At 40.8% G+C, this 71,855-nt stretch overlaps 2 protein-coding genes and 3 long non-coding RNA genes across 8 annotated transcripts; 2 read left to right on the plus strand and 3 right to left on the minus strand.

The window, feature by feature from the left end:
- Positions 1-15,252: 15,252 nt before the first annotated feature.
- LOC109198944 (uncharacterized) lies at positions 15,253-20,697 on the minus strand. Of its 3 annotated transcripts, none has more exons than XR_002059477.2 (7): positions 20,308-20,697; positions 18,313-18,368; positions 17,846-18,205; positions 17,255-17,393; positions 17,073-17,130; positions 16,221-16,318; positions 15,253-15,734 (listed from the first exon to the last, which is right to left on the minus strand). XR_002059477.2 is itself a non-coding variant. In XM_019354289.2 (7 exons), exons 2-6 carry the CDS (start codon positions 18,359-18,361, stop codon positions 16,233-16,235), a joined length of 654 nt encoding a protein of 217 aa, XP_019209834.1. In that variant the 5' UTR covers positions 18,362-18,368; positions 20,308-20,696; the 3' UTR covers positions 15,255-15,734; positions 16,221-16,232. The 3 variants fall into 3 exon arrangements, 2 of the variants coding, with proteins under 2 accessions (XP_019209834.1, XP_019209835.1); XM_019354289.2 differs by having other exon boundaries at positions 15,255-15,734; positions 16,221-16,280; positions 20,308-20,696; XM_019354290.2 differs by lacking the exons at positions 15,253-15,734; positions 16,221-16,318 and adding an exon at positions 16,342-16,540 and having other exon boundaries at positions 20,308-20,696.
- A 7,389-nt stretch (positions 20,698-28,086) lies between these two features.
- Positions 28,087-29,126, minus strand: LOC102077286 (uncharacterized). The gene is made up of 2 exons (XR_266641.4): positions 28,977-29,126; positions 28,087-28,605 (listed from the first exon to the last, which is right to left on the minus strand). It is a non-coding gene; the product is annotated as an uncharacterized LOC102077286 (long non-coding RNA).
- Positions 29,127-31,021: 1,895 nt separating this feature from the next.
- On the minus strand, positions 31,022-31,376 carry LOC112843517 (uncharacterized). Its single transcript, XR_003215913.1, has 2 exons — positions 31,226-31,376; positions 31,022-31,118 (listed from the first exon to the last, which is right to left on the minus strand). It is a non-coding gene; the product is annotated as an uncharacterized LOC112843517 (long non-coding RNA).
- Positions 31,377-31,421: 45 nt separating this feature from the next.
- Positions 31,422-32,857, plus strand: LOC109198979 (uncharacterized). The gene is made up of 2 exons (XR_002059498.2): positions 31,422-32,027; positions 32,104-32,857. It is a non-coding gene; the product is annotated as an uncharacterized LOC109198979 (long non-coding RNA).
- Positions 32,858-43,411: 10,554 nt separating this feature from the next.
- LOC102077343 (polymeric immunoglobulin receptor-like) lies at positions 43,412-48,286 on the plus strand. 2 transcript variants are annotated; one of them, XM_005455847.4, is made up of 5 exons: positions 43,412-43,516; positions 43,949-44,284; positions 46,082-46,402; positions 46,808-47,025; positions 47,576-48,286. In XM_005455847.4, the coding sequence occupies exons 1-5, from the start codon at positions 43,477-43,479 to the stop codon at positions 47,660-47,662; spliced, it is 1,002 nt and encodes a 333-aa protein (XP_005455904.2). In that variant the 5' UTR covers positions 43,412-43,476; the 3' UTR covers positions 47,663-48,286. The 2 variants fall into 2 exon arrangements, with proteins under 2 accessions (XP_005455904.2, XP_019209819.1); XM_019354274.2 differs by lacking the exons at positions 43,412-43,516; positions 43,949-44,284 and adding an exon at positions 44,939-44,963.
- The last annotated feature ends 23,569 nt before the right edge of the window (positions 48,287-71,855 follow it).

The following is a 71,855-nucleotide window of genomic DNA, read 5'->3' on the forward strand; positions in this document are numbered from 1 at the left end:
GGTCCTTTCACATCGGACGCAGGATGTGCTGCTAATGCTAACTGCTAAATAAAAGCAAAGGATCCAGAATTTGTTGTGCTGGCTGCTGAGCTCAGTGGGTTTTTGCAGCAGCTCTACCTGTACTAGATGCACCTGCTCCTTGTCATTTCTATCTCTGACTTTATGTCCTCTACAAGAGTTTCTGTTTTTGCTGCTGGTTCTTCAAATGTTCAATAAAAAACATGTATGCTAATTCATAACGAAGAAAGCTTTGTAGTGAAGACTGTCATTTCCAACCCCCCCCCTTCATTTGGGAAAGCTTGCCTTGGAGATGGTCTGGAAGGATGGTGTTGAAGGCAGAGCTGAAGTCCACAAACAGGATCCTGGCGTAGGTTTCTGGGGAGTCCAGATGCTGCAGGATGAAGTGTAGAGCCATGTTGATAGCATCGTCTACAGACCTGTTGGCTCCGTATGCAAACTGCAGGGGGTCCAGGAGGGGGGCCGTAAGGGTCTTGAGGTAGGAGAGAACCAGGCGCTCAAATGACTTCATGACCACAGATGTCAGAGCCACAGGTCTGTAGTCATTTAGTCCAGTGATCCTTGGTTTCTTGGGGACAGGGATTATGGTAGAGGACTTGAAGCAGGCAGGCACATGACATGTCTGCAGTGAGAAGTTGAAAATGCCAGAAAACAGTGTGGCCAGCTCGTTTGCACAGTGTCTGAGGGTGGCAGGAGACACACCGTCTGGGCCAGGAGCTTTTCGAGCATTCAGACTCTTAAACTGCTTCCTCATATCTGCTTCATGAATATGAAGGGTTGTAGGTGGGGGAAAGAGTGTCCAAAGTGTCTCTACTGTTGGGGCCGTTGGAGGTGTGAAGGCTGCTTGATGGCTCGTCAAAACGGCAGTAAAAGTCGTTAAGAGTGTTGGCCAAGAGCAAGTCATCAGTGGAGTGGGCGGTTTTAGGCTTGTAGTTGGTGATATTCCTAAAACTTTTCCACACAGAGGCCGAGTCATTTTCTGAGATCTGCTGCTGCATCTTCTCAGAGTGCTGATGTTTAGCAATGTCCACTTCTTTAGTGAACCTGTACTTGGCCTCTCTGTAGCAGTCCCTGTCTCTGCTTCTGAATGCCTTTCTCTTTTCCAGCCACAGCTTTTTGGGTTTAGGAGTAAACCAGGGTTTGTCATTGTTATAACTCACCCTGGTGCGTGATGGCACAAAGCTGTCCTCACAGAAGTGGATATAGGAGGTGACAGTGTCCGTAAACTCATCCAAGCTGTTAGAAGCAGCCTTCATTGTGTCCCAGTCTGTAGACTCCAAACACGTGCAAAGCTCCTCCACAGCCTCGTTGCTCCACAGTTTTTTAGTCCTCACGACAGCTTTGGAGAGCTTCAGCCTCTGTCTGTACTCGGAGATCAGGTGTATCATGACGTGGTTAGAAAGTCCGAGTGAAGCGCGGGGCACCGCACGATAGGCCCCGCTGATCGTGCTGTAACAGTGGTCCAATATCCTCTCCTCTCTGGTCGAGCATTTAATATACTGCTTTTATTTGGAAAGCTCTTGGCTCAGATTGGCTTTGTTAAAGTCCCCAAGAGCAATAATGAGAGAGTCCAGGAATTTCCGCTCCATGTGCAGTATCTGCTCCGCAAGTGCGCACTGAGCTGCCTGCACATCTGCATCTGGCAGGATGTAAACAGCGGCCAAGATGAATGAAGCAAACTCCCGCGGAGAATAAAACGGTTTGCAGTGAATAAAAAGGTATTCCAGAGAGGAAGAGCAGTGCTGAGCAATCACTGTTACATCCGTGCACCAGCCACTATTAATGTAGAAGCAGACGCCTCCACCTATGGTCTTACCAAAGAGAGAGGCCTGCCAGTCCGCGCGCAGCAGATGAAAACCCTCCAACTTGAGCGCGCAGTCCGGGATGTCCTCACAGAGCCACGACTCCGTAAAACATAAGACACAGGAGGAGGCAGTGGCGGTCCTAGCCTGTTTGGCGCCCTGGGCGAACACTCCCTCTGGTGTGCAAATGGGCGATAGACAACCGATCGGTGCGTATGCCATTCCCAATATGCGCTGGCATGATGTCAGGGTAGCATGAGTACGAGCATTTTTTTTTTTTTGCCGATGCCCGTGATGCCGCCCCGGGCAACCGCCTGTGTCGCCCGTATCTAAAACCGCTACTGGGAGGAGGCAAAGTCTCTGTTCATGCTTCTCATCAGGGCAAGCTTGTCCATCTTATTCCGGAGTGAGCTTACGTTGGAAAGGAAAAGCAATAATCTAGAGATTTCAGATCTACCATTTATCAGCTCAAACATCCAACGACATGAATGCTTCAAAAGCATCAACATCAGCTCCTCTCTGACAGCATGGTGGGAGTTTCTGAAGCTGACTGAGTTTTCATTAATCCCATGCAAACGTACACCTATCTGGAACAACCCTGACATATTACAAAACAATAATATGATAAACTTTTCAGATTGGAGTAGTAAAGGAATCAAATATTTAGAACATATACTAGAAGGAAGAGAATTTATTTCATTTGACAGACTAGTTACACAATATGGGATCAACAAGAAAAGATTTTTAGAATATCAACAAATTAAATCCATAGTAAAAAAGAGATTTAAACCGGGTCAAGTTGAACTACAAACACCACCAAGTGTGGTTCAATTTCTTACTCTTAAAACCCCCAAATTACTATCCAAAATATACAGAATGCTTTCTAAAACAGATGAATCAATATCACTTCCTATTGCAAAATGGGAAGCGGATTTATCAGTTAACTTTGACCAAAACTTCTGGTCTCAGATTTGCTTAAAAACTTTTCATCTAATTAGAAATCCCAGTCTTCAATTAATTCAATACAAAATACTACATAGAGTGCACTATACAGGTCATCGGATGTTCAAGATGGGCTTTACGTCTACCAACAACTGCTCACACTGCCAAACCAATTCACCGGACAATTATATCCACGCACTTTGGTTCTGTCCACCAGTTCAGAAGTTTTGGCGCGAGATATGTGAAGACTTATCAAAGTGTCTGAAATGTAACATTCCAACTTCCCCTTTAGTATGTTTGTTGGGCAGCTTAGATAATGTCACTCCGGAAAAGAATATAGCCCATATGGTTTTCACTGCCCTATGCATAGCCAAAAAAACAGTCCTCATGAACTGGAAAAATAAAAATAATCTTAATTCTAACCAATATAGAAATTATCTATTAGATCACATTAGTCTTGATACAGGCTCTGCCACCACATCAGATCAATTGCTCTGGGCTCCTTTGATCAGCTCCATCACCTAGTGGGGGTGGGGGGTCTTAGTTTCATCCCACCTTCACTGTTGTGATTGGTGTGGGGGTAGGGACAGGCTTAGGGCATCGGGGGTTCCCCGGGAGCATCTTCCTTGGGGGGGCTCAACCTGGGGTAGCGGTCATGGCCAATTAGGGGCTCTGTTGGCTCTTAGGTGACGGTTTCCTCGTGGCTGCGTGCAGCAGGGCTAGGGGAGGGTCTGTGCTGACGGACGTGGGTTACTGACCTGGTAGCCTGGCTGCCCCTGGGTGGGTCCGAGATGGGCGTGAGGTTCTGGGGGCACTCCGTCTCTGGGCTGGGGCCCTGGCCAAGCCTCAGGGGCTTGGGTCCTGGTTGGTGTGTTGCCGGGGTTGTGGGCGGGTGGGTGTATGGGGCCCAGTCCTGGCGCAGGGTGCCGCCTGTGCATCGAACCACCTGGGGGGCTCTTCAACTGGTGGGGGAGGTTGTCACATCCTGCAGGAGCCTTCCTCTCTTCAGGAACTCTCTCTGCAGGAGGGGGAGATACAGGAGAGGTGGAGGAAGATCTCAGCCTGGGCGTCTATTTTCTTGTGTAGTCTGGAAGATGAGTGGATGATGGGGTGGGTGCAGTTTTCTCTGTGGTGGGGTCAGGTGGACTGTCCCAGGCTCTGTGGGGCCGGGAGGCGCTGCTGCACTGGGCCCCGGTATGGATGGGCCTGGGCCCCCCTTTCCCCGGCGGGTTGCAGAGTATGGGGGTGCCTACTGGGGTCAGCGGGGGAGCTGAACCCAGGGAGGGGTCACTTGCCCCTCCCTTCCTTCCCTCCCCATCTCCAGCTGCCTCCCTCTTCCCGCTCCACCACAATCACTCACACATGCAGGGCCTTGGGGTAGGGGTGTGTCACCAGGGTGCAGAGGAGACATCCCCCCCCTCTGTCCCCTTCTGGCTGCCTCTGCCTCAATTTTATCCCACAACTTAGACATTCACATTACTCACACTCTCATTACACATACATATAGGATCTTGGGGGTGGGCACGCTACACGGATTCCAATCACCATCAGGGTGTACACCTCACCCCTGGCGTCGCTGCCCACCTCTCAATTTTAAATACACGTAGACATTGAGGGCTAGCAGGAGGGGCTATACGCTTACCTGCTGCTCTGGCAGGTAGCTCTATGCCCTCCTGGGTTTTAAATGCACCTTAGAACACACATACATCAACACTACATATGAGCCGGTGGAGGGAGGTTTGGAGTCTTCCTACACCCCCGTTCTCTGCGGCCTGCTGGAGCGGGGGGGCTAGGAGGAGGAGTTGGCCGTCCGACTGGAGTCTAGAATGTGGGGCCTCCCTGCTGCTGCGGAGTGGGGGCGGTCTGCTTCTCCCCACCACAGGGAAAAGGGTAACACCACCTGGGTCTGGGCGCAGTTTCCCCCTCCAGGGGCAAGGGTACCTAGACCCGGGGCTTAGAGTACACTTGGGGAGTGTGATTGTGTGTACAGTGTCTCTCTATGTCTGTCTCCACGTTGGGTGAGTGTTGAGAGCATGAGGGTGGGAATAGATGTTTGTATCTGTGTGTGCCTGTTTGTCTGTGTCTATATGTCAGGTTGGGTATCAGACCCCACCTCTCTGGGGACATCTCAGGCCCTCCAAGGTTTGGAGGCCCATCTCCCCCACCACTTCCCCTGCCGGTGGCAGACGCCCTCAGACATCGGTGCGTTGGTGGTTCTTTGTGTCCGGGGGTGGGCGCCCAGGTACCCACCGGCTCACTCCTTGGCGGCTGCTTATCGGGGCATGGAGCCTGGGGCTCGCTCGGGCCACTTCGGGGATGGGGTGCCCTCGCCCTCTCGGCCCGGGGCTCGGTCACTCAGGCACAGCTGGCTGCCGGCGGAGCTCACGGGCACGTCACTGCAACCCCCCTGGCTTCTGCTCCGCGGCTGCTGAGTGACCCCTCATCTGGGACTCTCCTCAGCTCTTTCTTGGATAGTGGCGCGGCTGCCCCTCTGTTGGTCTTCCTTGGTCTCTTGTGTTCTGGGGGCCTCTGGATGTCTGGAGTTTTGATCTCCTCCATACCTGCTTCATGCCCTGGAGGTCGGGGCAGTGGCCCCCCACACCCTCTAGAAGATCATTACATGAAGGAACCTTTTAAAAACAAGTGCGTTCATGCTCACAGGTGTACACACGGGTGATCACACACACAAACTACACCCTTTTGGGCTCCTACCTCAAAGCACACTGTGCGCTGTCGATCTCACGTGCTGCACCATAACGTTTAATATTTAGTATTTACTGTCATATTCCCATATATCATTGTGATCTTGTTTATTACTCTTGTCTTTGTCACGTGACCGAGTGGTCTATACAGAACAGGACTCAGGTGCAGAAACCCAGAGCTGAGACAGCAGATGATGTAACAATAATTTATTAGGCTGGAGTGCAAGAAACGTAGCAAGGACAAAAAAACAATAAGACGTGGAGTTTGACGTGGCGTGGCATGGCTAGGGCGAGGGAACGGGGCCTGAGATGCAGAGTGGAGCCTGAGCAGGGAACAGTCACACTGGAGAGAGAAGACAGTGGAGTTAGGGAGGTAGTGGAGGTAGCTCTGAAGTGGTAAGTTATAAGAGTAGCTATTCTTACTTGCAGCTGGGGACATAGAGTGTTGAGAGGGGGGTGATGAGAATCCGGGGGGGCTGAGTGGTGTGACAAAGCTGACCTGAGATCCGGGGACTTCAGTGTGATGGCAGGAGGGCAGGCAGGTGAGGCACAGAGTGATTTTCAAAATGTTTGCTTGGTATCCTGAGTCCAGAGGTGGAGCATGAGGCAAGGTGAAAACAGCAACTGCAGCACAAGAAAGTATTGTTAGTAAGATAAATCACAGCGAGAACTTGACGCATAAGGCCTGTTACCAACATGAGTTGATGACGAACTGGCAGTGAATGAACATCAACGTGTGGCTTAAATCCCTCTGGCTTGATTGCCTGCAATAGGCTCCAGGTGTGCAGGAGCTGGAGGAGTTGGCCCTGCCCAAGGGCGGATCCCAGGTAAGTTCAGGAGCCTTATGGAAATTCCAGCCACCCACTGCAGACCATGACAGTACCCCCCCCTCAAGGGACGCCTCCTGGCGGCCGATCGGACCCCAGCCCACGACGTGACCTGTAAAAGCCAGAGATGAGAGCAGGGTCAAGGATAAACGAGCGAGGAACCCAGGCACGTTCCTCAGGCCCATACCCCGCCCAGTCGACCAGAAATTGGCGACCCCTACCACGTCGGCGGACGTCAATGATCCTCCGAACCGTGTAGGCCGGATGACCATCGATGAGCCGGGCGGGTGGAGGGGGGTCGGAAGGTGGGCACAGCACACTGGACAATACTGGTCTGACTTGGGAAACATGAAAAACTGGGTGAATCCGTAGACTGGGAGGAAGCTTGAGTTTCACGGCAGAGGGCGAGACGACCGAGTGGATGACATACGGCCCAATAAACTGAGGAGCCAGCTTGCGGGAGGAAACCTTAAGGGGAACATCTTTAGCCGACAACCACACCTTCTGCCCTGGAGTGTACTGAGGAGCTGGTGATCGTAGATGATCCGCATAACGGCAGTGGCGGGCAGCAGCTTTCTTCAGTGCCTCCCGAGTCCGAGCCCAGACGCGGCGGCAGCGCTGGAGATGGTGCTGGATGGAAGGCACAGCCAAATCAGCCTCTTCCTCAGGGAATAGGGGAGGCTGATAGCCTAGGGACACTTCAAATGGGGAGAGACCAGTAGATGCAGAAACATGAGAAATATGCGCATACTCCACCCATGGGAGATGTGCTGACCAGGTAGCCGGGTTATGGGAAACCATGCAGCGGAGCATGGACTCTAGTTCTTGGTTGAGCCTTTCAGTCTGTCCATTGGTTTGAGGGTGATAACCAGAACTGAGGTTGGCTTGTGCACCTAGAGCAGAGCAGAAAGATTTCCAAACCTGGGATGTAAATTGAGGTCCCCTGTCAGAAGTGACCTCGGCAGGAATTCCGTGGAGTTTGAAGACGTGGTCAACCATCAGTCTTGCGGTTTCCGTGGCAGTGGGTAGTTTTTCCAGGGCAATGAAGTGAGCTGTTTTAGAAAACCTGTCAATTACAGAGAGTATTACTGTTTTACCTGCTGACCTAGGCAGTCCAGTGACAAAATCCAGGGAAATGTGGGACCAAGGACGAGAAGGTACGGCTAGAGGTTGTAGAAGACCGGAGGGTCGCTGATTTCGGGTCTTGTTCCTGGCGCACACGTCACAGGCAGAGACGTATTCCCGCACATCACGTTCCAGAGTTGCCCACCAGAAGTGACGACATAGTAGTGCGATGGTGCGGCCGATTCCAGGATGGCAGGAAAACCGGGAGGTATGTGCCCACTTAATTATAGCTGAACGGGTTGCTGCGGGAACAAAGCGGCGGCCTGGAGGACCCGTGCCAGGGTCTGGTTCATCCTGTAATGCTCGCTGGATGGATTCCTCTATGTCCCAGGATAAAAACGCTACACGGCAGGAGGTAGGAAGCACAGGAGCTGGTTCGGTGGGTTCAGCATCTGGGTCATAAAGACGAGACAGGGCATCGGCCTTGGTGTTCTTGGAACCTGGACGGAAAGAGATGGCAAACTTGAAGCGATCAAAAAACAGAGACCAACGGGCCTGGCGGGCGTTTAGACGCTTAGCAGTTTTGAGGTAAGTAAGGTTTTTATGATCTGTGAAGATGGTGAATGGGTGTTCAGCTCCTTCCAATAGGTGACGCCACTCTTCCAGGGCCAACTTAATAGCCAACTCTCTGTCTCCTACATCATAGTTGCGTTCAGCTGACGAGAGTCGACGCGAAAAAAATGCACATGGGTGTAACTTGGCCTTGGGACCTGAATGCTGTGAGAGGACCGCTCCGACGCCAACGTTGGATGCGTCTACCTCCAGAACGAATGGTTTGGAGTGGTCTGGGTGACACAATACAGGAGCTGAGGTAAATAGTCGTTTGAGTCTACTGAATGCTGCCTCAGCTTCAGGTGTCCAGATGAACTGTCTTTTGGTGGATGTGAGTGTAGTGAGAGGAGTGGCTACCTGGCTGTAGTTGCGAATAAACCTCCGGTAGAAATTGGCAAAGCCGAGGAAACGTTGTAGGTGCTTGCGTGATGTGGGCGTGGGCCACTCCAGAATCGTGCGGATCTTGGCTGGATCAGTCTTCACCTGCCCTCCTGCGAGTATATAGCCAAGAAAAGTGACGGATTGTGCATGAAACTCACATTTCTCGGCTTTGACGTAAAGTCGGTTTTCCAGGAGGCGTTGGAGGACTGCTCGGACGTGGACATGGTGTTCCTGGGGGGTTTTGGAGAAAATGAGTATGTCATCAAGATAAACAAAGACAAACCGGTTCAGGAAATCACGGAGCACGTCGTTGACCAGGTTCTGAAAGACAGCGGGGGCATTGGTTAACCCAAACGGCATGACCAAATACTCAAAATGACCTAGGGGCGTATTGAAAGCCGTTTTCCATTCGTCCCCCTCCCTAATGCGGACAAGGTGGTAGGCATTTCGGAGATCCAGTTTGGTGAATATGGTGGCTCCATGGAGGGGTTCAAAGGCTGAGCTGATAAGGGGTAAAGGATATTTGTTTTTAATGGTGATTTCATTTAACCCTCTGTAGTCAATGCATGGACGGAGTGATTTATCTTTCTTTTCCACAAAAAAGAAGCCGGCGCCTACTGGAGAGGAGGATGGGCGGATGATACCTGCAGCTAGTGACTCGTGGATATACTTTTCCATCGACTCTCTTTCAGGTCTGGAGATGTTGAATAGCCGGCTAGAGGGAAGCGGAGCACCAGGTAGAAGGTCGATAGCGCAGTCATAAGGTCTGTGAGGTGGCAAAGATGATGCTTTGTCTTTACTGAAAACTTCCTGAAGGTCATGATACTCAGGTGGGACAAGGGTGAGGTCGATCGGATCTGTGTCTGCGGTGTTAGTGTCAGGGGTACCTGGTGGTAGGGCTGACGTGAGGCAGTGAGCTAGACAAAAAAGGCTCCAACTAGCGATTTTACTCCCAGACCAGTCTATGTGAGGGTTGTGTTTCTTTAGCCAGGGGTAGCCTAGGATGAGTGGTGAATCGGGAGAGGAGGTGGTGAACAAAGTGATGGCTTCACGGTGGTTTCCAGAGGTGACGAGGGTTACCGGGCCAGCCTGATGGGTTATCTGAGAAAATATTTGATTGTTTAATGCAATAACAGGGATGGGAGGATCGAGTGTTTTGAGTGGCAACTGAAGGCGTCTAGCGAGAGCTAAATCTATTAAATTTTGCTCCGCTCCGGAATCAACGAGAGCGTGGAGAGGGTGAGAAACCTGATTTAGACAAAGGGTGACTGGTAGAATTAACCGGGGTTTGGAACTGAAAGAGGATCCGCCCACCTGTATCCCCGAAATTACTGGCGGGCCGAGTCTTTTGGCCGAACCGGGCACTGTGCTAACCTATGCTCCACTGAGCCGCAGTAAAAACACGCACCTGACCGAAGCCGTCGCTCTCTCTCCTCAGGTGTGAGACGAGAGCGGCCGATTTGCATAGGCTCCGGAGCGGCGTCCGTTTCTACGGAAACAGGGGCGGACGTGGACACTGGACGTGATGGCGGAGGAAGTGAAAAAGTACGAGGCGCGGGTTTCCGATGTGTATGACTCTTTTCAGCTTCCCTTTCCCTCAAACGATTATCTATCCTAAGGGAAAGGGAGACCAGGTCTTCAAAAGACTTGGGCTCATCGCGGGAAGCTAGCTGGTCTTTGAGCTCATTGCTTAAGGCGCGACGGAACACTCCCCGAAGGGCATGATCGGGCCAATCGGCCTCAGCGGCTGCGGTACGGAAGTCAATAATGAACTCTGCGACGCTCCGGCTCCCCTGCTGTAACCTTAGCAACCTTTCATCAGAACTGCCCTCAGATTCTGGATGAGTAAAGGTCTTTTTAAACTCACACAGAAAATCATCGTACGAGCAGGTTGGGAGTGGATGAGCCGACAGGTAAGCCTCAGCCCATAACAGTGCCTTGCCCTGAAGCTTAGCCACCAAATATGCTACCCGAGCAGAATCGCTAGCAAAAGAACGGGGAGAATGCGTGAATGCGAGAGAACATTTTAGTAGAAAGGCAGTACAGCGACCCTGCTCCCTGGAGTAAGGCTCGGGTTCTGGGAATGCAGCATCGCGGAAAACGGAGCCTGAAGGGGTTGGAGCTGGGGAAGACTGGGGAGGTTCGGCCACGGGTGCAGGAGACGCAGAGGATGGGTACGGAGCTGTGGAAAGAGCTGACTGAATTTCCTGCAGGGAAGCTAAGATCTTAGCCTGAGTCTCGCCTATGGCTTGGCACCGGGTGTCGAGGGCCTGCAACGCTTGCTCATGAGCCCCTAAAATGGCTCCCTGCTTGGAGACTGCTGCACGTACTGGGTCTGCTGAGTCCATTTTCTGGCCAGTTCGTACTGTCACGTGACCGAGTGGTCTATACAGAACAGGACTCAGGTGCAGAAACCCAGAGCTGAGACAGCAGATGATGTAACAATAATTTATTAGGCTGGAGTGCAAGAAACGTAGCAAGGACAAAAAAACAATAAGACGTGGAGTTTGACGTGGCGTGGCGTGGCTAGGGCGAGGGAACGGGGCCTGAGATGCAGAGTGGAGCTGAGCAGGGAACAGTCACACTGGAGAGAGAAGACAGTGGAGTTAGGGAGGTAGTGGAGGTAGCTCTGAAGTGGTAAGTTATAAGAGTAGCTATTCTTACTTGCAGCTGGGGACATAGAGTGTTGAGAGGGGGGTGATGAGAATCCGGGGGGGCTGAGTGGTGTGACAAGGCTGACCTGAGATCCGGGGTCTTCAGTGTGATGGCAGGAGGGCAGGCAGGTGAGGCACAGAGTGATTTTCAAAATGTTTGCTTGGTATCCTGAGTCCAGAGGTGGAGCATGAGGCAAGGTGAAAACAGCAACTGCAGCACAAGAAAGTATTGTTAGTAAGATAAATCACAGCGAGAACTTGACGCATAAGGCCTGTTACCAACATGAGTTGATGACGAACTGGCAGTGAATGAACATCAACGTGTGACTTAAATCCCTCTGGCTTGATTGCCTGCAATAGGCTCCAGGTGTGCAGGAGCTGGAGGAGTTGGCCCTGCCCAAGGGCGGATCCCAGGTAAGTTCAGGAGCCTTATGGAAATTCCAGCCACCCACTGCAGACCATGACAGTCTTCTTCTGCTTGCTTTCTTTTTTCTTTCTCAACAGGTGATCCAGGTGATCGATATGTATTTTTTTTGTCTGCTTATTCTGTTGGTTTTGGTTTTTTGCCCTTTTTCCCCGTCCCTCTTCTCAGGTTTTTTTTTTTTTTTTCTTTCCCTCTTTCTTTCTCCCCTTTCTTTCCACCAATCAAGTCTGTCCCGTATTCAGCAAGTGAAAATAAAATAAACAATAAAAGGTGAATCAGATGGACCATTACGGCAAGGCTGGGATGGTCCATTTGGTAATGTAAATCCGTTGGGCATCTTTCTTCGCCTTTAGACAATAATTCTGATGGCAAAAGAACCAAACGGGACAGGTCAAAAAAAAAAAAAAAAAAAAAAGGAAAGGAAGATCCCAGGAAGAGCAGTTCGCAGTCCGCGTCTCCTCAGACGCACGAGTGCGCCGGCTCGCTTTCCTCTCCTTTGGCGTCTCACTTTCCTGATCAAAGTCTGTAGTAAATCTGCCGCAGATGCGACAAATATTGGAAGTAAATCCACAGGTGTTGTAGTCCTGTAGTTAAGAAGCTCTTCTCTGGTGTAAGAATATCCAGAGGAGTGCCCAGACACACAAGTTATGCACAAAAACAAAACAGAAGTAACACACTGAAGTACCAGGGCATCCATACGCGGCGCCATCTTGGAATTTGCAGCAGCAGGTAGTACTGCCTCAGGTCCAAGCGAGCCAGCGGACCTGACTCAAACATGGCCAGCAGCTCCAGCCATCTCTGCGTCTGAATCCAGACACATTGTTTCAGTTCTGATTGTGTGAACTCACAGAGACAGACCGGCTGAACCAGATGTCCAGCAGAGACCAAAGACACTGGAACACACTCTGAACCTGGAGCTGGAAGTCTGCATAGTCTCTGTCAAACTGAGACACACAGAGCTTCCTCTGGACTGAACCACAACTCGTAACAGCTGGAAGAGCGAGCCAAGCTGAAGCCTCTGGAACCACTGAGTTATTTCTGATCATCATCTAAGACAGTGGTCTCCAATACCGCACAGAAAAAATAAATAACTTACTTTATTTCTATTTTATTTATTATCAGACTCTGAACAGTGTTTTAGTTTGAACAAGACTGAATCCTCCCCTCCTCTGCACCCTGGTGACACACCCCTACCCCAAGGCCCTGCATGTGTGAGTGATTGTGGTGGAGAGGGAAGAGGGAGGCAGCTGGAGATGGGGAGGGAAGGAAGGGAGGGGCAAGTGACCCTCCCTGGGGCCAGCTCCCCCGCTGACCCCGGTAGGCACCCCCATACTCTGCAACCCGCCAGGGAAAGGGGACCCAGGCCAATCTGGACCGGGGCCCAGTGCAGCAGCGCCGCCCAGCCCCACAGAGCCCGGGACAGTCCACCCGACCCCACCACAGAGAAAACTGCACCCACCCCATCATCCACTCATCTTCCAGACTACACAAGACAATAGACGCCCAGGCTGAGATCTTCCTCCACCTCTCCTGTATCTCCCCCTCCTGCAGAGAGAGTTCCTGAAGAGAGGAAAGCTCCTGCAAGATGTGACAACCTCCCCCACCAGTTGAAGAGCCCCCCAGGTGGCTCGATGCACTGGCGGCACCCTGTGCCAGGACTGGGCCCCCATACACCCACCGGCCCACAACCCGGCAACACACCAACCAGGACCCAAGCCCCTGATGCCCAGCCCAGAGATGGTGCGCACCCAGAACCTCACGCCCGTCCCGGACCCACCCAGGGGCAGCCAGGCTACCAGGTCAGTAACCCACGTCCGTCAGCACAGACCCTCCCCTAGCCCTGCTGCACGCAGCCACAAGGAAACCGTCACCCAAGAGCCAACAGAGCCCCTAATTGGCCATGACCGCTACCCCGGGTTGAGCCCCCCAAGGAAGATGCTCCTGGGGAACCCCCCGACGCCAGAGACTGATGAAAGAAACACAAGGTTTCTCCAAGCTGACAGCAAATAAATAATAAATATAAAATGTAACTCATAAGATGTCCCTCTGAGTTCTCACATAACAATGATATCAGAAATGACATCATCATGTAAAGAAAATTTTAGTTAGCTGTAAAGTCTTGTAACCTGACAAAAACAGTAAAGAGGTAGAACCCAGGAGTCCATAAAAAACAGAGTAAAAGATACAGTTGTTTCCTCGTCTTTTCTCCAACATTCTGCAGTCATGAAGTTACAGGTAGAGTGATTTTATTGGCTGAGTGGCGCTCAGCTTTTAAAGACTCCTTGCAATACGTACAAGTTGTCAGCTTGTAATTTCTGTAATTCCATCTTTTGCAGGACAGCAACACAAACAGTCATAAAGGATGGTTAAAGTCTACTTACCTGTTTGCTGGAGAGAGATAGCTGCGAGCTTTGTCACTGTCTGATTGATTTAATGATCAGCTGGAAGAGCAAACAACAGCCTGAATATTTCTAATGAAAAAATAGCTCCAGCGCACTGTTCAACATGTCTGTTAAGACTCATAACTCACACAATATACAGACTGTTTAATCATTATTCCCAGTCACACTCAGCTTTACAAATAAACACTACACACAAAACAAGTAAATTTAGGAATGTAGGAATACACACTGCTGTTGTCTGTTCTTCTTTCCGTTGGTAGCTTTTTATCGTGTTTAACACGTCAACTCTGGCAGACGGCTGTGTTTGGCTTCTGTTTTAAAACACAATAACATCATGTGCGCACAGGATTCATTCATGTCTTTGTTTGTTTATGGTTCATTTTTTCTTTCACTTTTATTTTGAGGTAAACGTCCAAAACTCAGAATAACTTATAGACACACCAGTGAAACCGGTTCTTATCAGCAGACAAAACTGTGTACAGTTATATTTAAGTGTCAGAGTCTCATCAGTTATTTTGTTTTAAAGGTCTGAGTGTCTTTGCTAAGGCTGCAGACCCCGTGATCTCTGACATAATAAAAAATAAACTTGTAAGAGTTGGCTTGATTTGTACAAAGTGAAATGACTGAAAATGGACAGAAGCAAGGAAACCGATGGTTATGCCCTTGTGCAATAAAGATGATGTATGTTGTATCACATGAAACAATAAGACAACTGATCAATTTTTTACACTGACTCATCTGTCTGTTATTTTTCTTATTCTCATGTTCCTCGTCATGGCATGTCTTGTCTCCTTGTTCCCTCTGTCTCCCAGTCAGGTCTCTGTGTTATACTTCCTGTTTAACTTTGATGGTCTCTTGTCTCATGTCAATGTATCTAGATTTGCTTCCTTTGTCTTGTTATGTCTAATTAATCCCAGCTGTGTTCCCCTCCTGTCTCCCATTCCCTGATTACTCCACTGTGCATATAAAGCCTGTGTTTCCCTTGCTGTATGTCCTGCAGTACTCTCACTGTGCTGTTGTTCTCCCTGTGTGGGCCTGGTTTAGTTTTTGTTTTGCTTGTGTGAAGTTTACTTTATTATGAAAAGTTTGTTGAGCGTTAAAGCTACGTTTTGAGTTTATTCTTCTGAGTGTTCTGTGTTTGGGTCCTACACCCTGCCTGCAACACAGCACTGACCATGACATTTTTTGTTTTTAATACGTAGGATAAAGAGTGTGGACAGAGACATAGGTTCATTTATTCTGGCACCTGGACACCAAATGAGTAATGACCCTGTTTCCATACCCAGCTAAAGTGCTAACAGAATGAAGGATACATGTTTATATCTAAATGAAATTTATTATAACAAAATAAAATAATTGACTAATGCAAGATTTCTTAGGTAGAATTTACAGAAGTCTTTTTTGCAAAGAAGTATGAGTGACAAGGTTTTTTTTTTTTTTTTTTACATATAATTTACAGGGAAGTTAAAGTAGTCATGACAGTAGGAGTGCTTGTTTAAATGTATGTGAGAGGAGAAAGCAGAGTTTATACATTTACCTGCAAATAAATTGAGCAAATTAAAATGAAAAGTCCTTCAGAAAGGAGTTGTAGAATAATAATTAACTAAGATGACAACTGAGCAAAAGTGGAAACAGCAAAGTAAAAACATTGACCGTATTCTTTTCCTATGAGATCAAAATCTGTCATGGTCAAAAGGCAGGCTGGACTCAGTAAAGCAGGTTTAGAGAGTTTATTTACAGTACCCACAGAAGTATATAAATATTTACAGACTTTACAAGTAGGGGATGATTCACTGCCTCTATTTACAAAGAGCCTTCAGGGAAGTCGATCCATTAGTAAATCCAGATTCTCCTCCATGGCTTTCTCTCACACACAAACACTCTTGTTGCAGAACATCTAGGCTTCTGCATAGAGGAGATGACAGATTAGCAACCTTTGGAGAAACCATGGGAAGACACATTTCCTGTCTTCTTCTAATGTTAAGCACCTGCCTTTAATATCATTTATTGTACCTAAGGAACAAAAAATGACAAACACTTCATTTAAACATTTATACAAAGGGAACCTATGGAAACATACTAGTTCATCCTTGATAGAGAAATCAGTTTCTCTGAAACATTTGTGTAAATGAACATTGTTTGGAGGATGAATGAAATGAGTTTTTTAGGTGACACAGCAGTCCCACACTGATATCATCATGTAAAATGTCTAACGAATTCAAGACCACTATATAAATGACAATTGTATGACAACTGTAAGCCAATTAAGCAACATCCATCTCTTTGCTCCTCTAAAATCTGTGTTCACTGATAAACAACAGCAAACAATGTAAAAACTATTAATAAATTAGTAACAAAACAGTGTAGAAGGTAAGTAGAAGCTCTACACACCACCAGCAGGCCTTATGCTTCTAGATGTGTAACTTCACAGCCCTCTGAGCCTTCGTCTGCCTGTTTTCAATAGAGAAAAGTCACAGACTCAATGCAGCCTGATCCAAAACCGTATTATAAATATTTCAGTACAGACACACAGACAGAGAAGTACTGTTTACAATTAAAGACAGAAAATATTTATTGTTAACCTAACTCACTGATTATTTGAAGTATTTCCCAGAATCTGTCGGTCTTTACATGATAAATACTGGGGACCTGCGTAGCTTCGCAGAACTTATCTTACCAGTCACACCTGTTTCAGCAGCTCTCCTCTAGATCTGTTCACGTGGGATATAGCTGGATTTAGTTTAGTAGTCTTGACAGTCTTTGAAAGACTTGATGTTAGAGTTTTTCTGAATTGCTAAAAAACTAAACTCCAGTTTTTTAAATCAAATTCTCAGTGGCCTTAACTTTTTTTGATTCAAGCACTCTTTTGGCCAAACTTTTAAACACTGTTCAGGTACTTCGACACACTTTGCCAAACTCATATAATCTTTTTTCAAAACCTTAAACACATTCGCAGTCACTAAACATGGTGTGTAGCATGGTTTGTTTGTATATCTGTTAGCCCAAATTATTTTACCATTTTTATAAATCTTTTAAAGATCAGATTGAAGAATTCGAATGATAATTGGTGCACTGGTCTGGTTGATTTTACCAAGCTATCATTTTAATAAAAATAAGACGATTTTCCTTGACAAGTAACATGAAAAAGTTATCTAATTGTGAGGGAGATCTCCTTCAGTGAATTTTAAGTATCAGCAAGTTTTATTCAGTGGAATCAGTAAAGTGTAAGAAAATACTTCACACCAATAGTTGAAGAGGAACTGTTGTTTCATCTGCATCTGATGTGGTCTCTTCTCTTACTCTGTAGAGTAAGCAAAAGTAAAGTAAAAGAAAAAAAATAAACATAAAGCAATGACATAAATAAGAAAAAAAGGGTTTTTAAAAATGTAGTTTGTTTTTAAAAATGACAGGAAACACTAACTTACTCTTTGTTAATGAAGAATTTAGGGTCAACTATTTCACCTAATAGGACCATCAATCCAGCAAGTATTATACCTGCAATCTGTCCACCTGCTAAAGCATTTTTAACTTTCTCCCAGTACTTCTCCTTTGAATTTTTGGCTCCTGCAAAATGACCAAAACTCAAACTGAACTTTACATTATTCTTTTGATCAAGAATGTTTTTTTTAAACTACTAACAAATATAAAACAGTTTTTGAGCACAAACTCTCTCTTGCTACAGTGTAACAGGCTATACAACACAACTTTCAGTCATAAACTGTGAAAGGCTGCAGAAGGTAGACTAAACAAAACCTTAAGAAAAGAGAAACACAGAGGGACCACAACACTCTAACTTTGGAACTAATTTTGAGCCATGACCAAAAAAGAAGAACAACAGTGAATCAACTTTGTAAGCAACTTGTTTGTAGAGCAAATGCTTTTGTAACATTCTGTAACACAAAAAGAAAATGATAATCAGAAAAATAATGGCCTTCTCTGGATCTGAACTCCATTAAATTTAGTCAGTCTCACAGTGATAATAATACCTTTTAAAAAATCTGGATTCTATAACTCACCAGTGACGTTGAGTCGACATCTTCCAACACTGAAGCCATAATCAGTGTTGACCTCACACAGGTACAGACCCGAGTCATCAGTCCTGAGTCTGGACAGTTGAAGTCTGATTCGTCCTTCTCTGAGGGCATCTTTGTCACTCTGGACTCGTCCTGAAAACTTTTCATCCTGAGACTCTGACACCTCAACACCTTCATGAACATGATACAGGACTGAGATGTTATTACTGATAAAGAGTTCACAAAAGATGTTGAGGGTTTTGGAGGATCTGTCAGGTTTGGTGGTGAACGTCCACTCCAGTGTGATGTTGTGGTTCTCCTCTGCCTGATAGCAGGTCTGTGTCACATTGACTACAAATGATCCTGTTGAGGAGACAGAGAGGGAAAGAGAGGAGCAGACACACTGAGAACTGGAACAAATCTGTTGTTGAGCTTTATTTGGAGTTCATAAAGTGAAGCTGTAAACTAACCAGAGACACATGAGGTGAGGATGATGAGCAGCAGGATTCTGCAGATCATCTTCTCCCTGTGAGAGGAGACAGAGGTGAAGAGTCATCAACACATGAGGTCAAAGGTCAGTCAGTACAGCTAGAAGAAGGAAAATCTACAGTCTGACTTCATTCACTCATTACAACATCTACGAACAGACATAATGAGAAACTACAAAAATAACAAAGTAGGCTTGAAATCTTTTAGAAACATGTTGTAGTTACAGTGTTTGTCCACCAGAGGGAAACAGTGATTTATTTATTTTTTGTATGTGTTCCTATTATCATAATAACTGTGTTGGAAGGCTTTTCTTTTCAAACACACACACACACACACACACACACATGCAGCCAAATCCACATGCCTAGACGCACATAAAAAAAAGACACATGGTAAATGGCCTGTATTTGTATAGCGCTTTACTTAGTCCTTAAGGACCCCAAAGCACTTTACACTACATTCCACCCATTCACACACTGGACTGCACACATTCCCAGCTATAGACATGTAGTCAGAGTCAGCACATGTATCTGGCTTTTGTACATAGTGAGAGGAAGAAGAAGAAGTATATATTTATGTACAGTTAACTAGGTGTAACCCGTGACACTGGAGTTTATGTATTTCTTTAAAAGTATAATGATAATAAGATTTATGGTCTGTTTCCTGAGTTTTTTATTTATGGGTCTTTGTTCCTATTTATGTTGGCTCCCTTCGTGTCCAGTCTGTCCGAATCGTGTCTCTGTGGCTGTCTGATTGAAGTTAATATGTTTGTACTTCTTTCTCTATGTGTTGTCTCTCTTCCTGTCAATATGTTCATCTGCCTGTGTTTCATCGTTTTCTCTTCTCACTCTGTCTTGGGGCCATGTCTGTTTAGCCTATTACTTACTACTCTCTGTGTTAATAGCTTCCTGTTTTATTTTGCCAGTCCTTTGTCTCATGCATTATGGTTGGTTTGCCTTCCCCTGTCTCATCATGTTTAATTTGTTCCTGTTCTGTTTCCCAGCTGTCTCCACTCCCCTAAATCTCCCTCCTGTGTATATATTGTGCCAGTGTTGCTTTGTCCTTTTTCTGTCCATCTCATTTCCACATTGTTATAAAGCTTCTTGTGCCTTTCACAGTTTTGTTTGTGGAAATTGTGGATTTTGGTTCTTTTTGTATCTCATGCTTAAAATTATCTCCAAGAACATAAAACTGTCTCTAAGTGTCTTCATTTGGGTCCTCCACATCAACACTTGGTCAGATCATCCCAGAAACTATGACAACCCTTTGTTTCATACAAATGATTAAACAGAGCAATGAATAAAACTGAGTTTTTGAAGAATAACATTAACTTGTGTTTAGTTAGATTTTTAGTTCTGGGCACTGAGTGTTTAGAGAGTTTATGGTGAACAGCTCAACTCAGTGCTGCACCTGAACATCTCATGTGAGTACAAACTCCCCAGTCAGTTCCTTCACACTAACGTGTGGGTGTTTTGTATTGTAAACAAAGTCTTCAGACAGTACAGTTGTTATAATAACCTTGCGATTTGCTAATGGAGTAAATCTTTTTCTTATGCCACTTGTCTGCTGCAGAAGTTTCTTATCAGGGATACAGAGACTGACAAAGGGAAACACAAGTTTTCTCCATGGTGACAGCAAAATATAAAGTGTAATTCGGAAAATGTGCCTCTGAGTTCTCAAAATACAGTGAAATCAGAAATGACATCATCACTTGCTCAGCTTTGTAAAAAGTAACAGTAAAAACAAAAGAGAAAAGGAGTAGGACTATCTCTCTGAAATCAAACAAAGCCAACAGTCTGGACTGAACATTCCCATTTTCTGGTACAATTATTAAATAAAACTATCACACCTAATGATAATTAGGCCACATATTTTATTTTAAAAAAACACTCAGACCATTTACAGTTTACTTAAAAATGCAAAGCAACACATGCATGCAGTAAGCCATAAAAACAGTTAAAAAATAAAATACTTACTGTTGTTATTTCTTCTTTTAACTGGCAGACATGAAGCTAGAGACGGAGGGGTTTTCAGTATGGTTTAAAACTCGTAGAAAGCCAGGTACCTTCTCTGTGGTACATCCCTCCTGATTCCAGGAAGTCCCAGTCCCTGGCATGCCAGGGCTTTCTCGGTATTCAAGTGAAAAGATAGGTCGTGTCCTCTGACAGGGCAGCTAGAAGTGTTTACCAAACAACTTTAATATAGTAATACAATAGGCTGTGTTTGAAATGTTAGAGCTGACTTTAACTCTGTGGATGGCCCATTTTTTTAAATGTAGAAAATATAACAAAGATCAAATACATACTGCTATTGTCTCTTCTTACTTAGCTGGCAGATGATTGACTTTCTTCATCCAGCTGTTTTATGGCAGCAACGATGACCAATAATATGTGCACAAAGTCTCTGTCTGAGCATTTGTGGTGGATGAATGAATGAATAGTTTCAAACTGTTTTCTGTTTGGTATAAGGGTTTCTGTTAAAAGTGGGGGTCAACTAACTTCTACCAGCATGGTTGTGAACCATGCTGGTACATCTTTGTAAACAGCATAAGGCGCATCAGGTCAGTGAGTGGTGACTAAGAGCACTCCAACTACTGTTCTCTCACTGGGAAATCCTACAAAGAAAGTCATCATCTCCAATGTTCCACCCTTCATCGTGAACACATTTTTGACATAAGAGTTATCAGACAGCTCCTGTTCTCCTTACATGATCCTCCTTGGTCGCAAGTCTCCTCACCTAAAACATGTCGTCTGCTTTTGAAGATGGGTTTTAATGATATTCAAAGGGAATGATGAGATCTTAAATGTGGTTTTTAAATTTAGGAATGATAGTTTTGACACTGTTAATACAACATCTGAACACATGAAATTTGTTGGTTGGAGGATGGAGTGGAATCTCACTCCCTTGTGTCCCGTAAGACTGAGGGAGAGCAGGTTTTCTGGTGTCACTATGCACCTGCAAATGTACATTTTGCGAATGCAGGTAGGTCACTGAACCATAACTATCTTCACAGGCATCTGAAAAGTGGTGTAATTGTGCTATGATAACAACACCAAAATCTGATGGTTTAAGACACCTGGCAACTTGGGACTGCTCCAACTGATGAAACGCCTCCAAACAATTTCTCCATTTATCCACAGGTGATGAGGTTATCGAATCATCAAAACTTTTTGTACATCCTTTTCAAGACCCACAACACTCTTTCCAGAGGAAGCAACTCACGGCCCAGATCCATGCTGATTACTTATCCATTTTGTCAGTTTAAACCCACCTTTAGATCAAATGGAAACAAGGTCTTGATACAGCATAACTGCGTCCATTTAACTGGCTGCTGATATGAGACAGTCATCCACATTTAAAAGCAATAACATATTTTATGAAGAGTCAACTGATGAAACAAGCCCTTATCTTCTGCACACTGTCTCAAGGCAAAGTTAGCAACACTGCACCAAAGCACATGTGCATTCACATTCTGAAGGTACAGGTCACCATTTGGTGAGCACAAGAAACGTAACAAATCAACATTTTCTGGTACCATAACCTGATGATACATGGATTCTATGTATCATGCTCCACAGTCAAACACAACATAAATCTTAAGCTTCTGAGGGTGATACACATCAAAGTGTGGAGTAAATCCTGATCTCCCATCACTATGTGCGAATTCTTCTAAAGGCACTTCTGCAAATGCTTTGGAAATTATGTCATTCATAAGGCCTGTGTACTGTTGTTGAAATAAAGGATCTTTCTTAACCCTGCTCTTTAGGTTTTGAGTACGTTGCTCAAAAATCTTTCGATTGTTTCACATATTTTGCTGACTCCTGTTCAGTGGCAATGCAACCTGATAGTGACTTTTTACAAGAGTTATTGAATCTGTGACCACCTTCATAAAATATTGGTTTTCTCTGGACAAAGGAAGTCGTTCATCATGACTACGTTCAGGAACAGTATTTTTTCCCTTAATTTATATATATATATATATATTTAATTAAAGCACTTTAAATTCCTGTAATTGGCATTAGGTGGTGTTCATTTCTACATTTATTGATTTCTCTATCTGAAAAAAATAAAATTATATATATTTATATATATTTGGTATGTTACAAAGTGTCTGGTGTGGTTGGTGGTTAATTACACTTTGTTAAGTACTAATATATAAACAGTGTGACCGTTTGTTTGCTGTGATTCACACGGTTGAGCTTTGGGGCTCTGTGAGAAAAAAACAAAACAAAGAAAGAGAAACTATTTTTGGCATGATGTCTATGCATTATTATACTTGGTGAAATAAGTTTACTCTGCCCATATTTCTACCCTTAAAATGGCTGTGCCAACATTAACGATTCATGTGACATGTCTCCCACTGAGACTTTCAATAAATTTGTTTATTTTTAATAGAATTAAATAAAGTGTTATCAAGCATATTTACAGATGGAGTTTAAAAAAATATCTTTCATTTGAATTAATTAATTTATATTTATTAACAGAAATGTTGTAGCACATTTAAATAAGTGTATTTACATTCAAAAATACAAAAAAATTGTGGTTACTTAGAGAATTTGCTTCAGTATATCTAAAATATGTTTTTAATGTAGTATGTGATGCACACGTGTTTGTGCTTTAAAACAAACAAACAAACAACTAAAAATCCAAAACATAATTCCACAATTATTCTATACAGTATGTGCAAAGGACAGAGTAACTGTAGCTGCTGTGGAAAATGAAAAAAAAGGGTATCTTAAAGGAAGGGAAATTTATCAGACAACATGACATTTTTGTAGTGAAGAAACACAGAAAAAAAAACCCAAACCAACCAAACAAAAAAAAAAAAAAAAAGAAACAAAACATCCCAAAAGAAATCCAGTGCAGGAGGTGCACTGGTGCACTCAAATCAATTAGAGGATGCAGCCAAACTTTTGGTTTCTCGTTGGCATTCAGATTAGCTGGTTATAGACTCGTTAAGTTTATTTCTAGAGCTAGGTACAAGCTCATTCATATGACAGGGGTGGTTATAGCACACACATTCACACATGACTTTTAACAGTAAACTGCTGTGCAGAGCTTTCACTCTAACACTTCTGATTAACTTTTGTTCTGTATTTTGTGTCTAACCTGTGTTGTAGTTCAATAAGAAGGAGAACTGAATGTGATTTACGGTAAATGGTTCTTATATACTGCTTTTCTGCTCCGAGTTCTTTACACAACTAGCAAACAATCATTTTCTATGCTCTTTCCACCTAACATCAGTGCTGGCCAAATTACTTTGAAAAAGTAATTAGTTATAGTTCCTAGTTACTTCAGGTACTTGCAAAATGCAATCAGCACTACTTTATGCTATAAAATAGTTTTTATTTTCCCAAACACACCTAAACAGTTTACAACATAACAGATTACTACATGTGCATCAAACCATAAACATAACTATGTTTATTACTGAAGCATGATCAGTAATACTGATATCCATCAGCATGTCAGCAGGGAGAAATATCTCCACTTACATTTAGGGTTCGCTTTATCTCACTTCTATTATGAGTAATCCACTCAGGAATTATTCTGTCTCACACTTGTATGTGTGTGGACCCTCAAGCTCACAGTTGCCTCATCATTCCTGTTTGCCCGTGGGATTCCCAGGTACTTCTAGCTGTCCTCACTGTCTGCAGTGTTACCTTCTGGTAGTCCGATCCCCTCACTTTTGACTATGTTCTCTCTTTATTACCATCCAACTACACTTCTCCAGTCCGAATGACATTACAATGTCATTGTTGTAGATCCTCATGGTGTGGATCAGTGAACAGATGTGTGTCATTTACTCCTGGCATACAGCCTGATGTCATCCATGTAGAAATGATTGTTGATGCTTGCTTCCATCCATATCCATCATCCATAGTCAGCTTTGTCATTTCCTTTCTAGGTCCAGCTCACTGAGCAATATGCATGACAAAAGCTATATTGTGCTGAGGCAGGTTATTGGTCTGTAGTTTATGGTACCAGTCCTTCTTTGCTGAGGATCAAGACTGATCAGCATTCACTTCCCCATTTTCGGGGGAAGTGAAGGTTGACTAAACCATTAGCAGACAGTTCACTTTACGCTGCCTGATGCTCATGGAGTGCAGGAACCTTCTTAAACCAGAAGGTGTGAATCATGTAAGACCCTGGTGCTATCAAACTCTTCTTGCTTGAGACACCTTCTAGGATGTCTGACACTGTTCAGGGAGGATGCTGTGGTCTGCTCTTAGATCCACTACCCACCCACTGACCAGAGTTGTTATGTGTTGCATTCTTCTACAATGTGTTCTTCCAGTATTGCTCCGTCTCAAGCCTTGGTGAGCCCCTTCTCATATTGTTCCCCTGCCACTGAGAGAACATCTTGGGTGGTTCAGTGGAGAATATCTGGTATCTAATGGGTATCTCTCTGGTTTACCTCTTCGAGACTAGCCAAGGCTGTGAAAATTAATAAAAGAGAAGGGGATGTGACTGTGAAGACATACAGTTGTGGTCAAAAGTTTACATACACTTGTAAAGAATATAATATAATGGCTCTACCGAGTGTCCCACTGCTCTGCCTCGGACCGGAAGGCGTTGCAGAGGGTCGTGAAAACTGCCCAGCGCATCGCCGGAGCACCACTTCCTGCCATAAAGGACATCTACAGGAAGCGGTGTCTGAAAAGGGCTGGGAAAATCATCAGAGACCCCAGTCACCCATCACATAGACTCTTCACCCTCCTGCCCTCTGGGAGGCGCTACAGGAGCCTCCGGACTAAGACCACCAGGTACCGGAACAGCTTCCTCCCCACAGCTGTCAGACTCCTGAACTCTGCCTCCTGACATCTGACCCACGTTAAACTCATGGACTGAACATACACACACCCACAACCACTAGCACTTTACCACTACTGTATAGTTCTGTGTAGATAATCATTCTGTACATACGATAATTTTTAATCCCACAACTGTTTATAACTTACATAGTTCACATTCTGTATAACTGTATATCTCAGATTTCTGTATAGTTTTTATTTCATATTTTTATCCTGTTCATAACCTGTACATAGCTTGTACTCACTACAGCCTGTATATACTTATAGTTATAGAATATTCATAACATACTTCACACTGTGTACATTATAACATACCATAATAGACCCATTTCTGTAATATACTTACACATCTCTATTATTGCTAATTTATATTGTAATATATCTATATCACGACTAAAGCACTTTCTGGATGGATGCAAACTGCATTTCGTTGCCCTGTACCTGTGACATGTGCAATGACAATAAAGTTGAATTCTATTCTATTCTATTCTATTTCTAAAACTCTGATTTTTCTCTGATAGAGTGATTGGAACAGATACTTCTTTGTCACAAAAAACATTCATGAAGTTTGGTTCTTTTATGACTTTATTATGGGTTAACAGAAAAAAAAGTGATCACATCTGCTGGGTCAAAAATATACATACAGCAGTGCTAATATTTGGTTACATGTCCCTTAGCCATTTTCACTTCAATTAGGCGCTTTTGGTAGCCATCCACAAGCTTCTGGCAAGCTTCTGGTTAAGTCTTTGACCACTCCACTTGACAGAATTGGTGCAGTTCAGTTAAATTTGATGGCTTTCTGACATGGACTTGTTTCTTCAGCATTGTCCACGTGTTTTCAATGGGGTTTAAGTCAGGACTTTGGGAAGGCCGTTCTAAAACCCTTATTCTAGCCTGATTTAGCCATTCCTTTACCACTTTTGATGTGTGTTTGGGGTCATTGTCCTGTTGGAACACCCAACTGCGCCCAAGATCCAACCTTAGTGCTGATGATTTTAGGTTATGTTGAAGAATGTGAAGGTAATCCTCCTTCTTCATTATCCCATTTACTCTCTGTAAAGCACCAGCTCCATTGGCAGCAAAACAGCCCCACAGCATAATACTCCCACCACCATGCTTGATTGTAGGCATGGTGTTCTTGGGGTTAAAGGCTTCACCTTTTCTCCTCCAAACATATTGCTGGGCATTGTGGCAAAAAAGCTCGATTTTTGTTTCGTCTGACCACAGAACTTTCCTCCAGAAGATCTTATCTTTGTCCATGTGATCAGCAGCAAACTTCAGTCGAGACTTAAGGTGCCGCTTTTGGAGCAAGGGCTTCCTTCTTGCACGGCAGCCTCTCAGTCCATGGAGATGCAAAACACTTTTGACTGTGGACAATGACACCTGTGTTCCAGCAGCTTCTAATTCTTGGCAGATCTGCTTTTTGGTGATTCTTGGTTGACTCTTCACCCTCCTGACCAATTTCTCTCACCAGCAGGTAATAGCTTGCGTTTTCTTCCTGATCTTGGCAGTGACGAAACAGTGCCATGCACTTTATACTGACAAACAATTGTTTGCACTGTTGCTCTTGGGACATGCAGCTGCTTTGAAATGGCCCCAAGTGACTTTCCTGACTTGTTCAAGTCAATAATTCACTTTTTCAGATCCATGCTGAGCTCCTTTGACTTTCCCATTGTAGCGTTTGTGGGTGTTTGTATCCAATGAGCCCTATTTAACTGGTCTAAGAGAAGTCACCAGCTGTAGTCACTCATAATCACTCACAAGAAGTTAAGAGGCCATGCTATGAAGCTCAGTTCACTGACAACTTTCTAAGTCACCAAAATTGCTAATTCATGTTGCTGTATGTATATTTTTGACCCAGCAAATGTGATCACTTTTTTCTGTTAACCCATAATAAAGTCATTAAAGAACCAAACTTCATTAATGTTTTTGTGACAAAGAAGTATCTGTTCCAATCACTCTATCAGAGAAAAATCACAGTTGTAGAAATAACGGGACACTCAGTAGAGCCATTATATTATATTCTTTACAAGTGTATGTAAACTTTTGACCACAACTGTATGTCACTAGGTGGAACATCCACAGAATGCTGCAGGAATAGACAGCAACATGACTGGTGCACATCTGCAGCTGCATTAAATATTGATGTGTAGTGTGCATTTCATTGCATCAAAAACTATTGATTTTACGGGTTTGATTGGCACATCTTGATTGGTTTCTTCTTATACTCAGGACAGAAAAAGAGCATGCAAAAGACTAGCAAGAGACCACACAGTTCAAAAGGAGCCATTATCTCACAATAGAAGCAGAAGCTATGAGACCAGGGCTGCTAAAGGTTAAAAACTGAACCAAATACTGTTAACTTACAGTCTTGGAAATGACCATTTCATTGTTATTTTTTTTTAAGTTGTTATTCGTGCTGCTTAAAATAAATTTAAAAAGTAACAAACAAAGACAAACAAGATTGTTTATTTCAGTGTGATTCTGGGACTTTACCCTTTAGGGAGTACATGAAATGTGCTCGCATTTTATATTCATTTTACTGTGCAAAAACTAACTTTAAGAATCACACCATCATCAAGTGAAAATCCAGAAGAGGGCTGGGCTAAGCCCTCAGTGTTCCAAGACACAATACTCCTGATCTGACATGACTTAAATTATTCATAAATTATTCATTCCTTGTTCAGCCATAAATCACATAGTTTCAATATCTTTGATGTGACTTTGGATGGAATACATGTTTTGTTTGCAGTGTCTTGTAAACAGAAATTGTATTTGTAACCTGGACTTGTGTCCCTCTATCTATAAAGAGATGATCTATACTGCTCGCCCAAGTGCAATGTCTACAATATCTGAATCTAGGTTTGGGAAGGAGATTGGCGGTAGCAACTCTGTAAGAGCAATAAGACTTCCAACCCACATAACACGCACGACCACAGGTTGGTGAAACAAGGCTTGCTTTATATATATATTTTCCTTGGATCAGTTCCCTTTGCTCATCCTCAATGTAGGGATACCTTCAAATGCAGTAAACATCTCAAATGCATCACAAAAATAATTGAAACAATCAAAACAGATGTAAGACAAGAAAGAAAATACAATATTTCAACACCCCAAAGAAAAGGAAAAAGAAAAGAAAATGTGGTACCACTAGACTTTTACTGGTTGTCAACCGTCAGGTTTTATGGTATCAGTTTCATTTAGTTACCAGTCTATTTGGGTTTGAGAACAAAAAACAACCTGAGTTCCAGGCGGGAAAAAAGTAGCAAAAGAAAATGATAAAGTATCTCTCAGGTGGACTTCCTTTTGTTTTTTCCTACCGCCCTCCTGGTACGGCAGGCATCAACGAGTCGCGTCCTGACACACAGAAGCCCTCCACAGCAGCAACAGTGTCCTAGATCTGCGATGGCAGCTCCTTATGCAGCACACATGGAATTGTCCCTCAAAAAAAAAACCAGTCTGCACACAACATGCAGAATGTTAGATGTCCACATTCCTTAAAAGTCCTTATTCCTAATGTCCTTGGTTCTTTTTAAATATTAAAATAAATACACTGGCATTACTGTGCATCACCCGCAGTTACAGCTACAGCACAGTTACAACACATGAACTGCGCATAACCACTTAGCTGGCCGCGGCTGAACTAGCAGGCCCAAGAAAGGAAAAAACACTAAACACTCATAATAAACAAAACTGTCACAACATCGCAATACTATGAAAACACATCTTAAACATCATTAAACACATTTACTACTACTCTGACTGGTTAGTTATTTTTTTTTAGTGCATTGAACTGCAATAGCGGTGCTAAGTGAGCTAGGCTAACTCACCAGAATAGTTCAAAAAGTTCGAAGAAACACTCCGACTCCTTCGAGGTAGGTACCCGTCTGGGGTTCACCGCTTACGGCAGCTCTCTCACAAATGTTAATGGAACTTCTTTTCTCTCTTTCAACTGGGAAAAACCGTGCTTCGTGGCAGCATGGAGTTTTTCCTTGCCGTCTCTGTTCCTCTACACCACACCTTCACGCGCACCGAGCTGCAGGTGATGCCTTCAGGGCAAGCCCGGAAATTAAACTATCAGACGAGAAGTACGATGCATTCAAAGAACCCTGTACTTCTGATTGCTGTAAATCTTACCAGGGTTACATATTGTTTACCAGACAACAACAACATAGTTGTTGAAGTTTAACAACTTTTCTGCATCAGGATCAAAGTCAGAATGAAAATTAATTCATAGAAGCAACTTCCACCTGCTATGACATGTAGGTGTGCATGTAACAAAGCATAAATTGTACACAAATAACTTGAATTTAATTTGTAGCACCTCAGTGTAAAGCTTACAGCAACATGTAATGATTTATTGAATCAAGTTTCAGTTCTGCTAAATCCAACTCTCACAGCAAAATCTGTCTCTTGTTTAAATATTTTCCTCTCTATAACTGATTTTGAGTATCAGTGTCATGGGTTATGTCATGATTTTAATAGCAAAAGTCTACTAATTTAATTTCTATAATAAAGAGTAACAGAACAAAAATGTTTGTCCTCTTTGAGAAAACTTTCAAAATATCATCTTCCAAAAGTCTCATCATGTTAAAAAAAAAAAAAAAAAGTTAGAGTAACCTTTTTATATAAGGTTTGATAACAGGCTCATCTTCTAGCTGAGACTCCTGAAAAATACACAAAATAAGACAAATGAAAACAAAAAACAACAACAACAAAAAACAACATTGCCACTCACACCTGTGTACTTCAAGGACCTGTAGCAAGGGCCATCAAGTTCATAGTATGAAGGTAACATTTTGCATGGCTTCATTAAGTATTGTATAACAAAAGAATTTGATTCTGAGAGGATCAGGTAAGGATGTGTTTTTTTCTGTTTTAATATGAAATGATAACTGTGTTATGTAATCATAATAAAACAGCTTACAGGTTTGGTTTAGACTAATTAAGGTTCTTCTATTTCACAGATCTGGGTAAAATGGATGGTTTTTATCGCACACAAACTGAGGGAGAAAACATCTCATTGGTATGTTCCAATACTGTGCATGGACAGAGGAAGTTCTTTTGTAAGAATGAAGGGGAGATCCTCATTGACACAACTAATAACAAATCTGTGAGTGGCAGATACAGCATTGAATACAGACCAGAATCCACGTATGGACTGTATGCAACAGGCTGAGGCTGTGGGAGTGTGTGGGTGGGGTGTTTGCCCTCTCTCTCCGCCTCCTCCTCTCTTGCCACTCCTACCCCCTCTGTCTCTATCACTCTCCTCTCTCCCCAGCACACAGCTGCTCTTGATTAGCCTCGTTTGCCACCTGAATCCAGTCAGCAATCACCTCTGACACTATTTAAGCTGGGGATGAGCTTTGAGCAAGGTGGTTTTTTCCCTCTGTGGCTCGACGCATTTTTCTGCTAGGTTTTGGACAGACCTTGTGAGTAGTGAGTAGATGGGCTTGTGGGCCCTGGAAGTGTCTCCCCGTGGTGAGAAGTAAGATATGAAGTGTGGGAAGTGCCTCCCTTATTTGTTTGAAAGCTTTTTCTTTTGTTGCTGCGAGTGTTTCCTTTGTTTCTTTGGTATTATTGGTAAAACGGCGTTGCCAGCTCTTTAAGTTAACGTCATTTGTAATAAAACTATATTATTATAGAACAACTCTGTCTGTTTTCCTTTTCATTCTGTTTCCGGACTCATTTGTTACTGATCCCCTCACTCGCATTCCTAGACCCCTTCGGGGGGACATAACAAATACATAAATTCAAAGCAACAGGAAGTAGAAATAGAGTCAAATATAACACAGAGCAAAATACATGATACAATACGGAGAGTTTATCATCAGTTATCAGTTCACATTAGATAAAAGTAAAAAGAGTTTTGTTGGATCTGTCAGGTTTGGTGGTGAACGTCCACTCCAGTGTGATGTTGTGGTTCTCCTCTGCCTGATAGGAGGTCTGTGTCACATTGACTACAAATGATCCTGTTGAGGAGACAGAGAGGGAAAGAGAGGAGCAGACACACTGAGAACTGGAACAAATCTGTTGTTGAGCTTTATTTGGAGTTCATAAAGTGAAGCTGTAAACTAACCAGAGACACATGAGGTGAGGATGATGAGCAGCAGGATCCTGCAGATCATCTTCTCCCTGTGAGAGGAGACAGAGGTGAACAGTCATCAACACATGAGGTCAAAGGTCAGAAAGAGTGTTGTAGTTACAGAGTTTGTTCACCAGGGCCCTGTTTCAGAAAGCCGGTTTAGTGCAAACTCTGAGTAAGTATACCCTGAGTTAACGAAAACTCTGGGTTTTCGGTTTCACAAAGCGAGTTTAGATTAATTCTGAGTGAGTTACTATGACGACACACTCCGTGAAGCTAACCTGCCCCCTAGCAGGTTTACTTCAACTAACCCTGAACTTCTCCGCCTCTTTGTCGGAAACCTGACTGTAGGAAGTGTCAGACATGGCGTGCCCCTTCCTTGAAGAGCCAGTAGATGTTGAAGCCCAAATTCTCCGCAGAGCTCTCCACCGGGAGAGAGTGATTAGAGCGCGTTTGGACATTTTATCATGTCCTGATGATTTTCTGTGTGAACGTTACCGTTTTTCAGCACAATCGATAATTTATTTGAATAACATCCTCAGGCCTTATATTGCTCATGTGACACATCGCGGACATTCTCTCAGTTCTGTACATATTATTTGTATTGCACTTCGTTTTTTTGCAAACGGGAGCTTTCTGTATAATATTGGTGACGCTGAGCACGTTTCCAAGGCTACCGTCTGTCGGGCAGTCAGGAATGTTACAGTTGCACTGAAACGTCTCCTGTACTCGTTTGTGGTGTTCCCCGGTCATAGACCCACAAGATTTATCAAAGAGGGATTCCACAAAATTGCAGGTATCAGGATGAACAAAACTTAATTCATGATGTGGTGATACTTGAACTACTACTTAGATTTTACATTTATTTTCAGGGTTCCCAGGCGTGATTGGCTGTATAGATGGCACTCACATTCCATTCTGCTGCTTGAAGTGTTCCATTTCCAAAAAGCATTTTTTTATTTTCTTGATCAAACAGGTCTTGTACAGCTGCTTTACAGGGAGCTATTGAAACACAGAAAATAGCATTGACATTCATAGTACATGCCTACTTAGGTTGGTTGTAAATCAGTGCTGAACATCTTACTGAGGAAAGGTTTGTTGGAGAAGTGGCTGGACCCTCTTCCTCTACATTTTTTATATTTCATTTTTACTTGCTGCCAGGAACGTTTGGGGCCTGTTGGGTTGCACATGCGCTCACATCACATCACAAAATAAAATGTATAAAATAAAAAATAAAATGAAATATAATAAAATAACGTGTTAAATGGGTGGAAATCCCTAGATCAATTTTTAAATTAACACTCACGCATTGACTCTGTCGGCTATGTATTGCCATGCATGCTCCCTTTCTTTTGCAGCTGAGGCTGTGTTACTTTTTTTCCGCAAAATTTGCATGTTATCGGCATATGCTGCCATCAGAATTTCGGCCTCAAGCGCTGTAAAATACATTGGCCGCGCCTTCTTTCCCTCCGTCTCCATGGTGACTCGCTTAATCTGTGCTCCACTAATCAGGGCTTTATGCGCGTGCTTAACTTGGGGTTAAAGCAACTCCGCGTTGATTGAACTAATTGTTATCAGCCTTTCTGAAACCGAATATTCCGAGTTGGACAGTTCGGGGTTACTCAACCCTGAGTATCATTTTTAACTCTGAGTTTTCTAAACCGGCTTTCTGAAACAGGGCCCAGGAGGCAAAAAAGCCTTTTGTTGTGTTCTAAAAAATGTCAACTTATAAATAAATGTGTGTTCGGGGGGAACAAATCAAAGTGAATGAAAACAAAATCATTCAGTTTCTTTTGGTTAGAACTTATTTCTATAATTTTAAGTCAAATTAGAGCCTGAACAGAGTCTGTGAAAAGATTTTGTTTATTATTCAAATATGTTTTGCTTGTGATTGTGTAAACTCTGAATGACGATTCACCCTGATAAACATGAAACCTTGCCTATGCTTATCATATGCCTGTGAAGACAAGTTCCTGTGTAAAGAAGAACGGAAAATGCCACTTAAGCAGACGTTTAGTATAGTACGGACAGAATGTTTAGTAAGATATGCATTTGTCAGTTAAGCAATCTATATTCTGAGAATAAGCGGAGACTGCCTCTGCTCTGTTGTGATAACCGCATGCCTATATAACCTGCAATAAAGAAGTGTACTGTGTGACTGTCTCTTGAGACGCTCACCCCATGTACATGTGATTGATTATATTGTCTCACTGTGTCTCTGTTTTACTTTGGCAGCCTTCTATTTGGGAGATTTTCCCTTAACATTTCTTGGTCCTTCGAGCCGGAAGAGACAGCCTTTTTAAAGCAGCTCTCACAGAAGGCGCCTCACCAGGTCCCGTCGGTGCGAGAAGCCCACGTTGAAGTCTGCCGGCAGCTCACATACTAGGTGTGTGATAAAACCCAAGAGCGTGAATTCGGGTCTTGGTCAACGTTTTACAAGCGGTCCGCACCGTCGGGGGCTGATCAGGTGCATCTCAAAAAACCAGCGCCAAGGTAAGACAGACTACTTTGAGATAATAAAGGTTTGCGCAAAAACGAAAACGAAACTTAAAAGAAATAGACTCGTCCAAGAGAGACTGGAAGCATTAAGCTCGTCTTGAGGACTGGTAGTCAGCTCGCCCGCAGAGGGTTGGAAGCAGTAAAATAAAGATTGAGCTCGTCATAAGTGATTGGTAGCTCCCCGAAAGGGTAAAATAGGCCTAGCTCGCCCACAGTGGCTGGAAGCAGTACGCTCGCCTTAAGAGGCTGGTAGCGTGAACGCGCGTTAAAACTGTCTGTCTTTTATTGTCTTTTTTGGTGGAATAAGTTGATTTTTACAGCACAATAAGGAGGCTGAACTATTCCACTGATTTGTTTACTGTTGGTCGCTGAAGTACTGGCGAATCGAGAGGAAGGTCGTGTTTTATCACATAAAGTTGACACCGCTTTTGAGAATAGCTCAAAAGTAGAAGGGCGTGTCAGCCACCTCTCTCTGTTCTCGTGCCAGTGAAAGCGCCGCAGGTGTGTGTGTGTGTGTATTACTAAGCGCTAAATACATAAAGAAATAAATAAAATAAGTAGAAATAAACATATAAAACAAATAAGAAAATGGGAAATAAAGCAACAAAACTCACTGCTGACGAGCAGTGGCTAGAAAAGAAATGTCCAGGCGCCGGACAAATTAGTGCATATAGATGGAGAAATCCAAAGAAAACCTAAATGTCCCACGTGGGAGGGAAAATACATTAACTAAATTATAAGAAACCCTCCAAGCAGAAATAAATACTGAAAAGGAAGCTAAAAAGAAATCAAAGCATACACAAGAGTTGTAATATTTTAAAGCATGGAAAGAGGAATGAAGTGGAATAAACAAAAGGTTAAATTAAGGTTAACATAAATTAAAGCAATGAAACAAAATTGGGAAGACAACCAAGCTGAATGAATAGAATGCGTGAAACCAGATAATTCACACAAAATATATCAAATAAAAAAGAGAGATGCATAAGGCATATTAAGGCTGTGTCATTGTTCAGCCAAGGAAAATGTCTCCAGCTTGGGAAGGTGTGAAGCTGCAGGTTCACATAGACCCGTGATGGATACATAATAAAATATAAACTAATATACTATTGTATATTAGTAGTAAAGTAGTGTATTGTAATATACTATTGCTGTTATAAAAAAGGAAAAACAATACAATGATAACATTAATAATGACATACTATTAATAGGAAGAGGCACCTCAGTCAGTTATGATGCGAGGTGGAAGATTGTTAAAAGTAGTCTGATTCAAGCTTAAGGTTTGCTCAAAGTCAGTACAATGATATAGGAGATGAAGAAAATAAGGAAATAACTACACTAATCAGGTGCATAGAGACACTTGACCTGCTTGTAAACCTGTCATCTTAGATGAGACTTTGTTAAGGTGAAGAGCAAACCTATACTAACAACTAATAAGCCAAACCCTGTATACAACAGCTAAAGCTACAGGTTTGAGAAGCTGAATAAAATGAATTAAATATGTGGACACTACCAAGCTGATGAGCAAGTTACACATTTTTTTATTTTTATTTGTTTTTTAGAGCAGAAGCTGCATATTAAAGGTCACACATGCAGCTGTCTGTGAGCTCAGTTTTTTTTCCTCACACTTCTGCTCTGTTTCTGGCAGCAGCTTTTTCTTTTTCTTTTTGTGTCCTTGATGATGATAAGTCCAGAGCCAGCTGAGAGCTGGGTTATCTGTTTTGTTTTATGTGACAAGGCTGAGAAATTAAAACTTAGTTTCTTGTTTTGAAAAAAAAAAAAAAAAGGAGAGGTTTTGTGTTTCTCAGCCAAGAACAACTACAATTTTGTTTTCTGTTTTGAGAGAGGATAATAATAATAATAATAATAATAAAACAAAGAGTGATGTTTTGTTTAAGTATTGAAGCAGGCTAATACTGCAACATATCGTCTAGTGCATGATCTGCGAGCAATATATGAAATCATCTCATTTATCTTTAAATAAACTCCAATTATGGAGACCTGAAGTCACATGCTTAGGGCACACCCTCAGCTGAAGGCAGAAAGCTACTAAAACAAAGAAAAGAAGCTATACAGAATGCGCCACAGCCACAAAACTAAGTATTCACATTCTTTCTGACTCTTTGTGAGCCTGAGTTATGACCTTGGCTCCCTGTTTTTCTGCTTCCACCAAGGGTGGGGGTGACGCTCCCGTGGCATGTGCTCTGTTCTCTTTACTATCACAAAAAAAAAAAAGAGAGAGAGGCCCCTACTCTCTGAATACAATATTCTCTTCATAACTCGGCAGTATGAAATGTCATGAAACAGTGTAACTCACTCACAGTAAATCAGCAGTATAGGATAATACAAACCTATCTAATAAATCTAATGATTTTCACATTCTTTTAACTCAGAAGTATGATGCAAACTAAAACTACATACTGATTACACAAGAAGTATGATGTGGCCTACAGCAGTATCATGATTCACTCATTTTGATTACAGGTATAATGTAATATATGACAGCATAATAATCTCACAACTGCTACAAGCACATTTGCCTTTCTTAACACATGCGAGTGAAAGGCAACTGTTAAGAAAATGCCCTTTTGGGTGAGACAGGCCCAGAGGTCCTGCATGCAAGCGTACTAACACACATACATGCAATGAAGAGCAGCTTACACTAGAGCACACACTATATGTGCGCCTCTATATCTCACATTGGTGTTAAAACAGGAAAAACTTAATAGTTTTGTTATCAACTGCTGAATTTACCCACTACTGACATTTAACTCTCCAGCTTGCAGGACAATAGGTGAAACGTTTGTGAAAACAGAGAAGGAAAAATAAAGACACAGAGAGAGTCTGGTATGACCAAGCAGTGACCAGACAATAAATTTAGTTGGTAATACAATAAATTGTGAGATGCTTTCTGCTTGATTGATGCAACACAAGTAATTTACATGGGAGGAAACTCCTCATGTGATGCGACATTTAGCAATTTGCAAGTGTGCAGCACATCAGAAGAATGACTATGAAATTACAAAGGGAAACAATTTTACTGACAAAGGATGAACAAAAAGCAGCTCCCACAGCTGAGCAAAAGAAATGGCTGAAATGCGGAGCGCAACTAAGAGATGACTTGTGAAGGAAAACCAATACTTCCAAACATCTCTACACAAAACAGCAGCCTTAGTGACACATGGAGTTACTCTCCATGCGTCAACAGGAGGGATAGGAGATATAATCTCCAAAACACTTTTACACTCTAAATTTCGAAACTTCAGCAAAAGAATTTGTCAGAACATGCATGATTTGCCAAAAAAACACAATGTACAAGGGAATCTTAGACCAAAGAGAGGTCATTTTCCCACACCACCCCATCCTTTTCACACAATCCATATGGATTTTATTAAACTAAATGAATGCCAAGGCTCAGAATACGCTCTAGTGATCATAGACTTGATCTCAAAATGGCCAGAAATCTATCCAGTAAAAAAAGCAGATGCCAGTAGCAAAATGTTTGTGCAACCATTTTATTTCAATATATGGCATCCCCACTCTGATAAGATCAGACAATGGGACACATTTTGTTAATGAAGTAATCAGTAAGGTCTCTGAAGCACTAGGAAATAAAACAGAGACTGAGAAAATGCATGGAAGAAACAGGAAGACCATGGTCTGAGTGTATAGGCCTGGTAAAAATGTGGATGAGACTGACACAAAGTTCTCAGAAACTCACAACTTGAAATTACTTGAAAATAAAGAGATTGTTCTAAACAACTCTCCAGTATCTTGCAGGTTGAAACCAGGCGACTGGGTCCTGATCCGAGTTCTCCACAGAAAGAATTGGAGCTCGCCCCGCTGGGAAGGACCCTACCAAGTGCTCGTCACCACGCCAACCGCCTGTAAGATAGCAGAAAGACCATCTTGGATTCACCAAAGCCACTGCAAGAAAGTCAGTGACAGCCCAGACTCCTAGGCGCCGGCACCCCTACCCTCAGGTGATCTGACTGGTGAAGGGAGGGCTGATCGGGTATATCCCGCCCTCTGCTTCTTGCCAGTAGTCTACTCACCTGAGGACCTAGGTGTGTTTGGTCGCCATGAAGACTCCTGTTGTCCTCGTGGCTGTCCTCCTACTCTCAGCAGGACTCCTCATGTTTCTAGAGGATGGTACAGAAAACGAACAGCACCATCTACGGACGAGATGGACGCATGACAATTCACACCTCCGTGACATGACACAAGACCACATCCACCCATGGATGAATAACGCATGGTACCGCTACGTACATGACAGAACTAAGGGAGAGCCTAATAACACTGCATGTTACGTCTGCTCCCACATGCCATGCACTTCAACACATCCCACTTTTTATGGAAACTACATGAATAAAACACAAGCCAAGTGCGCTGCCAGCTTCGCGGGCATTGGCTATCAACATAATAAAATCATCATCAACGAGACAAGCTCATCTACCATCTACTCGCTTAACCTTTTTAGTATCTTCCAGGGACCACCCCAATACGAGGTAATCACCGTCGAAAACGCTGGACTTGACAACGGAACGTGTGACCAGCTCTTCTGGACCAACTTCAACGTGACGAATCGGAGCACGTCCATTCACTTCCCAGTGTTCTTGGACCAAACCCCAGGGAAGAACCACTCCATGTGCTACCGACAAAACAAAGGCAACAGACCCCTAGGCGACACCACCAACTGTAACCAAACCGCAACCAACGGAGAGGGCGCACCTGTAAACACGTCTGCGCCCAGCAACGGCACCTACTGGGTGCAGGGAATGGCCTGGCTGTGTGGACAACGTACCTACTTCATACTACCACCCGGATGGACGGGCACCTGTGCCCCAATCTTCATTTCAGACCACACCTTCAGGATGTCAGCTGTAAATATCTACTACTACAAGATGACGACGAGACGTCTCCACAGTACAACCACATGACCCCATCTATGGCAGTGATGTGCCAGAGGAATTTAAGCTTTGGACCACCGGACAAAAGGTCCTCCACTCACTGTTTCCATGGGTGGGCACCGGAAAGAACATGCTAAGAATTGAAACTTTGGATTACCGCTTTGGACTGTTCCTGAATGCCTCATGCAAAATCAACAATCAACAAAATGAAGAGATTGATGCCCTGCGCATAACTGTGATGCAACACCGAGTCGCACTGGACATGATTCTGGCTGAGAAAGGAGGACTCTGTATACTCTTTAACAACACATGCTGTACGTACATTCCAGATAATGTTCACTCTTCCAACATGACCGACGCCTTACGCACGCTGAAACATCTCAGGGACGCTCAGCAACAGGACTATGTCACGAACACTGAAGATTGGCTTACCTGGCTGTTGAGTGGTTCGTGGAAATCTCTTTTAACAAAAGGACTGGTTTTTGTAGGAGTTCTTCTACTCCTACTCTGTTGTTTTACTTCTTGTATCTTGCCATGTGTACAATCAATGATTAATAAAGTTGTTGCAGTCCATGTGCAGGCATACCTGACACTGCCCATGGACGAAGATGATGATAATCCACCTGACACTGAAATGCTGTGATACACCAATGTATGACGTGCTGATTAAAAATGCGCTGCAAGAAATTATGCACAGATAATAAACCAATGGTGTTTTAACTAGTGTGAAAGTTAAACAACAGGAGGGAAATGTGAAAAGATTTTGTTTATTATTCAAATATGTTTTGCTTGTGATTGTGTAAACTCTGAATGACGATTCACCCTGATAAACATGAAACCTTGCCTATGCTTATCATATGCCTGTGAAGACAAGTTCCTGTGTAAAGAAGAACGGAAAATGCCACTTAAGCAGACGTTTAGTATAGTACGGACAGAATGTTTAGTAAGATATGCATTTGTCAGTTAAGCAATCTATATTCTGAGAATAAGCGGAGACTGCCTCTGCTCTGTTGTGATAACCGCATGCCTATATAACCTGCAATAAAGAAGTGTACTGTGTGACTGTCTCTTGAGACGCTCACCCCATGTACATGTGATTGATTATATTGTCTCACTGTGTCTCTGTTTTACTTTGGCAGCCTTCTATTTGGGAGATTTTCCCTTAACAGAGTCTGTATACAAAATGTATAGAAACAGAAGCCTATAAGTAAACATTTAAGGAGGATTTTCTACTGCCTTGTTTAGATGCAACATAAAAATGATCAAACAGAACAACACTAAATGTTAACTTGTGTTTAGTTTTATGTTTAGCACTTTGCTCTGACTGCCTGCAGCATTCGTGTGACCTATACATAAATACTGCGCCTGAACGCCTCTCGCAGTCTGCCTTTTGCTAAAGAAGCTAATCATCAGAAGATAAAATGTGTGGTTGCACCATAATAAGTCACATTTTCATGCAGGCCAAAAAATTTGGTGTCTTCAGCAAATTGCTATCTTGTTACCATCTTATATTTTCTCTGCTAGTAGTTAATAAATAAAGTTGTTTGGCTGTCATGTGTAGGAGGAGGTTTGTTCTAGAACCAACAGTTTTAGCAAAATTAACATTATAATGTTGAAATAGTTTAGTTGTTGTTCATCTTAATTTGACTGTTACTGCGGTTATTAAATGCTATCGTGCAACATAATTAAATGTGCCGTGAATGTGTAACAAGCTCTTGCACACCAGTCTAAGTAAAGTGCTGTGTGAACATTTTCTCTTTTCAGGTTTACAGCTGAATGATCATATTTGAAAATCAAATGAAAGTTTTATTGGATTCCAGTTTTACAGCACTCCCACCCTGCATGTCTACATTAATTGTTTTTATTGTTTCCCAGGAGACAGGCTTTCTTGTATTTCTTTTAAAGATCTTTCAAAATCTTTTGTTGAATATTGACACTTGGAATTTTTTCAGTCCAGTCCTTGTATCAGACCATTTTCAGCAGATTCTTTTTTGTGTGTTTTGTCCACCAGTAATGAAACTCAAAGAAAACAAAATGTGTTACATTTCTTCTCAATTTTGCACTTTAACTAACAAATGCTATGACATAATATTTTGCATCAGCTAGGGGATTTCCAAACTTGTTGCATTTCAGGATGGCGTGCAGTGTGTTATAAAAGAAACTGACTGAATATAAATGGGCCTAACACTTATTTGAAGCAGGTCCACAGTATCTGAAAATCATATCTTTGAGAAACAGGAAAACAAAATAGCAAAGACATGGAACTCTGACACTCAGCAGAACATCACTCTCTTTATGGTTATCATCCATACACATGATATTGATCAGTCATGACTGCACTTACATAACTTAAACTTAATGGAGTAAATGTAAAATACCTGATATGAGATGTATTTGACTCTAATAATCTGAACAGTCTTAAACTCATCACATGTATGTCTCACACACTGTGGTTAGATCACATGTGTGTTATAGATAAGTGCAACACAGTCACGCCTGATCATTGCAAGTACACAGAGTGGAAACTGCTGCTTCTCCAGAGGCCTACTGTTGTTTCTTTCTAACCTGACAGCTGCACATTAGAGCTCTGCAACTTTAAACTGAATATGTTTAAACCTTAAAGGTCACTCTATGTATTACAGCTCTGATGCTCAGCTACAGACTGAAAAAGAGACGAGGAAATCACTTTAGCTTGTCGCCAGATCATAGTGGAAACAGTTTTATTGGTTGAATAGAAGTTCTTGGTAACAAATAGCCTGCAAGTGCTGCTCCTGCATTTCCAGCATTGCAACATTTCAAACACCCACACCTGTCTGCTTCCATCTTCCCACAGATATCCGGTTGTTCAGTCTGACGTCACTAGCCGTGTCTGGGCCTAAACTCCGCTGCAGGTCCATATATCAAACGATCACTGTGGCATTACTGAGAGTTGAAAAACTGTCTAAAGTCTTTCATCTTTAATAAAATGATCAGCGTTCTTCTCTACCAGGTGTAACAATTGAGTTTAACATCCAGGCATCCATGAAAACGGAATTTATGACATTTAACGGCGTTAGAAGTTAGCAGGAAGTTAGCTCGCTAGCTTCTATCTAAATACAATATAGCATGTCCTGACTGCAGGGGTTTAGAAACAAATTCAAACGTACAGCTCTGCTATCACTTCCAACATAAATGAAGACAGAAAACTAAACCGCAGTGACGTTTGTAGGGTTACTGAAGTTTGGCTAGCTGGTATATAATGATGTGCTACGTGACCGCTAGCGACACAGCTATGTTAGCATAATATAAACAAGCTAACTTTTTTTCCACTCGATAAAAGTTAACGTGAGTGTTCTCGGTGGTCAGGAACAAATGTAATCGCATGGCAGGATGCTATAAAAGGACTAAACTTCAGCCAGGAGAACAACTGAGATAATCCGTCCACAATACGAGGTTAGTTATTCATATACTGCTGCATGGGCTGGGCTGTAGTTACATCCTAAGGTTTTAAAAACTGAGCTTAAATAAATGATTAGCGGTAATAAAAGCCGAGGGAGGTCTACGGTGATCACTGACTGTTTTTAGGAGCTTTTTGAGATTAAATAGAAGAAAATACAAAGCATTAAACATGTTAACAACACAAAAGCCATATTAAACGCAGACTACTTTAAATGGTAAATGGCCTGTATTTATATAGCGCTTTACTAGTCCCTAAGGACCCCAAAGCGCTTTACATATCCAGACATCCACCCATTCACACACACATTCACACACTGGTGATGACAAGCTACATAGTAGCCACAGCCACCCTGGGGCGCACTGACAGAGGCGAGGCTGCCGAACACTGGCGCCACCGGGCCCTCTGACCACCACCAGTAGGCAACGGGTGAAGTGTCTTGCCCAAGGACACAACGACCGAAACTGTCCAAGCTGGGGCTCGAACCGGCAACCTTCCGATTACAAGGCGAACTCCCAACTCTTGAGCCACAATCGCCCGGAAGTAGGATTCGTCGCGTCATCACTGAACAACCGGATACTTTCTGTTTTGTGGGAACCATCTATACATTTTTACAATCTATCCCAGATGTAAACTGGTCAATCAGGTAAAGAAATACAATATCTCTGGGTATCACTTTTTAGCCTGCTGCCCTCGCTGACAGACATGGATATTTATTTTCCTCTTCAGACATTACAAACAGGTTAAAATTCAATAAATCCTTAAAATACACTTTTTACTCGGCACCATTTGGCCAACTGTGCCATTTATTTTAAATATTTAATATTAAATAATTCCAGAGTGCAACAGTGCAAAATGATGGTGATTTCTAAATAAATACATTCATTAATATTAGTCTTTATTCCTAAAAAAACCCCAAAGAAACAAACAGGGACATTTGATGATGGATAATTTCTGCTTTTTTGCAGACCGTCAGTTAATAAAATATTTATATCCCCACTGGGGACATAAAATTTACAGGGTGAGATTTGTAGCCTCCTCTACAAATCTCACCCTGAATGCAATGCAAAAAATATTTATGTAAGTTAATAACATGTTATGAAATCAATCATCAACCAATCATTCAATGGGTCAGGAAAAACAGTTCTAGCGTTTCAGATTTGGAGGCAGATGCATAATGTTAGATGTACGATGTTTTGTACAGATATACGTTTCATTATCACATCATCATCTTATTTAGTGTATGATGCATGCATCTACAAAAACTTGAAGGAAGTGATAAAAGGAAACAACTCATTGAGTAACTTCAGTTTTCTGATGATCTGACAGACAGACGGAGTGAAGAGACACACTGTTCTTCTGAAGTTTAACAACTTTTCTGCATCAGGATCAAAGTCAGAATGAAAATCCTCCATTTTCTATTTTTCTGCTTCTTTTCAGGTGAGGATGATGATCTAATTTTCTCCTTAACCTCCTAGGACCTGCCGTCCACATATGTGGACATCACATTTTGGGTTTTCTAGACCAAAATATTAAATTTTGCTCTACAAGGGCGTGATATCCACTTACGAGGACATTATACTGCCACTGTTCTATACAAATTTAAAATGAATGTCCTCTTATGTGGATTTTATTTCCTAAATATCTCTCTCTCTCTCTCTCTCTATGTATATATATATGTATATATATATATATATATATCAGGTAATTCTTTGTTTTTACATTCTTCAGGTCCCAATAAGCCCAAATACCAAAGAGTTTGGGTCTTGGGAGGTTAATGCTTTATAAAATACATACATTTATATAAAATATATTATGTTATGATTATCAATCTTATTTTTTACATTTTATTTCGTTTTTTTCATCTGACAGATCCAGCTCGGCTCGTCAAGGCAAAACATAATATCTGGTCTGCTGCTGAAAGAGCAAATGGTACACTTAGCTGCAACTTATTTTTGTCTGGAAGCACAAAGTTTTTCTGCAAGGAAAAATGTGTGCGAGCAGAAGATACCCTCATTAAAACAGATGGAAGCACAGCTCAGAGTGGGAGATTCAGCATTAAATATGAAGATGGAGCTTCAGGAAGTGGAACTTTGCTTTTGTTCTTCACACACCTGATCAAGTCTGACTCAGGAATGTACAGGTGTGCTTTGGGAAGCTCTTCTGTTCCAGATTCTTACTATGACTTTGAGGTCAGAGTTTCAAATGGTGAGTTTGTAGTAAAGTTGACTGAAATTAAAAATGTGGAGACCCCCCCCCCTTAGGTCTCATTTAGTAATATGGACCACTTTTAGATCAAGCTGTTTAAGTAATTCATACAAGCAACTTTAACCTGCTATGACATGTAGGTGTTCATGTTATACGACATGTAGTAACTGTACTAAGATAACTTGAACTGAATTTTTAGCACCTCAGTGTAAAGCCTAGAACAGGGAGTGCCCAAGTCCAGTCTCCGAGAGCGTCCTGCACCTTTTAGATGCATCCCTGTTCTGACCAGTGATGGGAATAACGGCGTTACAAGTAACGACGTTACTGTTTCAGTAACGAGTAATCTAACTAATTGCTATTCCTATCATTACAACGCCGTTACCGTTACTAACAACAAAATGTGGCGCGGTCGCGTTACTATTTTTCAACAAACAGAAGGTTGAAGCTGTGCTCAGGTTACCGCAGTTTATATCAGTTGCACGGAAGTAGCTGTAAGTAGTCTTGGCGCTACAGCTTTCCGCGGATGGCAATCACTTTCTTGCAGATGATCACTTTTTGGCACAACACCTGGAGCTAAGGGGGCAAAACAATCGCATGAGTGCTGCTGTTTGGCTGAGGAAGAATAAAGTAGTCGTGGTAAGCCAATCACATGACCACTTCAAGAGGACAAAGTAACAAGGTGATATATACCAGTTTTTAAATTGTGTTGATAGGCCACGTAAAACCAGAGTCGTGATAAACAATATATACGTGTGTTTTTTCCTGAATAGTTTCGTCACGTTTACTGTCTAAGGACAGAGCTAACAAGCACTCTCTGCTTATGACCAAAAAGTAAAAAAAACAAAACAAACAACAACCCGTTCGTGCTGGTGGAAAAATGCACCCTGTTGCCATATCAAAAAATGATATGGCAAAATGACATTTGGTTGTTTAGGGAAGAAGGGGAAGTTTTAGGAGTGACGGCGAGAGAGAGAGAGAGAGAGAGAGAGATTGTTTGGAATGTGTAGTTAATGTGTTGTCTCTGTGTTGTCTTGTGTAGTTAGTGTGTAGTGTTGTGGATAGTTTTGTGTTGAGTGTCAGAACAATGAGGCGACTGCTGTCTCCAGGTAGAAACAGCAGTGATACACCTGCTGCTGTCAGACCTGCAGGTATCAGGCTGTGATGTTCTCCTTTATAGTGGACAGAAATTATTTTTTTGGGAGTGACACAAATAATTTGTGTGGTATCTTATTGAAAGCACAACACCTGAGTGTTATGTAATTAGTTTGAAATGGTTATAAAAAAAAAGAGTAAAATGTAAATGGCTGCAAATAACTTGTTGTTTGCGAAACTTGTGCATATGAATTTAAAATTGGCAATTTATATTTGCATTTAGAATCTGGTAACTCAGTTACTTTTTTGAAGAAGTAACTAGTAACTATAATTAATTACTTTTTCAAAGTAGCTTGCCCAACACTGGTTCTGACACACCTGAATCAAATGTCAGGTGTGTCATCAATATGCAATAATTTTTTGACTCTAATTTCAACTCTCCTAAAACCAACTCAATTTTACATCAACTCCAAGTATCACAGTGTAAAGCAACATCCTGCTTTGGTTCAGATTTAATTTTCTTTATAACTAATTTTAAGCATCAATATTATGAGTTAACTCAGATGAACTCTAATAATTCAATATTAAATAATTTATAAATTTAATATGAAATGATAACTGTGTTAATCTGATCCAGGAAATGTGATCATAATATAACAGCTTACACGTTCAGTTCAGACTGATTAATATTTTTCTATTTCACAGATCTGGATAAAAATGCTGGTTTTTATCGCACCGAAACTGAAGGAGAAAAGATCACAATGGCATGTTCCAACAACACATATGGACACAGGAAGTTCTTATGTAAGAATCAGTGTAAGAATGAAGGGGAGATCCTCATTGACACAACTAATAACAAATCTGTGAGTGGCAGATATGAAATTGAATACAGACCAGGATCCATGTATGGACTGTATATGAACATCAGAAAGCTGACCAAGTCAGACACAGGATGGTACTTGTGTGGGTATGGAAACCCTCTGTCTCCTGATTCATACGCCAGAGAATATGTTCTTGTCATTGATGGTAAGTATCTTTTCAAAATAGCAAAAACATTTTTCATATTTCATGTGCCTTAAAATACTACTTAAAATAGTACTAATATATAATAGTACTACACTGCCTGAGAGATCATTATACCTTTCTAACATCAAACAGGTTTTGACAAACAAAAAACATGCCCATGTTTTTGTTGTTGTAGATTTCCCAGTTTAATATGTAACAGTACTAACGTATCTATCAGCTGATTTAAAAAGACTGCGATTGAACCCGACTTCACAGTTTATCAGAAAGATTTTTATTATGAACTAAATGCTATATTTTGTCTTTGGTAAATTGTTGTATTTGACAGTATGGTAGTATTTTTATCATTATACTGTATTTGCATGTATCTCTATAAAAAAATTTTCTCTGTGTGTTTATTGTTCACAGATACAAACCCAGTTATTTCCACACCACAAGGAACAACACAGAGTGAAAGTGTCACTCCAGGAGTCTCTACACATGGTCCTGACTCCTCCTGGCTTCTGGTTGTGCGTGTGTCCTTGGATGGTGTTTTGCTGATGGCTGTTTTCCTCATGCTCTTCTACATTAGTAAGACAAGGAGGAACTTTGGACTGAACACCAGAGAAAATGACACAAACATGGAGGTGAGTTTGTGTCACTTGTTTTCTGTCTGTTGTTGCAGGTTTCAGTGAGTGTTGTTGATTCATGCTGTCAGTGTGACTTTCTCAGTGAAATGTAGTGAAAAGAGGTGATTATCAAAGTTTCTTTAATCATACCGTCTTCACTACCAGAGGGAAGTGAAGACAAGTTGAACAATTTTTATAACAGACAGAAAGCTTTTCTATAATTATGTACTTACATAATTATAGAAAAGCTTTCTCTAGAAAAAACCTTGTGCTTCTTATTTTTAAAGTTCAGTTTGCATAAAACTGCGATTTTCCATGAGCTTATTAAAAATCTGTTTTGCATCTCAGTTTTTGGGTTTTTTGTTTTTGTTTTTTGCCTGTCCCTTTCGGCACTGAAGCAATCGGAATTGTTGTCTGAAGGCCAAGAAAAATGTCCAACGGATTTATTTTTCCAAATGGATCTTCATGGCTTTGCCACATTGTTCAATTTGAAATGTATTTATTTGTTTATTCATTTTATTTATTGCATCTCAGGTTTTATTTTAATTTTTTTTTTTTCCATTTTCAGTTATCTGTCGGGTATGAGAACTGGGATCCAGCCTCCAAACATGATGAGTCCAAAAGCAGCAGGACCAAACCTACTCTGTATTATTAAAGACCAAAATGTAAAAAGTAAAAATTAAATTTGACCATCTACTCCCCGGGGTTATCTGCTCTTCGAGGTTTGTTCCATTTTGATATTTTTGGACCTATATCTGATATTTCATGATCACCTCCCATATAATTTGCATCACTAGGCTTCATTTTGTTCCTGTTATTCAAATGCATACACATATTGACACAGTTAATTACAGACATGGAAAGTAACAAAGTTTTTCATTTTTTTTAAAATGTTTTCATAAAGAACAGCTGATGTACTAGGTTGACTCCTTTTCCACCATCATTTCATTTTCATATTTTTTAACATATTTCTGTAATTTCATAATCAGCTCTCATATAATTTACTTCACTGTGTTCCTTGCTGTATAATAGCTGTATTTAAATGTAGCATGTAAAACTGATTCAATGTTATGATAAAGAAGAACATAGTCTCTGTTTTGCAGTAAGGTTTTTGCTTTCTTTGAAGTTATTCTTCCCCAAAATTAACTGTAACTGAAACAGGTTTTACACATTTGGTTTTATTTCATACATTTTTGTTTTTATTTTCATGTATGTGCTTACTTATGCAATGTATTTGAAACTACTAGCTTCTGTTAGAAGGTGCAGAAAAATTAAACATATTTTGAAAATGCAAAATAATGTGATGGTTCCTTAAATGAATTAGACACATACAGAGTGCTCTACAATGATAAGTCTGTGCTATTCAGGAAAACAAGAAACGATAAAACAAACAGGGGAAATACAATCGATAGTTGGAGCAGGAGTCTGATTAAGGGATGTCCAAATGGTCAACAGCATTTACTAAACAGTTTTTTCGACCTGTGGTAGCTGATCCTGATGAGGATAACTGGAAGAGGATGAAGAGATGAATTGAAATTCTGAGCCATGACAGCAGCCTTGATCCACAGGGGATGAAGTCAGATGTAGAGATCACTGTTAAATGGGAACTGATAATAACTGATTATCCAGGCTGGTGTCAGGGCCTTTACATAAGCAGCTCCTCTGTTGATCCTTTTGTTTTTGTGTTTATTTTTTTTAAATAAACAATTGTTATGTTCAGGTGTTCAATCGATCTGTAGTAATTAAGGTAGCTGGTAATAAACTGTTCACACACCACATTTAGACCAGATTAAAAAAAGTCTGTGATTAATTTGTGATTAATTGCAAGTTAATTATAGACAAACGTGCTCTTAATTGCAATCAAATATTTCATTCAATTTACATTTCGAGTTTTTACACAGCCTGCTGTTTACTGCTGCTGACATGGACCAACAACCTGGTCTCAAAGCTGTTCTGGATATAGTCACCACCAGTCACCATCACATGATCTAATCCTGGTTTTCCTGCAACACTCACAGTTTATACTTTATACTCAGTCTACAATGAAAGAAATAATGTCTGGTTTACCTTTTTCCTTATCATTTAAACCATGGCACCACCTTGTGACAAAAATAGAACATTTCTTCACCCCTGAAGAATAGAATAGAATAGAATAGAATAGAATAGAATAGAATAGAATAGAATAGAATAGCCTTTATTGTCATTGTAAAGGGTACAACGAAATTGGAGTGCCACTCCCTTGTTGAAAAAATACAATAATAAATATAAATGTAAAATATAAAAGGTACAATAAAACAAACACTAGTAAGTACGATATATACAGGATAGCAGCATTAATATAATGACAGTATGGATAGCAGCATAATAAATGACGGTGACAGTATCATGTAGCTAAGCAGTTTCATTTGTTTTTGTGCTTATTTACTACGGTGATAGCTCTGGGAAAGAAGCTATCCCTGAATCTGTTTGTCCTGGTTTTATGTGACCTGTACCGTCGGCCTGATGGTAATAGTTCAAACACTTGATTGCTGGGGTGAGAATGATCCTTGATGATATTGCCAGCTCTGCTGAGGTACCGAGCGTTTGCAATGACCTCCAGGCTGGGCAGAGAGCAGCCAGTGATCTTCTGGGCTGTGTTGATGACCCTCTGCAGTGCTTTCCTGTCTGCAGCTGAGCACCCTGCATACCATGTTGTTATGCCGTACGTTAGGATGCTCTCTATGGCGGCTCTGTAGAACATTTTAAAGCATGAAATATGTTCAGAGCTGTCATGGTCCTGGGTCATGCGACCCAGTGTTTTGAGTTTTAGTTTATTTTGATGTTTATTGTTTGTTTAGGTTCATTAAGTATTCTAGCTCATTTGTTAATATATCACCCTTGTGTTAAGTCTCTCTTGCCCTTCATGTGTGTTATGTCTGTGTGTCGTATGTTGTTAAGTTCTTGTAGTTATTTCCAGTGTTGGGACTAACGCGTTATTAAGTAACGCGTTACAGTAACTACGTTATTATTGTGGTAACGAGCACGGTAACTAGTTATTATGCCAAAATCAGGAACGCGTTACTCGTTACTGGGATTTAGATAGGCTCGTTACTCGTTACTTCGTGTGGTGGATATCGCGGAGCTTCCACAGATTCAATAACATTAGCAAGTGGTGGAGGCCAACAGGTGGATGAAGGAAAAGGGAGGCAAGAGGAGAGACCCGAAGCGGCCGCCGGTCCGCGTGTCAGGTGAACTGAACTTCAGGTAAGAAGTTATGACCTGCAGTCTATCGGAGTCAGATATAAAACAAGTTTAGGTGGAGTTTATTTTCGGTATGCTGACATTTTTGTACTGCGTGCTAGCTAGCATGACGGAGTTTCTATACAGCTGGGTGGGTGCTATGTTACTGATGTTGAACTTTATTTTGTTCATACGGTTAATTATTAGAGTTGCCAACCGTCCCGTAAAAAACAGAATCGTCTCGTATTCAGAGAAAATATTACGCGTTTCGTACTGAGGTGAAAAGGAACACAGTTTGTCCCGGACTTCAGCTACAATGAAAAAGACACAAAGCTGGAGCTGCACAGCTGCCTCTTCTTCTCTCATTCTCTCCTGTTTCTACTTCAATCACGAAACTGATCAATGATCAGCTGATCGGCTTTTCTCTCTTGTTTATTTATCGCCCACTTTGCGCCAGAAAGAGGAAACCAGCGGATGTCGCGTTAAACAACAGCAACACGTTTAAGCTTGATCAGCTGTTGTTAGAATTTATTTAATATTAATTTCTAGTATCAGCTGATGTTTGCTGGAGCCACAGCTGTAAAGCTGCTGGTCATGATATCGGTTTGGTTATCTGGTGAGAGGGAAACATGAAGATGAAACCAGGAGATGTCCTTACTGAATCATCAGAGCTGAACAGGTGATGGAGAAACAGGTTTACCTTTTAGGTGACATGAATGAGTTGAAGGGAAGTTATGAACTGTTTCTGAGAGACAAATAACACCAGGATCCTTTTCTAAGTAGCTGACAGCTGGTAACTGTGCAGGGGCGGGTCTAGCAAAGTGTTGCCAGGGGGCCAGGTAGGGCATTAACAGGGAAAGGGGGGGACAAGGAAATACTTTTCTTTATTATTCTCATTTAAAATGTCTCGCTTTAAAAAAAAATAATTATCTGAGTCTTACAACAAACGATTGATAGATTGATACATATATACCATCAGAACAGTGTACATCACTGTCACAACAGTGTTTATTTTCATTCAAAGGCTTTATGATTTTTCCTATAATGGTGGGCCGGTCTCTAGTCAAAATGCCCGGGACGATTTTTTTGTCCCAGTCCAGCTCTGTATGCAGCTCATCTGCAGTCTGGTGTTACCTACATCTTCCTATTCAGAAGGCAGAATTTCCAAGTTCTGAGTACAATCAAAAGCACCACGACTGCAGTTTTTGTGTTGGATGTAAAAAGCAGGCTAGAATCATGGCGGCGGTCAACGACGGTCCAGGCGTGGGATTTCTCTCGTGGAAATGTGCACATTATTATTTCCTTTCTATTGGTAGGTGGCACAGTGCACTTGTGGCAAGTAAGCAAGCTAGAAGACTGGCAGTCTTGCTGGGTATCCAGTTACGGAAGCAACACATTAACAAGAGAATTCTGAGTAAAACCAAAGTTACTTTCCCTAGTAACTAGTTACTTTGAAAGTAACGAGTAACTTGAAGTAACTGAGTTACTTTTTTAGAGAAGTAACTAGTAATGTAACTAAGTTACTAATTTAAAGTAACTTACCCAACACTGGTTATTTCTGCCATCTTCCCCTGTACTCAGTCTCCCTGGTTCTGCGTCTACGTGTCATGTTTCATGTCTATGCAGTTATGTTAAGTTCATGCCATGTTTCATTTCCATGTCTATGTCTGCGTGTTTCCTGTTTTATTTTGGAAGAGTCTGGTGTTCTTTGTTCATTGTAGTTAGTGTTACTCTCCCCTGTATTGTCATTATGTTCCATTCTAGTCAGCTGTGTTCTCATGTGTCTCCACTTCCCCTGATCGCCTCATGTGTGTATTTAGTCCTCAGTCTTGCTGTGTTCAGTGTCGCGTCGTCTGTGTTCTCACCTCCATGTTTTCACGGTCAGTCTATGCAGTGATCATCATAGTCGCTGAGTCGTCTTAGTTTGTCACAGTATTAGTTTTCCCAGTTTAGTTATAGTCTAGTTTAGTCACTCTATCCCTGCTTTGTTTGTACACTTTGTCTTCAGCCATAATAAAGGCTCGCTTTCTGTTAAGTTCACTCCCGTCTACTCACTTGTGTACGCATCTGGGTCCATCACACACACCACCGCACGGCCTGTCTCCGCAGACCGTGACACAGAGCAAATTAAAGTTTGGGGTTTTGATCTGGTTCCTTCCACTGCAACAATGCAATCACAACTTTATTGCTGCTGTGGTTCTTGATCATTTTCACCCAGTGTTTTTGAGTTCTTGTGTTTTGGTGTGATTTATGTATCATGACTCATGTTTTAGGTTGATTAGCAGTTTTTACGTTAGTCTATCTTCAGTTTCTTATATTTCTTTTTGGTTCATTATCCTTTAGATTCCCCTTGTGTCTCTGTCCTGTGTCCCTTTCTGTGTGTCTGTTTTTATCTGTGTTGTTGTGTCTTCTTTCCCTTTTCTGTCCCCATATTCTCCTCATGTTTCATTGTATGCCTCCCATGCCTGTCGTGCTTATCCCATGGTTCCCCAGCCTGTCACATCTCTCCTCGCGCCCTCTTGTGCTCTCTCAGTTCCTCAGCCTAAACGATCTCCTACCTTTTGCCCCCGTAATTTGGGGCGTTGGAGCTTAAGAGGTTATAATAATTTTATCATTCAAGTGTTATTAATGTGGGAGAAAGTACTCAGGGCCTTCAAGTTACACACTATGAAAGGCAGCAACAAGTTTAATATTCAGAAACCTAAAGTATGTATCAGCAGCAGAATGGAGCTAAAAATAAATGTTTGTTTCAGTTCTATGAAGCTTTGAGTATTTTGGATTAGTAGCACTGCTGTGTTTGTTGCATCATATTGCTGTAATTGTTTATATGCTTTATATATTCTGAGGTAAGTTGATCTATAGTGTTACATCATATTCTATAAGGATGTTATGTGTTTGTAGACTTTCTGTCCAGTTTAACCCATTTAGCAGAAGTCAGCCTGTTTCTCAGGCCGAACACAGGACACACATGTACACTGATACTGACAAGCCCCCCCCCCTCCTCCTAATCATGATTAGTCCCTAAAAGTGGGACTTTTTTTTTTTTTTTTGCTACAACACCGGAACGACTGCAGCTTTCCGTAAGCAAACACACAAACTGTTTGTATGCAGTTAAAACACTTCAGTATAAATCTGAAGTGATAGAAATACGATCTGAGGTGTTCGACAGTTACATAAAAACCCCTACATAATGCATCAGTAACAGAGAAAAGGAGCAGCATGTTGTGATGTTTAGCACTGTTGCCACTATTGTCATCTAGTGACATCTTTGAGTACTGCAGAGTAGAGTACAAACTGACTATTTAAATCAGAATAAAAACAAAATGCTGAGTTATCCACTTTTAATGAATCGGTCGTTCCCATTTTTAAACTAAATTTAAAACCAACATTTATTTTTTCTTTGTACATTTGTAATAGTTAAAGCTCTCTAAGTGCAGCCTGTAGGCTCACGGTGGCTCTTGACTGTAACCAGAGACATTTCATTGGTCAACAGTTAATTATTAAAAAGTATTAAAATACACTAAAAGTTACTTAGTTTGTGTGAGTTTTTTTTCTTCCTGTGACACCTTTAATCCCACACTGGCTCCTTCAACAACATCCTTTCTCCGCATGACACATTTAATTAGTGAAGCTGTCTCCTCTTTCACACAAGGAGACATTTGTTTGACTTGTTCTGCTTGTTGACCCGAACAGTTATTCTGACAAAGAGAAGCACCAGTGTTTGCAGTGGATTTTGACACAGTGAAATAAAAGGGTAAGTGTGCTGTTGCAAAAGACAGGCTTCAAAACATTCACTGCCATATTCAAACATATACAAAGGTCTTGAAGCGCATTAAGTAGAATCCATGCCTTTCATTTTTCAAAGAAATGTGTGATTTACAAACTTGGTGCATTTTTCAAAATGAACTGTCAGCCAACACCTATCACAAGCTATCACACGTTTTATTTATTTTTAACTACATGTTATAATAAAGAACACAAGCAGAACAGCACCAGATTAACGAGCTTCATATCCCTGAAAATTCTTACAATTGTCCCTGTGTGGGCATCATCCCTGTGTCATTCCCCAACTTGGATTAGATGACTCACACATGTGTCCCTGATGATGACCTCTCAGACCAGCACGTTCTCACTCCTGAGGCATAATATTTTTCAACACTTTGAAAATCAGTGCCCAAAGTGGGGAAACGTAGCACCTAAACCTTTGAGTGCCAGTAAGTCACATTTGGAGAATTTAACTAGCACACAGATGACACCAACACTTTTGCCTGTTATGAACTGCCGCGGAGCTGTTTAATTAAATCCACAGTCCTGCCTTTGCTACAAAGTCTACTTGACTCTGCTGTATGCTGTGTAAATGTGACTTTTGGACCAGGTGAAATCTGTGAAGCAGAAATAATATTTTATTTTAACCCTGGTTGTGGCCAATCACATTATATGCTCCTACTACAAACAATAGCGGCTATTTTATTTTATTTTATTGTATTTATTTATTTATTCATATTTATTTTGGCTGATTGAGGCTGTTCGTGCTACTGGTGTGTTTGTGCAGTAGGGTTAACCACTGATGATGTATTAGATTTCCCCTTTCAAGTCTATTAATAAGTTGTGTTTTTACTACGAATCTGAAGGCCTAAAGTGGAGGTGACTGGGTGCCCTGGTGGTGGGATATTCCGTGGTTCGTTATTATTTTATGCATTCGCCCACTGGTAATCCACGGCTGTGAATCAGTTAACAGTACACGTGCAAATACACGATTATCTCTATTGATGTCTGTTTTACATTTCTGTTAATAAATTGTTTATTTTAAACTCTGTATCTCAAGTGTTACAAACCGTAGAAACTATGCAAATGACCAAGAAGGCACTAACTAGATACTGTCTGTGTGAAATTCCCAGGTTGCCGTTGTCGGGTTTTCCCTGTTACTGTAAAGCTTTAAGCTCCCGATCGTCACAATACCTTTGTATATGCATATTTTGATGGATTCTGGCCGTTTGGTCTGGGTCTGGCCTTGTGAGCTCACAAAACTGACACACTTTGTAAAGTTAAACATAGTCAGTGATCAGACTTAGTACCCCTCCCCCGCGACCCACACACAACTATTATTATTGACAATAATAATAATAATAATAATAATAATAATAATAATAATAATAATAATAATAATATAGCCCACGTATTTGAAAAACGCACAAAGAAAGCAAATGATTCTCCACGTAATTCTGATCTTACTGCAGCAATTTAGAACAACTGCTCCAATACGTTCGCTCATCTGTTTCGGGTATTTAACCGAAAGTGTGCGAACTGGATGAGGAGAACAAGGTGATTTAAATAATGTGTTCTTTGGTCCGTTAATCTGTAGCAGTGCATACAGCTGAGCTGATGTAGGGATGCTGTAAATGTAGCACCTTACACGTATTTAAATAAATAAATACGTATTTGAAAAATTGTCAAACTCTGTTGCAGATTGTTTAGTTAATACAGTTTACATAGATAAAGTTCATGACACTGTACAGATCGTGTTTGATTTTGTGTGTTGAGCACTTTTCACACATTGTCACAAATAAATATTTTTAAGGACACAACGATGAGGCGTTTGCTTTACTCGTAATGCGTGGGCTCGGCTGTTCAGCTGAGCTAACAATAGAGAAACGAGGAAGTGGTGGCATTCTATTCTCGTCAGTCACCCGCGTCGTTTTTTCTTTGGTTTCTTCCGTGTTTGGAGCCATGTGCTTGACGTCAAGTCTGAGCTCTGGATGAGCAGGAATGTGGATCCTACCGCAGATATCCGGACAAAATTTTGAGAGGAAGATTAAAGTTTTTTTTGTTTTTTTTAGTTGAGAATGCGCTGCTTCTGCGTCCGAAACTGGAAAGAAAGACACGGCAGTAAGTGCATTTGTGCAGAAACCTGCTGCATCATACAGTGATGCCTTCATGAAGTCTTCTGATTTTCCTGACATTTGCGTGCTTTAAATGAAATATTATAAAAACAGTGGTCTGAAATTGAAACCCGCCCTCCTGTTCAGATCAGAAACATGTCAGGCATGTTTGTTCACTGTATTTAGTTTTGAGTCGGGCTGCTGCATAAATACACAACATTCAGCAGTCTTAAATCCACATTAGACTTCAAATGCACTACGTTTTGCATTTGCATTTGCAATTTATCATATAACAGCCGATAATCTGAGCTGCAGTACATATTATAATGCTTGATTACTGGAGCCGTGATATATATATTAATTGTCTACGTTAATTAATACATGTTGTAAATAATGATGTAGTTAAATGTTCTCGTTCTGCGGTTTCACTCTTTAGGGCTCAATGAAGAATGCCAGGCTGCACAGCTCTCTTCCTCTCAGCATTAACAGTGACTCTCTACTGTGCTGTAGTCGGTGAGTAGCTGCTAATGTTTCTGTTTCTAATATATATATTAAAAGAATAGTATTTAATACAGTAATTAAACAGAATTTTAAAGGTTTGCTGCTACAGAAGATATGAGATGTGATATCACAACTGTGCATTTTGTATTTTATGTCAACAGAAATATTTTAATACTTAGAAGAATAATTAGAAGAAATCTTATATTCTTTCATTTATTTATTACAGAGGATTTATTCTTGCACCATTCTTCATGTTTAAAATAAATCACAGCTTTAGTAGAGAAAGTACAACTATTCTGGCTTTCAGCTCTTTTTTTTTGTATTTTTTGCCACTGGGTTTTTGTGTAAGCTGCTAGCTACCATCCTGCTTTTCCCTTCTCCATGAGGCATCTTCTGGTGTTTCCATTGTAGCTTCCTGTATGTATGTATGTATATATATATATATATATATATATTTATTAGGGGTGCAACATACACAAAATTCATGGTTTGGTTTGATACTTTGGTGTCACGGTTTGATATTTTTTCGATACAAAAAAATGTTCATGCCTTTTTAATTTGTAATTTATTAAAATTATTAGGGATGCACCGATCCCGATACTGGTATCGGGTATCGGTGCCGATACTGTAAAATGTGTGCGTACTCGTACTCGTAAAAGTTAACCGATACCATGAACCGATACTAATGTAGCCCGGATGGGAATTTGGTAGTAGATACTCATAATTCCCATGGACTTAAACGCCACATAAGGTGTTCACAGTTCACAGAAGAGAACGGCATGGAGAGATGCACGAGGTTAGCTGAACCAAAGTGAGAGACTCGGCTAGTTTTACTGAGGTTAACTAGCACAAAAGACTGTGTGACTAGAAAGCTAACCGTGTGAGAGCTTCGCAACAGAGTGTGGGTGAAGTGACTTTTTGTTTCAACGGTCGCACCACCGTGGAAAACTGTGTTTCCAGCCATGACCGCCGAGGCTAAAGGCTAGCCCGGACTGCTTGGCTGCGCCACGGAGGCAGCTGCTATGGACTGTCGGAGAGCTGGACAGTGACTGGCTAACGCGCTGTAGCAGAGACAGCATCGGGTCCGCAGGGAGTGGATTTAGTGTGGGACTGGTGAACGGCGACCTACCGAGCAACGGAACTGTAAGTCAGACTTTTGTGCTCTTACTGGGGAGAAGAGGATTTTTCTCCATCGTCTGGCGTGAGCAGCAAACAGGCCTGCAACAAGTGTGAATGTGAGTGTGTGTGGGGCCCATGTGTGAATATTGTATGTTTAGTGGATTTATATAACGTGTTTTGGAGTGTATATTAGTGAGTCACTTACCAAAAGGTGATAACATAAGTTGGGTTGTTTAATATAATTTGAAAGGGAATTATTTCATTTATACAGTGTATTTCATTTGGTTAAGGAATTGGAATATCATTTGAGTTTAAAAAAGGGATGTGTTGTACAGTATCTGTCTCTGCCCTTACGTTCAGTAAACGTTTCGTTTGTGTTAAAGAGTTGTCTGGGGTCGTTTCTTTACTACTGGTTAAGTTTAACTTGTGTGTGGCAGAAGTATCGGTTTTTGTACTCGGTATCGGCAAGTACTCAGATCCAAGTATCGGTATCGGATCGGTTTGAAAAAATTGGTATCGTTGCATCCCTAAAAATTATAAATATATATTTTAACTCACAAGTGCAGGATTTAAATGTAATGTTGCTGAAACAACAAAATAATACAAAAATAAATAAATCTATTTGATCGAGAAATCAGTCATCTTTGGAAAAGAGAGTTTATTACAGAGAAATGGCTCTTTCCAAAATAAAATCTATACTATACGCTTCTTCTGGGCTATATTCTCAGCAGCATATTAAACATATCAGGTCCCCATAAGGAGAATCATGTGCTAACGGCTGTCCAAATGATTCGGGTAAAGTTTGTAGCATGGTGCTTGTTGTTTTTGTCTGCTTCCACTTGTCTTTGCACTAGGATGATGTCGGCGTAAATGTGCAGTCATATTCATTGTGTTCCCACTAGTGCTGTCAGCGTTAATCTCTTTAAAATGACATTAACGCCATAACGCGGCAAATCTCCATTAACGAGTTGCCACGGATCGCCCCGTGCCTGGGGCTGGAAACGTTAACAAGCTAACTGCGCTAACGCACTAGTTCCCACCAATGTAATTGAGCATTGCGGCACAAAGGGACATTTGTGCATCTATATCACTCTCTCTCTGGAGAAAAGCCACAACTTCTTGCTTCAGATAAATGAGATTGTCTTTTCTTAGTGTTCATTTTTACAAGGCTAGTGGGAGGCTCAGTCTAACACAAATTCAATTCCAAAAGAAGAAGAATTGGAAATGCAAAAAGCTTAACATAATATTTCTTTCTCTTTCTCTTTCTCATTTATCATTTATCTGAAGCAAGAAGTTGTGGCTTTTCTCCATTTAGGCTTAATTTCTATGCTATTCTTAACCTATAGCATTGTGTTCAATTAGTAGGTGGGTGGGGTTCAGAGATCCCCCCCCCAAAAAAAAAAACCAACTTAAAAAATCAAAACAAAACAAAATAACTTTCTCAGTTTGGTTTATTTTGTCCATTATTTGTTTCTATACTCATTCATTGAGTTCTTTCTGCATTTTTAATAATTCCTCACTCACTCTGTGTCTGTTGCAGGTCAGATTAAATTCACTATGATTCCAGAACAGGAGGTCTACCAAGCAGAAGAAAACAGTAACATCACGTTGACCTGGCCGTTCCATTTCGACACCAACAGGCCTATTGACTTCCTACAAATAGAGCTAATAAATGTGGAAAAGAAGACACGGGTTTACTTCTATAACAGTGAGACTGGCACTGAGGTGTATCTAGATGAGAACTACAGAGGACGACTGCAGTGTGATCCACAGCTCGCCAGGAAAGGACGGCTTGAATGTCTCTTAACTGATCTCAGGCTCAACGACACGGGCACATATCACTGGATCGTTGTCCATAACGAAGAAGTTAGTTCCAAAACATATGACCTCAATGTTACAGGTAAGATGACATCACTGTTGGTATCTAGAAATATAACTAAATTGTAAACAAATATTAAGCCTTGGATAATTAAGGGATACCCAATCAGTGTGTGTCTTTTCAGTAAGGGACATTTGTGCATCTATATCACTCTAAAAAATAAATAAATAAATGAAAAAAAAACAACAACAACAAAGAAAACAGAATTTTTTAATTTCAGTTCGGTGACAATCATAAACTGTACATAATCATGTTGATGTCATCCAGTGTTGGCTGAAACACAAAGTAGCATGATATTGGGATTATATTCTTCAGTAATTTATTAAAGCAGCAAGGTTAGTAGTCACATTACAGTTACAATTATGTCATTACAAGTAAGGTTCAACTTTATCAAGGACAGAAACAACTGGAGATTACTGTACTAGCCAAGCTACTGCTGGCTCCACTTTCACTGCTCTGAGATCAGTTTCAATCTGCAATTACTGTGGAAACAGAGGTAGCATTCGCAAGTACACAAGCACTTATCATCAAAACAGATGAGTATGTGTGATGTGAGAAACTTTTAATAACTTGTTTAACACATTACTAATGAAAGCTTTGATGATGGAGAGGGATAACTCCTGCCTTGTGTGGTTAAATGGTTTTATAGTAAAAGTGTAGTTTCACTCGCCCCGCCCACTTAAGATCAGCAGCTGTAAGATCAGTAACTTCCTCATCCATTGTTCTGTTCACTGGTGTGCAGTCATATTGGAACAGGAGGGGGCCATCCCTCAAACTATTCCCACAAAGTTGAGACCATGAAATTGTCCAAAATGTATTGGTACACTGAAGCATTAAGAGTCCCGTTCAGTGGAACTAAGAGGCCGAGCGCAGTCTTGACAAAACAATCCCACACCATAAGCTCCCCTCCACCAAACTTGACTCTTGGGTCAGTGCAGTCAGACAAATACAGTTCTCCGGACAACCCAGACTCATCCATCAGATTGTCAATTCTATGCCATTAACAAGGCAGCTCTGAAGCTTAATGAGGCTCCAGCCTGGTAGCAAGATGTAATGAACAAAGCGGCCAGTTGGTGGTTTTGGGAAATTGTTTTGACACAACAAGGAAATAGAGTAAAGCTAAAATTCACTTGGAGTTGTGTAACTCCAGTGCTTGGTCTGCACCAGCTTCTACAAACCAAATTTTTTTAAGCTACTGAATGCTTCACCTTCATTAATGACTCTTTCTTGTCCTCAGAAGTTTGCATTTAATGATCCTGTCACTCATACTTGTTCAATATCTTTGCAGCAGCTGTTGAAAAACTGAAGACAGAAACACTGAAACCAGAGAGCCGTGAGAGGATCAGTCTCTATTCAGCTCTGGGTTTGTTTGTAGTGGTGATTTTTGCACTTTCCCGGCATTACTTAATGTGTTGTAAATAATTAATATAATTTGTATTAATGTAAAGTAGCAGCCTCATTACAGATCACTCCTGAGGTCACCTCTGACTGTAATGAGGCTGCTGACTGTTTTTAAAATATTGTCACAATTCCTCAGAGCTGTACCACAGAGCAGTGCACACTTACATCATCCTCCACTCTCCCATATTTATGCACTTTTATTCACAAGTTTGTTTGTTTTTTTCAATTAGTTTTCTATTATTTTTACACCCTGACCTGCTGCATCCCATTTTGTTACGTTTAGACTGAAACATGTGGAAAAGAGAAATTTAATCATCACTTCACCAAAAACACTATTTATCCCAAATCTGAAACATGTTAGTTCATCATGGATTGTTATTCATTGGTACACTGTGTGGCTAGCACAAATTCTAACCATTAACTGAAAGTAATAGGGAAAGCAGCTGCTTTGTTATAGTTCTTACAGTTTTAATGCTACTTCAACTTTAAGGTTTACGTTTTTGTACTGAAGGAGTTAAACATATGCTGCTAATTAACTCTGGTGCTAATGGAGTTCCTTCAGTTTACATAGAAGTGTTTTTGTATCAGCTTCTATTTCCAAACCATCTTCTTCTATGGAGCAGTTTAGACTTTATAAAGGTTTGTGTGCAGCTCTGCTTCAAAGCTCAACATGGTCAAAATAGTTTGCTGTTTGTCATTAATGCAAACTAGTGTTATGAAGTTCACCAATCAGTGTTTATCCATCGCTGACCTTAAGAAGAATGCACTTTGCTCACAGCTGATGACAAAGACTTGATTAGAATCAGTAATTTGCTGAATGTTTTTTTCTTCTTTTTTCCCTCCTTCTACCTCATATTATTCAGTTTACATTAGTTTAAAACAGCCGTCCATTACAGATTACCTCTCAGTTCAGCTCTTTCTGTAATGAGGCTGATGTTAATGTTAACTGGGATTTCCTGGCCAGCAGTCAAAGCTCCACCAGACTCTGTGAAATGAAGTTTTTTTTTAAGTTGTTTCTGTGACCAGAGAGGTCCAATGAAGTGAGACTGAGTTAGTAGAATATGTTTTATCAAAGGGAGCTAAGATAAACACAAAATCATTTTCCCTACAGGAAGTACAGCTTCTTCTTTTTGTGGGTTATTACCCAGGATACTGAATCAGTAAAATAATTTGTTCTTAAATGTTTTAAATGTTTTTAGTCTCCTTATTAAATATTAGACATTGTCATATTTGAACACACTGATACTTAAGAGCCAGTTTAAGGTTTCAGAGCTCTAATGTGCAGGTGTTTTTCATGTTACAAATAAAAAGCAGGACTGAATAAATGTATATATTATTCAAGAATTCACAAGATTAACCAATGAGATGCTCTCTCACCTTATATGTTGCCGTTAATAACTTAAAATAAAAATTTTCATCTCTGACTGGGGTTTTAGATTTCGTTAAACAAGCTAACATAAAGAAAGTTGAGCTATGTTGAACCTGGTCCATATTATATCTCTCAGGTCTTAATTCCAGTGTTAGATCTGTTTGTTGTTTCACTGCGAGGCCTTTATTCCATCACCTCTCATTAACTCACTGATGTATGTTTACCAGCAAAACTGGAGGCAAGGTTCAGCAGCAATGCACTACATGGGAAACGAACAATCCACAATTTGTGGAGGTTTACTCAAACATACCTTAGCCTAATTTGCCTTATTATTATTTTTAAATAAAATGCATCAGCGTTACTGACTGACACCTGATCTGTCACCAATTTTGTTGGGGTGTGGAGATGATGTGGGTGCACTGTAAAGTGGGTAGACTCTGAGGGCACTAATGTTTTTTAATGTTTGTGTTAGTGCGGGGATATGCACTTTTTTTTTTCTCTCTTCTCAGAGCCAAGAAAAAAAAAAATATACAAATTGTATTCAAACTATGTGGAAACAGTTTTTATCAAAGTATAAATTCTGTTCACCAAATACTGAGAATTAGTTTCTTTTAACTTAGGTTGGATAAGACTGTCTGCTTATGCATGTAGTCACCATCCAAATGTAAAATCTCAGGAAGGAGGAACTCTGTTATTTACTAATGAAGAGGGGAAAAACTCTTTTGGTGCATATTAACACATATCATTTTCATTTATATGTTACAAAGCACTAAAGTTAAAAATCTGATACTTTTACAAATTAATTATATCAGCTACCTCAAATAGATGTTAGTCAGTAGACCTCATCATGGTGCTGTTTTCATCTGTGAACTGAGAAGCTCCGCACTGAGCACTGACACTAACTTTAATGATGGTTATGTGTTAAATATTACAGACTAACTTGACCATCGTGATACCATTTCAAAAACACTATCAATATCAGAGGTCAAAGTCTGTGTGACAGAAGAGTTATTCTCTGATTTACATTTGTCTTGTAACAGTTTCCTTCTTGTATAATGATACATTGAGATCATTAAACTAATGTAGTTAGCTCTTATGCTTTCATACAATTTTTTTGTTTGTTCTTCATCTTGCATTTTTAAAGTGGATCTATTCTGTTTTCCCTTATGTAATGTTGTAGTGATGGATGTTCATGTTAGACTTGGCCAAAGTTTCAGAAAATGGAGGTCAGTTTATGTATAAGTAATCTCCTTGAGCCAAAAATACAGGCTTCAGACTGACCAACCCACCTACTGTTGAAATGTTCTGTTTATAAGGGGCAGCTACTTAAATTAAGTTGGACTCAAAGGGGAAGAGCTAAAACATCTGGTTTCCAACACAGGATGAGCTAAGGGGCTGCACCATGATCTGGTCTAAGATAAAGATTATTTTGGATTGTAAATCATGGATTAACACCCATTATTTGTAGTATTGTAGAGTCTTTGCCGTACAAGATAAAGCACCATGAGGTGACTCTTGATTTGGTGGAATGCAAATACAATTGGTTGATCTGTTACATCAGATGTGAATGGACATTTCTCAGCTGCACTTCTTCCATTCTGGCTGCAAACTTATTGAAGAAGTTCTATATAATATACATTATACATGTTTCACTTGGGTAATATCATTAGGAGGCATGCATACATTTTCATTGCTATTTTCATTAGATCAGCTGACCCTGAACCTGGGTCCTGGTGTAATAGTCTCAGGCTGCTGAGGGACCTCCCATAATGCACTGACCGTTTTTTCTCATTCACGCTTTTCTTTCTTTTCTTTACTCCCCACTGCTGCATGTCATTAATGTGTCTCTCTATGCTCTCCTTTGTTCTCTTCTTGCCCCCATCCCCAACCAGTCGTGGCAGATGGTCGCCCCTCCCTGAGCTTGGTTCTGTCCAAAGTTTCTTCCTGTTTAAAGGGGAGTTTTCCTTCCCACTGTCACCAAGTGCTTGCTCATAGGGGCTCATCTGATTGTTGAAGTTTTGTCTCCAGTATTTTAGGGTCTTTACCTTACAGTGTGAAATGTCTTGAGTTGACTGAAGTGAACTGAACTGAATGACTGTTCTATGTAGATTAATTCATTCATTATTGCTTTGATAATATATACTTTTATACTTTATTATTATAAAAGTAATAATAATAATAATAATGGATGGGATTTATATAGCGCTTTTCAAGGCACCCAAAGCGCTTTACAATGCCATTATTCATTCATGCTCACATTCATACACTGGTGGAGGCAAGCTACGGTTGTAGCCACAGCTGCCCTGGGGCAGACTGACAGAGGCGAGGCTGCCATATCACGCCATCGGCCCCTCTGGCCAATACCAGTAGGCGGTAGGATAAAGTGTCTTGCCCAAGGACACAAAGGCAAGTGTGCATGTCCCAAACACAACCGATAATTGCACTTGATGACATTAGATTAAAATCTGACCTATTTTCAAAGCGACTGTTTTTCTGTCTACTGGGAGAGACTGACAAGAAGACATTAGTCAGATTCAAACATGAAACTGGCAGAGATGCGGTTTTCAAGGCCGCTTCAGCAGGAGGGACGTTTAGTCTGAGAAATTGGAAAAGTTATTTTTTACCTGACTCACTGTCTCCCACTGTTTTTCAAAACCAATACTGCCAACTAATAGTTTCATTATTAATTTGCTGAGTGGTATTTTTTGTGAATTTTCCTGCTGCACTCACAACCATGACGAACACTGAACACTCGGCATTTGTTCAAGATTGTCTGTTAGTCCCAAATATTTGATTAATCTGGATAACTTTCCTTTAAGGATGAAGACAGCAGGTAAATGATTAAACTTTGCTAGTATTGACAAGAGCTGTAATATCTGGATATCAAATTGTGATGATTCAAATTAGTTTAAAGTTTAGTTAAATTAGTTAGTTCAGTTTGAATTGTTCCTTTGTTCACAGTTTGAAAGGCACTGGAAAATGCTTAGAGCCCAAATACAAATCACCTGACTGCAAACATCAAAAGGAAAACACATTTTTACACAGTCTGCTGCTCTCAGCTGTGTTCATATTGGCCAGTGTATGATGTAACTGCAGTCCACCTGCAGCAGTCACTGAAAGGATCTCTGCTAATTCTTAAGAACCAGCCCAGGAACCCTCGCTTAGATCATCTGCTTAGCCAAGTGGTAATCACGCCTCTCCTAATGTAGAGTTTTTTTCTGTGCCATAAGGTGTTTCTGTTCTTTCTTCAATCTGTTTTCCAAGGGGCCCAAAGAATCTCTCTTCAAACCGGTTTTCAAACCCAGAAAACCTGGCTCATTATCACCAAAATCTGCAAGCATATCAAAGTTCAGTTCGGTTCGGTTCATTTTTATTTCAAATATGTACATTCATCATCATTAAAAATATCATTTCATTCTTTTGTTTAAAAAGGAGTATAGGCAGAAGTACACACTTATTTGGCCCTACCCCCTCAGGTTTTACCTCTCATTCATTTAATTTTCTTTCAGTCTTAAATTAAACAAACACACAAAGCAAACTAAAACAAAACAAAAAATACAAAAAATCAAACAAAGAAACAAACAAACCCCACCACAGTATAGTTTCTCTCATATAAACCAAGACAAAATGTGTAAATACGCAGATTCACAAATGATGAAACAAACAAACTAAAACACCATTACCAACAACATTACTGTTCTGAGTTAACCCCGTTGTCTTCATTCTTATATTTGTTTAAAATTTAAAGTCATTACATTCATGTAAATTAATTGCATGTTGAATAGCCAAATGTTTCTGTTGGAGGTATTTCCCCTCTTTGTTGTGATCTGCGTTGGGTCATTACTCAAAAAAAGAAATGTAATTATGAGATAGTGTGTTTCAGGTCAATTTACAGAGAAATTCAATAGTAATGTAATGAATAGAGTAACAAATTACTTTTTTCTGGGAGTAATTAAGCAATGTACTGCATTACTCATAAGAAAAAGTGTCGCGTATAATACTGTTTCAGTATAAACCTGAAACCACAGTCCCACACAGCGACACAAGTCCTTATCCTGCTGAAGGCACACATATTTCTCTTAGTATTAGTATAAACACAAGGAAAAATGAAAACCAGCACAAAGAGATTTTAAAGTGATCGCCACTCTGATTCTACTTTAGAAACATGGACTGTATTATTGTAGGGTCTTTACCTTACAATATAACACACCTTCAGCCAACTGTTGTTGTGATTTTAGTGCTAAATAAATAAAGAAAATACAATACAATACAAAGCAATTTGTCCACACTGAAAACTGTTTTACAAACATGTACATACAATACAATACAATACAATATAATATAATAGGACGACCACAGAGATGAATCCACTGTCAGAGGCCATAAGAAGATCATTTGATGATCAATAAGCTGTTTTACAACTAATCTTTTAAGAATTTTTGAGATAAAAGGAAGGCTGAAGATTATCTTATAATACGCTATTAATAATAAGCTGGGTCAAGAGATTTTTTTTTTAAAAATTACAGCCACCTTAAAGGCCTGCAGTATGTTTTTTGGTTTCGGAAAAGGTGATCAAGTTCAGTTTAATCTACTCTGAATATCTTCACCCTTAGTTAACCTCATGCATGAGAAAGAAAGCCATGAATGAAACTCTGATACCACAAATCATCGTGTCAATGGTTACAGAAAGGGAGGAGCACCGTTTTAAATGAGTGCTTGGAATATGAATGTGTCAGTGTGGAAACTGATAAAACTGACATCTACCAAAATCTACTCTACATTTGATTTTTAAACATAAAGATTCAGCTTAAACCAAACTGGAATAAAAGGCAAAGAGATTGCAACTTAAAAAGAAACACTGTCAGACCTGCATGTTGCCTGACAGCACATAATAATGCAGTGACAGTCTCATTTGGATTAGCAAGAATGAAACTAGTTCAGGAGAGCACTGCTAGATAAACAAAGAGGTTTGTGACGATGTGGTTGTGGTGAACCCGGAAATCGCTGACTGAAGATTAAAAACAACTCAGGACACAATAAGTCTGTAAAAAAAGAGAGCAGTGACAAAATGGCAACAAGAATGTAGTTTGATAAAGAGACCAACCTTTAAACTGAACTAACATCTCCCTATAATGATATACATGTAAGCTTCTCCTCACCCATGTGCACAGGAAGTTAGATTTTGCACCAGACACATCTGGCACAGAATGACACAGCAAAATAAAGTGAAATGTTATTTATGCCAAATAATAGTTGGGAATTTTTTTTTAAAAAAAAGGATCAATGTGAGAAGTACAGTTTTTTATATATATGTATATACTAATATAATACTGTAAAACTGTACTAACAAAAGCTGTATAAAAATAAAGAGACATGTCTAGGTCTCCTTTTCAGGATGAAAAGTAACAGGAGTTCATGAAAAATGAGGCAACAGGAGACGGGATATATATTATTATTATTACTGCTATAATTTATTATAAGTATATCATTATTAGTATTATTATATTTTAATATTTGGAACTGTTTTCAAATTGTTATAGAAAGGACAAACAACAGCCACTGGATGTTTTTTGTCTTCTCACAGGAGCTGAAGAAGAAATGCAGATCACATGACTGGAACAAAGTTTAAACTGTTTTTGTGTAAAATTAATTAAAAGTGTCTCTATTACTGATGAATCTCAAATTCACTATGACTGCACATAATAATTTAAATTAACAAATTTTAGGATAATTTGTTGTTTTCTGTGTTTAGCATAATATGAAACAAAATTCAGTCTCCGCAGGTTTCTTTTCATTCTGCACTGAAACTGCATAACTCGATAATGTGAGGGGACTTTCTAACCACTAAACAGGTGCCAATTCTTCAAAGCAAACACCGGCTATCTGTGTTTGTACCTATTTGACAGAGTTATACAGTTATGAATGTGTCTTTTTCAGTGGCCGTCTGTTTTTTGACAACAGATCATTCATTGCATTATGACTCAGAGCTAAGGCGCTACCTACAGTGGCAATTTTCTTTAACAAGTCTCTTCATCTTTTATAGATATGAATTCTTTTTAAATCATTTCTAAAACCAAACATTTGTCTACAAAAAAAACTTCCCAACTTAGTTAGAAATACAAAATGTGATTGTTTGTTAAACAGTTTAAAGTGGGCCTTACTGATTTTACTGGGTGAATGTAGGACTTCAATGATCTGACTGACATTTTTTTTTTTTACAGTGTTTTGGCTCAAACAGCTTTTTAGATTAGAATAGAACAAAATAGAATAGAATAGACACTTTATTGTAATTCAGAACATACACCAGTTACTTGTCATCAGAACATAATTTCAGTACATTTAATTGCCATTGGACTACACGGTATGAATAAAAAAAAATCTAAATATAAAGGCAGTAAAAAAAAAAAGAATCTAGGATATGTACACATAAGAATATAAGAGAAATTCCTCTGTATAGACACTCTTGTTAGGGGAAAACTGTACATGTTATTAGGAAAAATAAATATACTGCACAGCAATAACAGCAGCATAATAATATAGTTTCCGAGCAACACTTAAGGTATGACATTGTGCTGCTCTGAATATACAGTTACAATGTGCACATATACGGGGGAGGGGAGGGGTTGAGTTTGGAGGGGCAGCTATGTGTTTGCATAATCAGGCTTAACTTGAATCTTTTCATTTTATGAGCTCTGAATGTTTAAATCATATCTAGAATCTAAACTTTCATAAGAAGCTTGTATATCTGCAGAAAGTGAAATAGACTGATTATATCTGGGCCTAAGATGCTGATTCTTATACTGATCACTTCAGCTCTCATCTCACGAATCGTCCACTGTGGATTGGCACTGATCGTCTCCCAGCCTGATCTTCAATGTCTTATCTCTGACATGTCACAATATTGATCACGTAGATCGTTCGATGCTTCTCTTTCTGCCTCCTCATCTGTTTTAATAATTTGATCTATTTAGGCCATCAAAGAAAGAGGAAATTCAATTAAAGATTCGCTTACTAATTGTTTATGGTTGAAAAATCTGTGTTGCAAAGAAATGTGAGAATCGAAACAACCTTAAGTTTCTTTCAGAGCACCAATAATTTTCTCATCATTTTCTGTTTGATCATTTGGCAAAAAAACTATCTCAATCCATGGCAGTACCCTCTAAAAAGTTACAAACAATTTGAGCTTGCTCCTCTTCTGTTCAGCCTCTTGTGTGCACAAGGTCTCTTATCTGCTCAATCCAGTCATCTAGTGTCAGTGACCACGTTGTCATACAGGGTTGTATCTCAGTCTCTGACTCACTTCCTGTAGCTCCTGTTGAAGTTGAGGGCCTCTTAACCCACTAGGTTTGCCAACTTTTTAACTATCAAATAAGGGACGCTGTGGTGTGCCAGTAGCACAATGCACAACCAGCTGGACATAGTGTAAATATGAACTGTATGTGATATCGCAGGTAACAGTCAATATACGTGACATTTAGGGTACAATAAGAGATTAACCAATCTTGCTCTTTATACTGGATGCCCCGGCTATAACGTGACAAACTTAGTACCCGCAGATGCTGCTTTCAAGTCTCCAAATTCATTCTCCAACTCCTGTATACATTGGATCATTGCTTGTTGCTCATCTCCCTCCATGATGGCAATCAAATACTGGCTGCTTCTTCACTCAAGTCTACAAGCCTGCAAGCCTGTCCTTGCAAAAGAAACTAAAATGAATAAAAAAGACAAAAAGCAGCCACTCCCTTGGATCCTTTGGACAACCCCAAAAATGTGACAGAACACTGAGATTTAGAATAAAATGCCCAATATCAATTAAATAACAATTTTACCATTTATTCACAGACAGGATTTATAACAAATTCTACTAATATCCAAGCTGCACATGAAACCTATTAAACCAAAGGTGCAAGCAAAAAGCACTGCAAATTGTCAAACCCTCGTTTAGAGACACCACAATCAATTCACCTGTGGGCCAAACACTGCAAATGCGTAGTCGATTTAGATCTTGATCATTTCAACCTTTAAAACTTGTGGCCACAAAAATCATACTCACTCACACCAGAGTGAGTTAATCGTCTCCAGAAATTTCCACGGAAGAAAGCTCACTTTACCTCACACACCTACTGCCTTTTCAAAGCTCCCCTGCCAATCACACGACAGAAGGCAGCAAACTGCCAGGTGGCACTTGTTACACTAAGAAATGTGTGATTTATGAACTTGTGATTGTGCAGGGGTGCATTTTTGAAAATGAGCCATCAGTCAATACCTATCAAAAGCTATCACAGTGGCACAAGAACATTGTTTATTTTTAACTACCATGCTATAAAGAAGAGAACAAACTTGGAGCATCAGATGAATGAGCTTCATACCCCTGAACATTCTTAAAATTGTTCCCCATGTGGGCCTCATCACCGTACAATTCCCCAACTTTGATTTAAAACATGGTTTTGAACTACGATGACTCACACATGTGTCCCTGATGTAGGACCTCTCAGACATTTTCAACACTGGACATCAGTGCCCCCCGTGAGGAAATGTATCGCCTAAATTTTTGAGCACCAATAAGTCACATTCTGACTTATTTGCTCGCAGATGACACCAACACTTTGGCCCATTATGAGCTGCAGTAATACAATTCTGCCGTTACTAAGTGTACTTGACTTTGTTGTATGCTGTGTAAATGTGACTTTTGGGCTGGGTGAAATATGCAAAGCAGAATGAATATTACATTTGCTAATTGCTAATGACTGGTTAGTGGCCAGTCATGTTACATGGTCCTACTATCAATAGTTGGTGTTATTTTGTTTTATTTTATTTCTACTTATTTTCGGTTGATTGCTTTTGTAGAGATCACATGGGGATTATTTCCTCTGAAGTTTTCCCCCCGTGGATTACGAGTATGTTTTTATTTTGTGCCGTACATTCAGTTATTGCACTCAGCAGTAAAGTGTTGTGTTCAAGGGTTGGTGCTGCAGAAGCTTACTATTGACCTTTGCTGCCTCTTTTCCATTTTGTTTGGGTTTCCTCCTGTCCTTTCAGTAACTGGGCAGTAATTTGCTTTAGAGTCAGCTTTTTGTGTTAGATTTTTGTGGTGACCCAGAACATTTGATCTATGGAAGCTATTAATGTGTTTTAATGTAAGTTATTTAATTAGTGAAGTTTGTGTCTGTAACATCTTCACAGTACTAATCGATAGGTCATCTGCTCTAAACTGAAGATTAAATTTATTTGGTAGTTTGAGTGTTTGGTTTCTGAAAGATTGATTTATAAATGCTTAATTTTGCTAAATCACTGGAATGATGCCCTTTTATTAGCTGCAGGTCACCAGTGTGTTTGAGCAGTAGGGTTAATCACAGAGGATGTATTTGATTTCAGATTTTGAGTCTATTAATAAGTTATGTTTTTACTCAGGATCTAAAGGCCTAAAGTGGGGGTGACTGCTTGCCCTATGGTGGTAAGATCATCCGTGGTTTGTGTTTAT

The sequence above is a fragment of the Oreochromis niloticus genome, linkage group LG3 (genome assembly GCF_001858045.2).
Source record: "Oreochromis niloticus isolate F11D_XX linkage group LG3, O_niloticus_UMD_NMBU, whole genome shotgun sequence".
In the NCBI taxonomy this organism is placed as follows: Eukaryota; Metazoa; Chordata; class Actinopteri; order Cichliformes; family Cichlidae; genus Oreochromis; species Oreochromis niloticus.

What these genes read in the sequence shown, in the direction of transcription:
- LOC102077343 (XM_005455847.4), top strand. Translation starts at nt 43,477, where the DNA reads ATGAAAATCCTCCATTTTCTATTTTTCTGCTTCTTTTCAG. An exon ending in TGAGGTCAGAGTTTCAAATG is followed by an intron (nt 44,285 to 46,081) that starts GTGAGTTTGTAG and finishes TCTATTTCACAG; the next exon opens with ATCTGGATAAAAATGCTGGT. An exon ending in AAAATGACACAAACATGGAG is followed by an intron (nt 47,026 to 47,575) that starts GTGAGTTTGTGT and finishes TTCCATTTTCAG; the next exon opens with TTATCTGTCGGGTATGAGAA.
- LOC109198944 (XM_019354289.2), bottom strand. Translation starts at nt 18,361, where the DNA reads ATGATCTGCAGAATCCTGCTGCTCATCATCCTCACCTCATGTGTCTCT. An exon ending in AAATTCTTCATTAACAAAGA is followed by an intron (nt 17,131 to 17,254) that starts GTAAGTTAGTGT and finishes CTTACTCTACAG; the next exon opens with AGTAAGAGAAGAGACCACAT. An exon ending in CAGTTCCTCTTCAACTATTG is followed by an intron (nt 16,281 to 17,072) that starts GTGTGAAGTATT and finishes TATTGAAAACAG; the next exon opens with GCAGACGAAGGCTCAGAGGG.